General features: G+C 37.4%; 1 protein-coding gene across 2 annotated transcripts; it reads left to right on the top strand.

Annotated features, from left to right (window-relative positions):
- Window positions 1-37,293: 37,293 nt before the first annotated feature.
- On the top strand, window positions 37,294-62,711 carry LOC148874259 (SNARE-like superfamily protein). Of its 2 annotated transcripts, XM_088963623.1 has the most exons (6): window positions 37,294-37,571; window positions 37,728-38,020; window positions 38,555-38,669; window positions 54,299-54,417; window positions 62,059-62,119; window positions 62,400-62,711. In XM_088963623.1, exons 2-5 carry the CDS (start codon window positions 37,797-37,799, stop codon window positions 62,108-62,110), a joined length of 510 nt encoding a protein of 169 aa, XP_088819749.1. In that variant the 5' UTR covers window positions 37,294-37,571; window positions 37,728-37,796; the 3' UTR covers window positions 62,111-62,119; window positions 62,400-62,711. The 2 variants fall into 2 exon arrangements, with proteins under 2 accessions (XP_088819749.1, XP_088819748.1); XM_088963622.1 differs by lacking the exon at window positions 62,059-62,119 and having other exon boundaries at window positions 37,449-37,571.
- The last annotated feature ends 5,289 nt before the right edge of the window (window positions 62,712-68,000 follow it).

Raw genomic sequence — 68,000 nt, 5'->3', positions numbered from 1 at the left:
TTTAATGCCATAACGGACTTTTCTGCCACGAGGGAATTTTATACTGACATAACTCAAAGGAGAAGTTGATATTTTTAATTGACATATTGATGATTTTTATGCTGAAAGATGAGAAATTGATATTGATTTTTTTGCCACGAGGGATTTTAATGCCACAAGGGACTTTGCTGTCATAACAGACTTTGCTACCACAAAGAATTTTGATGAAGACATAATCAAAATGTGAAGTTAATGAATTTTAATTGAAATACTAATGATTTTTATTCTTAAAGGCGAGAAACTGATATTAACTTTACTGCCATGAAGGACATTAATGCCTTAAAGGACTTTACTGCCACAAAGGACTTTTGATGCCATAAAGGACTTTAATGTCATAACGAACTTTACTACCATAAAGGGGCTTTGATACTGACATAATTCGAATGAGAATTTAATGATTTTTAATTGAAATACTAATGATTTTTTGTGTCTAATGTGCGTTAGGCCGCAAAGAAAATCAACAAGGGCCATGCTATGCCATGATGCAATTATGTATAAAACATTAATATTCTACCACGAGGAACTTTGGTGCTATGAAATACTTTAATATCTTAATAAACTTTAATGCCACAAGGGACTTTGATGCCACGAGGACTTTGAAACATATTTAATTCAAATGAATGATTTTTTTACTAAAACTTGATGAGGTAATGACCTTAGATAAAACAGTAATGATTTCTGTGTTTAGGATGTGTTATGTCATGAAACAAATCAACAAAAGTCGTTCTATGCCTGTTAGACAGTGTATGCCCTTAGCTCTAATCAGATTGATGTATAGATACATTTATTGTAAATGAATAAAAGTATATTATTGTTTCATGTTGATGTTGGTATGTTTCTATTTAATTACCCCTTAAACTAGAAAATTATGAGACTCATGTTAGTTTAGAATGTTCTCAGCCATTGGGTAGACTTAGGGAGTTTATCTTGCCAATGCCGACACTGATGTGCTGGCAAAGAAGATGGGGCAGTTTGTCTTAGCTTCTAGGGTTAGACCCAAAGCACATGCAGTGCGTGTTTAAATGAAACACAAAATTTGAGTCATTTCCTAATTATGCCTTGGACATTGGAGATTGATGGGAAAAATTGAAAAGTTACACATAACCCCTATACTTGATTATGGTATTGCACTAAGTTTTGGATTATGTTGTTTTCAATATGCCAATTAGTGAGATCCAATAAAGGTTAAAACCTAGGTATGTTGCGGTAGTCTGAGAATTCACTTGATTGGGTGATCATAGTAATAGAATCGTCCCCTTTGTCGGGCAAAGTGAATGATAGGGCTTACACTCTCTCTAATGAAAACCTAAACTGCCAACAGTGGATTTCAACATTGTTTGATATTTGGTTTTGTAAAATATATTTATATGATATATATATTATGTTTTATGAAAAATATTTGCAAAATGTTTTAATTCCCAGGATCCATCCTAACAGAGAGTGTGACACTGTACTTTGCAACCAAAGGAGAGGTCCTTCATTGTCGGGTAGTGTTGTAATTATTATGGGCCGAGATGTTAAGTATTCTATGTCAAATCAGGGTTTGGAAATGGGTATGGAGCATCCATCCTCTTAAGAGGATAAGACTTATCTCTTGATAGAGTCCAGATCCAAATTAGATTTGGATAATCTCCTAATTTGATTGGGAGAGTACTCCATAAGGAGATAAAAGAAGAAGAGAGCGAACTAAATTAAAACACCAATCTCTCTTGTTCTCTCTTCTTCTCTTTTGTCCTCCAAGAAACCCTATCACGACCTATGCTTTCAAGGACTGATAAAGATCAAAATTTTTCTGATTTTTTCAAGAAAAATTTAGAGGAATTTTCAAGCTCATCTTCCCCAATTCAATCCAAGCAGTTGGGTTGCAGTTTTGATGAAAATCATGTTGCTGAATCAACTTTACCTATACGCTACACCATCTTCAGTGGAGGCTAGTTTTGGGAATGATTTGAGCATGAACTTTCACCTTGGGATTTGTGTTTATTGTATCCATATTAGGTATAAATCTCTCACTTTGTTTGCTTTAAAATCTAGTCTGGTTCAGAGCAACATTGATCTTGAAAAAAAGCAATTTTTCAAAACATAGGGAATTCGATCCCAGAAGGATTAGGAAATTTTGAAATTTCGCCCAGCCATTTAGTATGGTTCATCCATCCATATGATGGATCCTAAACCTTCCAACAATGTAATGATGCAATTATCCACAAAAACATTGTTATTCTACCACGAAGCACTTTGGTGCCATGAAAGACTTTACTGCCACAAGGGACTTTCATGCCACAAGAAACTTTGAAACAAATATGATTATCATGATCAAACAATGATTTCTATGCCACAGGGCGGGAAATGATATGACTATCTGGAAGTTGGATGATTTTAAAAAGCATGATATAATTAACTGAAAAAACACAATTCATTATATAATGAATGACTTTCAAATGAAATTTTTGTCTTATCAATCAATCAAGAAAAACATAATGCAAAATGCCATATTCAGATGATTCAAAACAATGGATATTCAAAGATAAAGTTCCATCGGGGATTTTTGCTAGACTTGAATAAGAGATAAAAGCAACCACTTCCTTCTTGAAAAACAATTATCAATATATTTCAAATGTAAAAAATATAAACATTGGATATGCAATTATTTCTGATCAAAGACTCATATCGAGAAACACCCATCTAAAGGGGGGGTGCCTAGGGGGGCCACAAGCTGAGCTCTTCATGAGCTACTCGAGCTCAGCTCGTCTCGGTTTCAACTGAGCTTCAAGTTGAGCTCGACCCCAATTTATAGGCTCAATCAATAAATGAGCCGATCTTGGGCCTAATATAGCTCAACTCGTAAGGCTTGCGAGTTGAGCTCGAATATATATATATTCTATAATTCTTAATTTTTAGATATCAAATAAAAAATATTTTTTATTTATATAAAACATTTTTATTAAATCGAGCTCAAGGTTCTAGCTCGAACCGAGCTCTAGCTCGAGCTTGAGCCTTGTGCTACCTTGGCAAGCCAAGCTTGAGCCTCGTACAATTCGGCTCAACTCAACTTGAACCCACCCCTAGGGCTACCCTAGTTTTGATGAATAAAAGGTAATTTTATGCAAAGGGATTGGTTGCTTAAATTAAGGCAGCAAAGTTGATGATTTCTCCAAAAATGGGTATCTATGAAAAACTCCAAATGAGGGATTAAGTTGAACATACTCGAATTGGGTTAAGTGGTAATTCTGTCACACCTTAGGTGATTGATCAGTTCACTTGCTTGATTACTCAACTTTCCGATGCATGGTATTTCTAATGAAGAGATTCTTCTTTGGACCATTTTGCCCCAGTTTTAGAGGATCACCAGGCTAGATTTCTTCTTTTTTTTTCTTTTGCTTTTTTTCTTTCAATTCCATCTTTTCCAGCTCATTAGGTCTATCTAGTTCTACTTATCAATTTCTCAAGGATCGAGGAGGACTGGACGAAACATGGCCTAGGACAATGATTCTTAAACAAGGGATAAAAGGCTCAAGAAACTTAAACTATAATGGGTACTAGATGTTTGAATCCATATTTAGGGTCTTATTCAAAGTTATGCTCTTGTACCCTTATTTTTCCTCAATCAAACACTCTTGAATTCATAAATAAGACAAATTGTTCTTCATGTCTTTCAATACTATGGGTTATGCACCTAGGCAATCAGGGAGGACTTTGTTGAAGGATGAATGAAAATAGGTATGGTTAAAAAAAAAAAAACAACAAAACAAAAAAAAAACTAAGAACTGATGTCACTATTGGACAATATCTTATCAATTTGATCATCAAGTCTACCTCAATTGCTCTCACTTGTTCTTCTCTTCTTCTTCTTCTCGCAACAATTGGATGCCCCAATTTATCTTTGCAACCCCTTTTCCTTTTTGCTCTCTTTGTTTATTATTATAATTTGTGCACTTTCCCCAATTTTTCAAATTCATTTCTTTCATTCCGTTTATTCTCAATTGATTGAAATTCACACATAGAGTTGAACATTTGACATCCGTTTCTTATGAGGGTTTATTTGAAGGAATGGTTCCTACAAAGGCTCAAAGGAATAACTAGTGAAATGAATAATAAATAGGGTTTGACAAAAAGGGATTAAGCAATCAGCCAAAAGAGGGCCTCCCATCTTTACTCCATTAAATGCAGAACAAGTAAGGAAGAAATACATGTCAAGCACACATTTTGAGTTCAACTGACTCAAGGGTACTTATGTCTTTTGATAACTTCAAGATTTGAATGTTCTAAGATTACTTGAATTAGAGTGATTCTTTCCCCTTTTTTCTTCTTTTCTTTTTTATCTTTTTTTTTTTCCTTTTTCTATTTCCCTTTTTTTTCTTAAATTTTTTTCTCATAGCCCTTTGGAAAGAATCATCTTGGGAATTTGATTAGTTCAACAAAGAAGAAGGTCTAATGAGATAAGCTCAATGGGCTAACTAGCGATGTTGATAGTGTTAAGGGATTTAGGGGAAATAAAAACAACCGATAATGGCCTCCAATCCCTTCCCTGATTAATCAACAATGCACTAGGTTAATATGATGCCTTCATTATGTGATGGCTCAAGGAATGACACCAATGAGTACATACCCCATCACAATGACTTCAACCTTATGACTGCCCTAGTTTGAGCTATTAATGGTGAGTTTATATAAACTGGGGTAGTCAATTGTTGCGAAAAAAGAAAAGAAGAACAAGAAAGAAAAACTAGGGTAAGTATGGTAGTCAAATTGATAAACCGATACCTGGAAGTGACATCCATCTTCATTACAACCTTACCTATTTACATTTCATCCCAAAACAAAGTCCTCCTTGATCAACTGAATGTATAACCCATGGTATTGGAAGACATGAAGAGATTTTTCATATGTGGATATGTGAGTGTTAAATTAAAAAAAAGGAATAAGAGCACAAGAGCATAATCTTGAGTAAATCCCTCTGAATTGATTCAAACACTCGATACCCATTTTAGTTTAAGATTCTTGAGCCTTTTATCATTTGTTTCAGAACCCTTGTCCTAGGCCACATTTTTTCCTAGTCAGAAGTGTGGTAGAAATTGACCAAAGAGGGTTGGCAAGGAAGAAATTGACCAAAAATAACAAACAAAAAGAAGAAAAAAGAGAAAAAGAAAATAAGAAATCAAGCCCGGTGATCTCCTATAGGGGCAAATGGTCCAAAAGAAGAATCTCCTCATTAAGAGTACCATGCATTGAAAAGTTGAGTAATCAAGAAAGTGAAATGATCAATCATGTGAAATGTGGTAGAATTACCAATCAAGCCACTTTGAACAAATCTAGCTTAACCCCTTAGTTGAAACTTGTGATAAGCACCCATTTTGATGAATTATAATATTCTTTTTGGAAAATTGAGCAATTATCCCCTTTGTGAGTGATCCTTCTTAATTCATCCAAACTAGGGCAACCCCCTTACGACGGGTGTTTCTCGATGTGAATCTTTGATCAGCAATCATTGCTTATCCAATGTTTATTTCTTTGAGATTTGAAATATGTTTATCATTACTTTCCGAGAAGGAAGTGGCTACTTTTATCTCTTTTCCAAGTTTGGCAAAAATCCCCAACGGAACTCTATTTTTGAATACACATTACTTTAAACCATTTGAATGTGGCATTTTGCATATTATCTCTATTGTATTTGGGTTTTTAATTATACCACATTTTTTACAAGAAAAGAATAAGCATTGTTTTTCTTAATTGATTAATCAATTAAAATTTTCATTTGAAAGTCGATCATTATGTGAAGAATTGTGTTTTTTTAGTTAAATCATATCGTGTTTTTTTTTAAATCATCTAGCTTCTAGAAAGTCATATAATTCTCCTGCCCTATGGCATAGAAATCATTGTGAGCTTTGGGAAGCTGAGAGATTAAAGTCATTGATAGTGACTCCGTTCTCCATGGAAAAGGCACACAACTGAGAGATTTTGGGTCCCAAGGATTGGCAGAGGGAATGTATTAGGCACTCATCTCTTCAAGTTGTTGTAGAAACCCAATATGGGAGTTATTCATGCTCAATTTCTTTTAGAAAACCAATAAACACAAATGCCAGAATTTATGAAATCTAGAGAAATGTGCTTTCAACTTCTCCTAAGACTAACTTTGAGGTGATGTTATCAGGTCTTAGGTACTAATTTCCCTAAGACCCCCGCCTCTCTGCCTCTATACTCAGTCTAGAAGAAGTTGAGAACAATGCTTCTCTAAGGTCTCAGAACTTCAAGCAACCCAAGAAAACCAAATAAAGACTTACCTTTCGTATGTACCTTGTCAAAAGTTTTCCAACAGCCAGGGATGAGATAGAATGAAGTTTAAATGGTTTCTTAAGTTAGGGAGTGCTTCTGGTTGCAACAACTTCTGCTTGAAAATGGAGGAGACGAGTTTGGAATCTAAGGTTCAGATACCTCCAAATTTTGGGTGGACAGGAGTTAGTATATGGGCTGAGAGGAAGCTCTCTTCTCTCTTCCCCATCTCTCACTCTCTCTCTCTCTCTGGGGGCCTCCTTCTGGTTCCTCCTCTCTTTCTCTCTCTCTCTCTCTCTAGGGACCTCCGTCAGGTTTCCTCCTCCTTTTTTAGCTTGAGTTAGGTCTACATTTATAGAGGAAGGGAAAGGAAGAGGTCTAGATTCATTCAATCACAAGGCTTGGGCTTCAAGAAAACTTTTACAAGAGAATGGGCAAGGATTTTTCAAAGAAAATGGTAATTAGCTAACTTTTCCTCTTTGGTGAAAGATTGTCTTCAATTTGAGGGTGGTTTTCATGGATTTTGTGTGTCCAATGGGAACTTGGGGCATGTCTTTCATGGTAGTGTCGTATTTGGGCTATTAGTGGTAAAAAATGTAAATTTGATGAACATTTAAAATGTTATTTTATCTTTTCTTGGTTTTAAGTGGGGGTACCTTTGGGTTTTTGGGTTTTTTTGGGTCTATTAGAATTTATTTCATTGGTCTGAGTTTTCTAATGGATCAAGAATGGGTCTGACATCATCCATTACCCTTTTGAGGCTTCAAGTTGGGACAGATGATGTGATAATTTAATCTGGTGCATCGAAATGTTATATTTCTAGTTTAATGGTCAAACAGATGAATTAGGATGTGAAATTTGATGTGCTAGGGTTTTTTGGGTCTATGAATATAGTGGTGATGTCTGATTGGTCAAATAGGGTCGGGATGATTGAGATCTATGGCTGACAAATTTGGATCAATGAGATTTGCTGAAATAGAATATTTGTTTAATGAAGGGCCAAATGGAGGAATTTTTTGACAAAATTTGGTGGCTTTGCACTTTTGAACATCCTGAATCTAATGAACATGATAGATCTTTGATCAGATGTGTAGGTTGGTTGATTTAGTTCAGATCATGGTCATAGTTTATGGTTTTCCAATCAACGATAGGGTCTGAAATGGAATTCTACTTTTTCAACGACTAAATGGAGGTGTTTGGTCATCAAATTTGATGTGCTGTGGTTTTTTAGGTATCTAAATATAGTGGTAAGGTCTTATTAGTCATGAAGTTGGGATAACGGATGGTAAGCCCTAATTAATGAGATTTACTAAAATAAGACATAGGCTTGATGGGGGTCAAATAAGGGAATTTTTAGCTACAATTTGGTAGGTAGGCATGGATTAAGGTGAGTGGTCAAGTGTATAGTTCTGATCTGAGAAAGATATGGTCAATTTTTGTAATCGTTCAGGGTCATCCGAATGGGATCCTAATGTTTTTGCAATTGGTTGTCATAGATTTGTGTTGGAATTCGCTAGTTGATTGTTTCCTAGTGATCTTGAGGTGATGGATATGTTGGACTTGGTTTTGGAGGAATTGGGATTTGAATATTGCATAGATCGAAGCCATTAGAAAGGAAGTTGGCATGATGAATGGTGGATCTTTGCATTTTAGTCATGAAAACTAATGTGTAACTAAATTATAGTTCTCCAAGTTTGGGGATAATGTCTGATCAGACATTGATATTGACCTCAAGGTTCGTATTTGTCTTGTGGATTGTGTCAAATGAGGGTATTTCGAGTTTTGGAAAGCCTTAAGTTGACCTGGTTGTGTTTCCATGTTTTTTGGGTTTAAGTGGAGGGTACGAAGAGGTAGAGTAAAGGAACTGAGCAAAAGTTGGGTGCTAACAACTGCCCCTCTTTGTTAGAGGTAGCATGTTGTCGAATAACAAAGAAAAAGAAGCACACAAAGATTTTTCTGAGGGATAAGTGGTTGGAAGCCAGAATTTTGTTGCTGGAATTTTAGTCAAGGTTGAAGTTAATTCAGTGCAAATCCTTTGCTTGGAGTGTGTGGTATCATGCCAAGCCTTGGAAGGCAGAAAATGTCAAACAAATACAAGAAAAATATATTGGTGTCATCCCAAAAATAGCTAGCATTAGTTGATGTTTGATTTTTTATTAATGCACGCATTGGTGAATGATGATTTGAAGGATTTGATATGTTTAGTATGGGATGAAGCTTGTTAAGTTTTTCTTATTATTTTTTATGGATTTCAAATTTGTTATTTGATGGATACTTATAGGTTGAGTTTGTATGGGGTTAACCTTTCTATGTTGTGACATTTGAATTAATGGTCTGATGAAAGCCTATAAATTTTTATTTGAAAGACTGTTGAGTTTTTACAAATTTAAGTTTTTGATAATTGAGGTTGAATCTTGAATTTACTATTTGATTCAAATGTTTGATGGAATTTTACTAAGTTAATATGGCGGTTTTTAATTGAGTTTTTTATAGGTCTTGTTTTTTATTTAAATATTTAATAGATTTTGATTTGAATTTTCATGGGTTTTGATTATTGAAACTAGTTATTTTATTTAAATATTTGAATTTTGTGGTTTTAGTTATTTGATTTAAATGGAATTTCGCTTTTGATTTATATTTTGAAGAGTTATGATTTTTGAAGTTGGTTATCTGATTTGAATATTTGATGGATTTTGACTTTTGATTTGAATTTTTGGTTAGTTATTTGATTTATGATCTGAGTTTTTATGGGTTTTAATTTTTAAAAATATTTTATGGAAGTTTAATATGGATTTTGATTTTTGTTTTGAGATTTTATGAGTTTTGATTTTTTTTAAATATTTGATGGAAGTTTAATATGGATTTTGATTTCTGTTTTGGGACTTTAAGAGTTTTGATTTTTGAAATTAGTTATTTAATTTAAATATTTAATAGAAGTTTACTAATTTCATATGGATTTAATTTTTTTATTTGAGTTTTTACATGTCTTTATTTTTGAAAATATTTGATGAAAGTTTAATATGGATTTTGATTTTTGTTTTGGGTTTTTACGGCTTTTGATTTTTGAATAGCTATTTAATTTAAATATATGATGCAAGTTTACTAATTTAATATGGATTTTGATTTTTTATTTGACTTTTTACGGGTTTTGATTTTTGAAATTAATAATTTGATTTAAATATTTGATGGAGGTTTACTAAATGAATATGGATTTTGGCTTTTGCTCTAATTTCTTTGGGTTTTGATTTTTTTTATGTTTGATGTTGAAATCATTTTGAAATTTTGATGAAGGTCCTATGATTGTTATAGCGCATGTTGTTGTTTTGATAATAAAAGCCCTTTAGGTAGGAGTTACTTGTGCATTAAAACTTCGATAATTCAGGCAACAAAAATTGTATGGTACAAACTATACGATGTTAAAGTAAGTCTGATGCCCCAGTAACGGTTTGGATTTCACAATGGTGGTTTGAGGATGAGGTGGTCCAGTCACAACTTAACAAGCTTTTTGTGCTTCTGAACATACTGCCAAGCATCGGGGCAAAAGATTTTTGAACTCTAAAATTGATTTTAAGAATGATTGAACTAAAAGTTTTTTTTTTTCTTTGAACAATTTTCTCAAAGGTATCTTACATGGGATTTTTTTTTTTGGATTATGCCAAGTGAATGCTTTTGATTGACTCCGAGATTTTGCATGAAGGCAAGACACACAATGTGATAGATTTTGATGGGTATTTGATTATGCCCAAAGGTATATCTCACAAAGAGAGAGATTTTGATGAATTTCGATGGGCATTCGATTATGCCCGAAGGCAATTCGTACGAAGTGAAGGTCACATAAAGCAATATTTTTTTATGAATTTTGATGGGTATTTGATTATACCTAAAGGCAGATTGCATGAAGCAAGAGATTTCAATGAATTTTGATGACTATTCGATTTATGCCCAAAGGCATATCGCATTAAGCGAGAGATTTTGATGGGTATTCGATTATGCTCGAAGGCAGATCGCACGAAGCAAGAGATTTCAATGATTTTTTATGGGTATTCGGTTGTGCCTAAAGGCATATTGGACAAAGTGAAAGATTTTGATGAATTTTTATGGGTATTCAATTATGCTTAAAGGCATATCCACAAAGAGAGATTTTTTTATGAATTTTGATGGGTATTCGATTATGCCCAAAGGCAGATCAAACAAAGTGAGAGTTTTTTATGAATTTTGATGGGTATTCGATTATGCCCGAAGGCGGATCACACGAAGTAATGGTCATACAAAGTGAAAGTTTTTTTATGAATTTGGATGGGTATTTGATTATGCGAAGGTGGATTGTACAAAGCAAAAGATTTCAATGAATTTTGATGGGTATTCAATTATGCCTGAAGGTGGATCACACGAAGAGAGAGATTTTGATGAATTTCGATGGGTATTCGATTATGCCTAAAAGTGGATAGCACAAAGAGAAAGATTTTTTATGAATTTGGATGGATATTTGATTATGCTCGAAGGCGGATCACACAAAGTGAGAGATTTTGATGAATTTCGATGGGTATTCCATTATGCCTAAAGGTGGATTGCACAAAGCGAAAGATTTTTGATAGATTTGGATGGATATTTGATTATGCCCGAAGGCAGCTTGCACGAAGCGAGAGATTTCAAAATGTTTCAATGGGTATTCAATTATGCCCGAAGGTGGATTGCACGAAGTGAAAGATTTTGATGAAATTCGATGGATTTTATAAATTTTGGATGATTTAGATGAAGGAATGAAGGATGCTATGAGATTTTCATTTTGTTTTTTCTTTTTTTTTTTTTTTTTGAATCAAACAAGGATTAGGTTGATGGTTAGAACTTACTTTGACAAAATAATGACATTCAAAAGAGTCCACTTACCATTAATGTGGTGTGAGATTTGATGATAGCAGCATTATTGGTTTTAAGGATATGCACCTTAGAAATGTTAGATGCTAATTGGAAATTCACTTCGGGAAAATATTCGAGCAAGAGGTAGTTGTCCCTTCGTGCAGAGATTGAATCTTCATGACTTTGCTAAATCGAACTTCTTGTGTTTTGATATGCTTTCCCCGATTGTAATGTATCTTTCTCATTTTCTATTTCTTTTTTTGTTTTTTTTTTCTTGCCCTTTTGACACGGTTTAGTGTTTCCAAGTCCAACTTCTTTTTTGTCATCATCTTTTTTTCTCATATGGGGAGCCTACACTTGATTGTGTTATTGTCAGCGTAAAAAGGTGTGCCCAAGGTCAGCTTGTTAATCTCTCAAAGATCGAGGTCTTATTAGATTGGACAAAATGTGGCTTAGGACAAGGTTTAGAATAAAAATATAGGAGGCTTAAATATTCTTTTAACATAGGTTTCACATGCTTGAATTAACAAATAGGGCTTTTAGCACATTTTTTTGCTTTTCTTCTTTTCCTTTTTTTCCTTTTTTTTTTGTATTCCCTTTTGATGAGAAATGCATTTCATGTCTTTCAATGTCTTGAGCCATATATCTTTCTTGATCTAAGAGGACATTTTGTTGGGGCAAACAATGAGGTGGGGTTAGGATGAAATTGGAAACATATGTTTAGTTTAACTGACCCCATTTTTTTTCTTCTTTTTTTCTACAAAATTGCACTTCACTAAGTTAGTTTTTCCTTCTGACTTTGTTCCCTTTTTGACTTATTGTAAGGGAATTCGAACATTTAACATCTATCTCTTGAGAGAGGGGTTTATTCAAAGAAGAGGTTCAAAGTATTGGTTAGTGGATCAAAGATCAGGTAAAATGATTGATAGGTGGCCTCCCTTCATCTCTTGATTGTATGTATAATTTATGAAATTAAATCCATGTTAATCATGTCCTCAATTGATCTTTCAAGGGAGAAGTATTATTCTTTGACAATGTTAGGGCCCTTCAATGAACTTGCCCCTAGTTATTTTTGCTTTTTTATGGTATTTTTCAAGCTTTTTCTTTCCTTTTTTTCCTTTTTTTTTTTGCCCATTGATTTTCCCTTTTGATTCAAGTATCTTCAGAAACTTGTGGGAGTTGTCAAAGAAAGGTTTATATGAAATGCTCAAATGGGCTGACTATCGTCTGAATAAATGATGAGGGACCAAGGGAAATGATCAATCGAAAATGGCCTCCAGTCCTTTCTTTGATCAATGAGCAATTAATATTGGTTTTGATGCCTTTATGCCGATTTAGGAGTAGCTGTTGCGAAGTTTATTTAATGCCTTATTACCTTTAGTGCTTGTACTACCAAAGGTGTCTCCTTCTTTGAACATTCCCTTTTTTGAATTTCCACTCAAGAACCAACTTTTCTCAAGAACATAATAATGAGACTTATTGCAAGTTTTTTATCATCAAATCTGGATACACTAGAAGGATAAATTGGGCCCAGTTGAATTTGTTATTTTGTTGGGAATAAACATTGGGACACAAACATTGGTTGATAAAAAACATAAAACAAACTTGCATTAAGTAAAAAATTGAGTACATTGTGCTTTAAGGCACAAAGAAAAATAAAGTTCAATGTAAATGTGCTTTAGGTGGCAACATGTCCATAAGCTTGAGCCCAAGGTTGTATTGGTCATCATTCATGAACCTTTGGATAGCATACTTCAATTGTCAGTATTCATTAGTCTCATGTCCTAGTCCTTGATGGATTTGTAGAATGCTTCTAAGGCAATAAATGAAGGTATCATTTCTTAACCAAGATGGGCAAAAGTTGGGAGGGTTGGCAAGGTAGCGGGTTGAACTTCTTTACTTCTTTCTTGTTTAAGAGATTAGCTAATCAACTTGGAGGGTTAACAAATTCACTACTTTTCAAAGTTCTTCAATCTCTTGTTGGATTTTGAATTTATCTTTGGTAGGTGATGTCGTCTTTCCAGCAAAGAGCATTAAACTTTAGATGGAATGTGAACATGTACTGAATGAATGCAAAGCTGATGCAAGTAATGCCTAAACTATCTGGATTGATACCTAGAGGGTGTCTAGGTGGATAACCTAGGGTTTTAGATGACAATATTAAAAGGAGTTTGTCAGCACCCGATTTTGCTCAGTTTATCGCCTGAACCTCCAATTCACCCCGAACCTCCAATTAGACCCTTCTGATCCTTCCTAAACACCCAAAAACCCAAAAATCACTACTTTTATCCCTAAAGCCCCCAGATCCATCGTTAAACCTACCCGATACTTATCCGATGTCCCTGATTGACCCCCACTTACACGTTAAACATTAGATCAGACACAACCATCAGACCCAAGACTTCCCAAAACACCTACCCTAGAAATTTGAACTCAAGATTCCTCCGTTCATTGGTTCATCAAACTAAGATTCCATTACGATGCCTCTCGTTAGCCTAAACACTCACAACCTAGATTCCCTAGATCTTAACACACCTGAGCCGATCAAATTACACCATTAAACTCTAAATACATCAAAACACCTTCCCAGAAAGTTTCAAACCCATTGGAGATGTTTAACGCTAGATTTGGGTGGCTTTTGGGCTGAAAGTTGGGATTTTTGGGTTTTTTGTTGTTTAAAAGGATCAGAAGGGTGTGATTGGAAATTTGGGGTGAATTGGGGTTAAGGCGATGGATTGAGCAAAAATTGGATGCTAACAATAAGGCTTATCTCTTAATAGAGTCCATATCCAAATTAGATTTGGATAATCTCCTAATTTGATTGGGAGAATGCTCCATTGGGAGATAAAAGAATAAGAGGGTGAACTAGACAAAAACACCACTCTTTCTTGTTCTCTCTTCTTCTCTTTTGTCTTCCAAGAAGCCCTATAACGACCTAAGCTTTCAAGGACTGACAGAGATCAATTTTCTTCTCATTTTTGCAAGAAAAATTTAGAGGAATTTCAGGCTAACCTTCCTCAGTTTGATCCAAGTAGTTGGGTTGCAATTTTGCTAAAAAGTGTGTTGTTGAATCAGCTTCACCTATACACTACGCCATCTTCAGTGGAGGCTGGTTTTGGACTGATTTGGGCATGAACTTCCACCTTGAGATCTTTGTTTTTGGTATCCATATCAGGTATAAATATATTTTTTTGTTTGGTTTTAAATCTGGTTCGGTTCTTTGCAAGACCGATCCTAAAAAATGCAATTTTTCAAAACATAGGGAAATCGGTTCCAATAAGGATTAAGAAATTTTTGAAATTTTGCTTTGCCATCTAGTATGGTTCGGCCACCCAAATGATAGATCTTAACCATTCCAACAATAATCCAATTTTCCTTTAAGTAGTCCCTAAATTCGTTGGAGAGATATTCACCTCCTCGATTTGATCAAAGGGCTTTGATCTGTCTCCCCAACTGTTGCTTGACTTTTTGTCTAAACTCCTTGAACTTTTCAAAGGATTCATACTTATGTATCATTAGGTACATGTAACCATACCGAGAATAATCATCGGTGAAAATTATGAAATAACAGTGTTGGTTCCGTGTCCTAACATTCATAGGACCATGTACATCAATTTGTATAAGGTCAAGTGTGCCTCTAGTTCTTTCAAACTTACTTGTAAATGGTCGTTTTGCCATTTTCACTTAGAGGCAAGGCTCGCAAGTTGGTAGATTTTTCATAGTGAGAAAATCTAGAGGACCATCCTTCAACAATCTTGTGATGCGTTCTTTATTAATATGGCCAAGTTGGTAATGCCATAGGCACATGGGATTAATTGTATCATGTGTTCTTTTCTTGGGAATGTGTTCCGATAACAATAGCTGCAAAAGTTGTAGTCATCCCCAAGCAAAAGTTCTAGATATTGAGGACAATTCCTCTTCCAGTACCCAATTTTCTAGCAGAAGTGACATTCATCAAATGACTTGTCTCTCTTCTACTTCGGTTTGACTCCCTTTTTCTAAGGCTTTCTCTTACCCTTTCATTTCTTTCTACTAGATTTTCCACCTTAAACAAGCATGGTTACCGACTTATCCTTCTAAATCATTTCATCAACTATTCGCAACATATTGCTAATCTCCTACAAGCTAACTTTTAGCTTGTCATTATTGTAGTTCATGACAAACTAATTAAAGGATGAAGGTAGAGAGTTTAAGACAACATCAGTCTTGGTGTCATCATCAAGTTGGGAGCCAAGAGCCTCCAATTCATTTTAATAACCTATCATCCACATGACATGGTCATGAATTGGTAGGCTCTCAGTCATCCTCGTGGTCATCAAAAGTTTGAGGACTTTTTGCCTTGTAGAATGATTCTTCTCCTCATACATGGTTTTAAGACTATCCAAGATATCTTTGTAGATATCAATTTTGTCAAACTGTCTCTAGATAGAATTATCCAAGGTGGCTATGACATAACACTGGGCAAGAAAAATTTTCTCTTCCCATTTTTGATATTCATGCATTCTTGCTTCATAACCATGGTTTTCAAAACCGGACCAGACCGGCTGGTCGGATTGAAAAAACCAAGAACCAGTCACCTGACCGGTTCCATTTTCCCCCAAAACCATTGATTTTGGTCAGTAAACCACTGAACCGGCCGGTTAACCAATCAAATGGTTTTGACCATTTTCTAATATTTTTATTTTTTGTTATTTTTTATTTTTTCCAGAACGGGCCAGCCATTCGGGTCGAATGGTTGGACCGTTCGAATCGATAACTAGATCCCTAATTGGTTCAGTCACCGGTTCATTTTTAAAAACCATGTTTATAACCCTTATCACCCGAACGTTCCAGTGCTCAGTTTTTGGCATCCTTGTCCAATTTCTCGGACGTGAGTACTAGGTTTAGGTTACAATACCAGTATGCATAATTGTGTCCTTTCAATTTGTTGTCATCTAACAGTTTAGCAAATTGTCCGTGGGGCATTTCTAATAAAAGGCATGATTAATTATTCTATGACTTATTATTATTTCATTTTATCTTTCATAGAATGGACTTTTATCTATGTTCCATCTCTATTTGTTCATCTCTGAGATTTTCCTTCTATATGAATGACGATGACAATAGTTCATGTCCTTGGAAATGTGGAAAATCACATAGGTACATGGAGCTAACTATTTCAGTTGCATAAGCCCATCACTTTCTGTGAAGGATCACATATCTACCCATCAAATGAGATTTCCCTTTGGCCTTCATCAGACAATGTTCATTGTCATTTTAGGTTAAACCTTTCTAATTGGTAAGTGCAAACCTGTCATATCGGCAGCCCCAAGGTACCATGGTAGTCTTTTATTTTATGATAGGCCCCTCCCCTTATTCTATGACACCCCTATCATCTCATAAAGCAATCCAGTGAAATGGATAACCTAATTTTATGGTGCATCTCCACCCATTAATTCAACCCGTTTTAATGATAATGACAAAAGTTCTTTAGAGATATCATATTATGATATTCCCTATTTCATTGCACCAATATTGATCATGAGAGAACATGTACATCAATCCCTATGTTAGATTTACGCCATACCATAGTGGCTCCCACTAGCTTTCATAAAGTCAGATTCAAATGGGCTCCCTCTTAGGGATGAAGCTATTGAGGGGGTCCATTAGAAAAGAAGATCATGCAATGATCCATGGGCATCATGGCAATGATGTGCATTCAGCCATGATGTTCGTGGAGAACCACATAAATGAATACATGGCCAATCATTAATGGCCCATGAACACATCACATCCATTTAGCACATTTCATATACATACATAATTGATACATATTAATTCAAAACTTGTAAAACTCATATCCATTTAGATTAACACACATGATCAGCACATCAATGGACCAAATTATCCAATAAATTTATCTTGTCGTATGGACTAAACTGCAAAAAATAGCTCGACCTATATAACATTTCAAAATCCATATTAAACTTTCATCAAATGTTTTCAAAAATCAAAACAAACTCAAAAAAAAATCAAAATCCAAAAATTTCCATCAAATATTTAAATTAAATAACTAATTTCAAAAATCAAAACCCATAAAAAACAAAACAAAAATCAAAATCCATATTAAACTTCCATCAAATATTTTCAAAAATCAAAACTCGTAAAAATCCAAAACAAAAATCAAAATCCATAATAAACTTCCATCAAATATTTTCAAAAATTAAAACCCGTGAAAACTCGGATCAAAAATTAAATAACTAATTAAAATCCATAAAAATTCAAATCAAAAGTTACAATCCATCAAATATTCGAATAAAATAACCAATTTAAAAATTCAAAACCCATAAAATTTCAAATCAAAAGTCAAAATCCATCAAATATTCTAATCAAATAAATTTCAAAAGTCAAACCCATAAAATTTAAATCAAAAGCCAAAGTCCATTTAAATCACATAACTAAAATACACAAAATTTCAAATATTCAAATCAATTTTCAAAAATCAAGACCCATGAAAATTCAAATCAAAATTCAAAATCCATCAAATATTTAAATCAAAATCAAGACCTATAAAAAACTCTAATAAAAAACCAAAATCCATATTAACTTAGTAAAATTCCATCAAACATTTAATCAAATAGCAAATTCAATCTTCAACATCAATTATCAAAAACCAAAATCCATAAAAACCAACAATCTTTCAAATCAAAATTTATAAGCATTCATCAAATCACAAAAGCGAACCCAACCTATAAGCATCTAGCAAATAACAAATTTGAAATCCATCCCATACTAAAAAAATATCAAATCCTTCAAAACATCAATCACCAATGCATATATTAATCAAAAATTAAATGTCAACTAATGCTATCTATTTTTGGAATTGCACCACTATGTTTTTCTCATGTTTGCTTGATAGTTGCGATTAACTTCCAAGATTTGGGACAGTACAACACCTTCCAAGCAAAGGTTTTGCACTACATTAACTTCAACCGTGATTGGAATTCCAACAACGAAATCTCCCCTTCCAAACTCTTGGCCCTCACAAAAAGGGGCAATTGTTAGCACCCAATTTTTGCTCAATCCTTTCACCCTACCTCTTTGTACCTCCTCTTAGACCCCAAAAACTTAGAAATACAACCATGTTGACTTGACACTCTCTAAAACCCAAAATACCCTATTTTGACACAATCCATAGACTTGGAAAAACTACAAAAACCCACCGTTCATCATGACAACTTTCTTTCTAATGGCCCCGATCTATGCGATATTCAAACTCCAATTACCAAAAATATCCATCACCCCAAAATCACAAGGAAACAATCAACCAACTAGTGAATCCCACCATAAATCTACGATGATCAATCGTAAAAACATCAAGATCCCATTATGATGGCCCTGAATGATTTCCTAGATCAACCATATCTTTGTCATATTAGAAAATCCAATTGACTCCACACCCTAATCTATGCCTACCTACCGAATCATAGTTCAAAATTTCCCTGTTTGACCCCCCATCAAGCCTAGATCCCATTTCAGCAAATCTCATTAATTAGAACTTACCGTCTATCATCCCAACTTTGTATGACCAATCAGACCTTACCACTATGTTCAGAGACCCAAAAAACCCCCGGCATGCCAAATTTCATGGCCAAACACCTCCGTTTGACCATTGAAAAAGTAAGATTTCATTTCAGACCCTTTCATTGATTAGAAAACCATAAGTTAAGACCATGATCTGAAATAAAATAGTCAATCTACACCTATGATCAAAGATCCATCACTTCCATTAGATTTAGGTCGTTCAAAAGTTCAAACCCACCAAATTTCGTCGCAAAATTCCCCCATTTGACCATTCATCAAATAAAGATTATATTTTAGCAAATCTCATTAGTCTGAACATGTCTGCCATAGATCTCAATCATCCCGAGCCTATTTGATCAATCAAACATCACCACTATGTTTAGAGAGACAAAAAAAAAACCAATACATTAGATTTCATATCCTAATTCACTCATTTGACCGTTAAACCAGAAAAATACAATTTCGATGCACCAAATTGAACCACGACATCAGTTGTCCAACCTAGAATCTTAAGAGGGTGGGCATTGATGTCAATTCCTTACTTAACCCCATTGAAACACTTGGACCAATAAAATAGAGGCTAATAGACCCAAAAAGCTCAAAATACCAAATAATCCCCTACTTAAAACTAAGAAAAGACAAAATAGCACAAGTTTATCAAATTTATATTTTTTGCCACTAACAGCCCCAGATACAAGACTGTAATGTTTGGCATGCCTCAAACTCCTATTGGATGCACAAAACCCATGAAAACTACCCTCATATCGAAGGAAATGTTTCACCAAACAGGAAAACTTGACTGTGCATCTATTTCTTTGAAAAATCTTTATCTATTTTTGTGAAAAACTTTTATTGAATCCCAAGCATTGTAACTGAGCGAATTCATATCAGACCCCCCCTCCCTTTCTCTATAAATACTGATCTAGTTCAAGCTCAAAAAGGAGAGAGCAGGGAGGAAACCTAAGGGGGAAGGAAAGAAGATAAGGGAGGAAACCTAAGGGAAGCCCCTAGAGAGAAAGAGAGACACAAAGAAAGAAGAAAGCTTTCTCCAAGCCCATATACTACTTCTTGTTAACCCGAAATCCAAAGGTACTCTAAACCTTAAATTCCAAACTCGCCTCTTCCATTTTCAAGTGGAAGTTGCTACAACCAGAAGCACCCCCTAGCTCAAGAACCTATTTAAACTTCATTCTATCTCATCCTAGCTGCTGAAAAACTTTTGACAATGTACATATGAAAGGTAAGTCTTTTTTAGTTTTTCTCAGTTGCTTGAAGTTCTGAAATGTTAGAGAACCATCATTTGCAATTTCTTCTTGACTGAGCATAAAGGAAGAAAGGCGAGGTTCTTAGGGAAATCAGTACCTAAGACCCAATAACATCACCTCAAAATCAGTCTTAGGAGAAGCTGAAAACATGTTCATCTAGATTTAAGAAATTCTTGCAACCATTTTTTTTTCTCCAAAAGAAACTGAGCCTAAACAACTTCTATATTGGGCTACTATAGCAGCTTGAAAAGAGGGGTGCCTAATCTTCGGGACCCAAATTCTCTCGGTTATATGCCTTTCCCATGAAAGACAGAGTCACTATCAAAGACTTAAATCGAGTTTTTCAAATCTGAAAATGATGGCCCATTTCCTCTAAAATGGTGGTGACTCCATCTCTTTGAGTCGACCATGAGCTTCTCAGAGCTCACAGCCATCTTTAGTGGATGCTGGTTTTAGGACTGATTTGGACATGAACATCCACCTTGGGATTTGTGTTTGTAGTATCCATATTAGGTTTAAATCTCCCTCTTTGTTTGGTTTCAAATTTGGTCTGGTTCATTGCAAGACCAATCCTAAAAAATGTAGCTCTTCAAAACATAGGGAATCCTTTTTTAAAATTTCACCCAGCCATGTAGTATATAGTTCAGCCATCCATATGATGGATCCTAACCCTTCCAACAATGGTATCAGAGCACTAGGTTCAGCCCTTGGACTAAACCAAATCGGGTTTGAACCATAACTCAAATAGGTAAGAACCATTCTAGCCAATTTGAGTAGTTAGCAGAAATCTCTAATAATTCAGTTCTTAGAGTGGGCCAATGATCTAAAAATTTTATACACATATTCTAATATATTATAGAACTATTCTATTATGGATTCTTGAAAGTGTGATAGAGATCAAGCTCTTGATGGTTGCAAGATTTGTGCACGCTCAATTTATTAATTTGATTATTTGGTCTATAATTAATTATTTTTCTTTTTTGGAAAGAATGTATTAGGTTTTTCTGATGTAAGTAATAAAAATTAGGTTTTTTCTATTTTTTTCACTGAAAAATTTTGTTGGAGATTGTAGAGAAGACAGGGATTGTAGATGGAGATCAATCTGCATATTGTAGTTTTGTAAGGATGTAGTTTTATCCAGATTGGATTTGGACAATCACACTATCATCCCTAGACATTTATTTCTGATAATCTGCTATTTATTTACTGATGTGATTTTGAATCATAACTAAGAATTTCAGATCATTACCAATGTAAATTGATGCATGTTAAACCCTAGGCCGATCTAACCAAGTTTTAGTCCAATCTTGTTGGGCCAAACCTATGATTCTTTGGGGTCTTATCACCACCCCTTGGATCACTATTTAAGTGACTCAAAATTTATTTTAGGATAGGGATTTGATGGCCCATTGCATGGACCAATTCAACCATACTTGAAAACCCTTTTATGTTAGATTAAAACAAGACTAGCCCATTTTAGCATGGACTGCAATATGGGACGAACTATTTTTATAGTTTGACCCATATGGTAAGATAAAAATATTGGATAATTCAGTCAATTGATGGTTGATCATGTGTTAATCTAAATAGATATGGGTTTTACAAGTTTTGAATTGATATTGATCAATTATGTATGTGTATGAGATGTATTGATTGGATGTGATTTTTTCACGGGCCATAAGTGCTAGGCTCATGTATTCACTTATGTGTCTCTCCATTAACATCATAGATGAATGCACATCATTGCCATGATGCTCATGGATCAATACATTATCTCATTTTCTAATGGCCCCCTCAAAAGCTTCATCCTCAAGAGGAACCCCGCGAGAACCGTAGCCCATTAAGAGCCCATTTAAATCTGACTTTATGAAAGTCAATGGAAGCCATTATGGTATGACCTAAATCTGACCTAGAGACTGATACATACATCCCTTCATGATTAATATAAGTGCAATGAGATAGAGAATATCATAAGATGATATCTATAAAAACATTTTGTTATTAGCATGAAAATGGGCTGGATTGGTGGGTAGAGATGCACCATAAAATTGGACTATCAATTTCAGAAAGACGATCAGTGGGATGGATTCATAAGATGATAGAGGCATCATAGACTAGTGGGGGGGCCTATGCTAAAATGGAAGACTCTCCCACAGTACCTTGGGGCTCCCGATATGAAAGGTCTACACTTATCAATTAGAAAGGTTTAACCTAAAATGGCAATAAACCTAGTCTGGTGGAGGCCAAAGGGAAAGCTCATTAGATGGGTGGATATGTGACCCTTCACAGAAAGTGATGGAGTTATGCTACTGAAATAGTTGACCCCATTCACCTATATGATTTTCCACATTTCGAGGGACATGAGCTATGTTCTCGTCACTAAGGTAGGAGGAAAATCTCAAAGATGAACAAATGAAGATGGAACATAGATAAAAGTCCATTCTATGAAAGATAACATTAAACAATATTAAGGTCATGGACCCACTTAACAGTCAAACAGTTTGATTTTTAGGAGAATCTGGATGAATCTTGTGTTTACAAAAAGATATGGTAAATGTATGGCTTTCACAACAATTCTCCATGAACAATCTTGGAGAAGCCTCTTATATCTTGGGACTTCAACTCTATAGAGAGAGATTGAAGAGGATAATTGGATTATCTCAATCTACTTACATTGAAAAGATTGTCAACAAATACAATATGGAAAACTCCAAGAAGGGATCTGTTCCTTTTAAGCATGGAGCCACTCTCTCCAAAGGAATGTCACTTAAGACTCTTGAGGAGATTGAGGACATAATAGAGGTTCCCTATGCCTCAATTGTAGGGAGCATCATGTATGCTATGTTGTGTATTCGGCCAGACATTGCTCAGGTTGTTAATGTTGTAAATAGATACCAATCATACTCAGGACAAGAGCATTAGACTACTGTAAAAAAAAATACTAAAGTACCTATGGAGGACTAAAGACATTGCAAAAGTCATTAATCTTAAATGGTAGTTCATTACAGATGGTCAGTTATATTGATGTCGACTTCTGGCCTAACCCGGATGGTAGAGAATCTATATTTGTATACTTTAGGACCCTGTGTAGTAAGAAAAATAGTCCACGATCAAAACCAAGCACATTGCCATAAATGGGGCTACCTAATAAGTAATATAGATGAAGAAAATGGTCCTAGAATTTGGAATCCTACTATATCACTCATTCCACTGTTGTGTGACAACATTGAATCTACGGGAGATTGTTAGTAGAGGGGGCATCTGGATTTAGAATGTAGCATCAACGAAGAATGTGGCAGACCCATTGACTCAGCCACTAGCACAGAAAGCGTTTGAGAAACACGTGGATAATATGGGACTGAGGCTTGTACCCGATTGGACCTAAGTGAAAGTGGAAGTTGTTAGACACTATATACCCATAGCTCCAACTAAATTGATTTATAGATACATTTATTGTAAATGAATAAAAGTGCATTGTTGTTTCATGTTGATATTGATATGCTTTTGTGTAATTACCACTTAATTCGACACTTATGAGACATATGTTGGTTTAGAATGTTCTCAGCCATTGGATAGACTTGGGGAGTTTATCTTGCCAAGGCTAACACTGATGTGCAGCCAAAGAAGTTGGGACAGTTTGTCTCAGTTGCTAGGGTGACTCAAAGCACATGTAGTGTGTGTTTGAATAAAACACTGAACTCGAACAATCTTCCAATTATGCCCTGGACCTTGGAAATTGATGGGAAAAACTAGAAAGTTACACATAACCCTAAGACTTGATTATGGTACTGCACTAGGTATTGGATTGGATTGTCTTAGATATGCCAATTAGTGATATCTATCAATGGTTAAAAGCTGGGTATGTTGGGGCAGTTGGAGAATTCACTAGAATAGGTGATCATAGTGATAAGATTAAGATCAGCCCTTTTGTCAGACAAAGTGAATGATAGGGCTTACACTCTCTCTAATGGAACCAAAACTGCTGGTAGTGGATTTCAACTATGTTTGAGATTTGGCTTTCTAATATATATATATATATATATATGTGTGTGTGTGTGTGTGTGTGTGTGTGTGTGTGTATGTGTGTGTGTGTTTCGTAAAAATGTTTGCAAAATGTTTTAAATCCTGAGACTCATCCGATCAGAGAGTGTGACACTATACCTTGCAGCTAGGGGAGACGCCCTTCCTTGTCAAGCAGTGTTGTCATCATTATGGGTTGAGAGGTTAAGTATAAAAGAACCTTAAGGGATGAATTCAATGATCATTTAAGATTAAGTTGTGATAGGACACAACTTAATCATTTTCACAGAGGTTGCATCGAACCCATGGGGACTTGTGTGAGTTTATTGTGGAGTCCCACACCATACAAATTAGGTCTAAGTTGGCCATGCAACACCTTGGGTCATGAGCGTTTGAAGGAAATGGGCCTAAGGCCCATAATTTATAAGATTAAGTTGTGACATGACAAGTAGTTGTCATGTGCTCTGAGTCAAATCTGGGTTTGGAAATGGGTTTTGGGTACCCGTCCTCTAAAGAGGAAAAGGCTTATCTCTTAATAAAGTCTAGATCCAAATTTGATTTGGATCATCTCCTAATTTGATTGGAAGAGTGCTCCATAAGGAGTTAAAAGAAGGAGAGGGTGAACCAGACTAACGCTCTCTCTTGTTCTCTCTTCTTCTCTTTTGTCTTCCAAGAAATACTATCACGACCTAGGCTATCAAGAACTGATAGAGATCAATTTTCTTTAGATTTTTGCAATAAAAATTCAAAGGAATTTCTAGCTCACCTTCCCCAATTCGATCCAAGTAGTTAGGTTGTTGTTTTGTTGAAAACTGTGTTGTTGAATCAGCTTCACCTATACACTATGCCATCTATAGTAGAGGCTGGTTTTGGTACTGATTTGGGCGTGAACATCCACCTTGGGATCTGCATTTGTGGTATCCGTAATAGGTAAAAATATCCCTCTTTGTTTGGTTTCAAATCTGGTTTGGTTCAAAACATAGGGAATTTGATTCCCAAAAGGATTAGGAAATTTTTGAAATTTTGCCCAGCCATCTAGCATGGTTTGGCCATCCATATGATGGATCCCAACCCTTCCATCATCTACATGGTTGGGCAAAGCTAAATGATCAATGATGATGTTTTCAGAGATTCCAACGGTCAAGATTTGATTGGGTGTGCGCACTCATGTGGCATGGGATGCGACATTGATGTTTTCCAATAATCCTATTGTCAAGATTTGATCATGTGCACTCTCCCGCGTGATGCGACATTTTTTTTTTGTGAGGATTTATGATATTGTGGATGTTTTTCAAAAACTCCAACAGTTATGATTTAAAAGGGTGCCAGTAGTCGCATGGTAGACATGAGGCGACATAAATTTTTTTGTGTGATGTTGAATCTTGATGGTTGATGTTGTAAAAAAATCCAATGGTCATGATTTGATCAGGTGTGCGCACACGCATGGTATGCATGATGCGGCATTGATTTTTTGTGCGAGGCTGAATGATGTCGTTGATGTTTTCAGGAAATCCAACGGTCACAATTTGAAAGGGTGCACACGGTCACATGGTAAGCGTTAGGCAACATTGATTTTTTTGGGGCGATGTTGAATTATGATCATTGATGTTGTCAAAAAATCCAATGGTTATGATTTGATCAGGTGTACTCACCCGCATGGTACATGTGAGGCGGCAATGGTTTTTGGTCCGAGGTTGAATGATGACTATGATGTTTTCAAAAAGTCCAATGGTCACAATTTGATCAGGTGCACACAGTTCCATGGCACACGTAAGGCAACATTGATTTTTTGGTGCAGTACTGAATCATGACTATTGATGTTGTCAAAAAAATTCAATGGCCATGATTTGATTGGCTATGCGCACCCCCGTGGTACACGTGAGGCGGTATTGATCTTTTGGTGCAAGGCTGACTGATCATCGTTGTTGTTTTCAGAAAATCCAATGGTCACGATTTGATCGAGTGTGCGCACCCGAGAGGAACACATGAGGCGTGAATGATTTTTTGGTTTGAGGCTAAATGTTGATCATTGATTTTTTCAAAAAAATTTGATGATCATGATTTGATCGATTTCGCACAGTCGCGTGGTATGGTGAGGCGACATTGATTTTTTGGTGCGATGTTAAATCATAATCGATGATGTTGTCAAAAAATCCAATGGTACGATTTGATCAAGTGTGCGCACTTGCATGGTACGCATGAGGCGGCATTGATTTTTTGGTGTGAAGCTGGACAATGATAGTTGATGTTTTCAAAAATTCCAATGGTCACGAGTTGAGCAGGTGTGCGCACCCGTGAGGAACACGTGAGGTAGCAATGATTTTTTGGTTTGAGGCAAAATGATGATTATTGATGTTTTCAAAAAATTTAATGGTCACGATTTGATTGGGTTCGCATAATCACATGGTATGAATGAGGTGACATTGATTTTTTGGTGTGATACTCAATTATAATCGATGATGTTGTCAAAAAATCCAATGGTCACGATTTGATCAGGTGTGTGCACTCGCATGATACATGTGAGGCGGCATTTATTTTTTGGTATGAGCTTGAATGATGACCATTGATGTTTTTAGAAAATTCAATGGTCACAATTTGATCAGGTGCGCACAGTCGCATAGTACGTGTGAAATGGCATTGATTTTTTGGTACGACGCTAAATTATGACCATTGATATTGTCAAAAAATTCATTGGTTACAAGTTGATATAGTGCACAAACTCACGTGGTACATGTAATGTAGCATTGATTTTTTGGAGCGATGTTGAATTTTTACCGTTGAAGATTTAAAAAAAATCCAATGATGACGATTTGATCAAGTGTGCACAGTTGCACGATACACAAGATGCAGCATTGATTTTTTTGTGCAATGTTGAGTCATGACCGTTGATGTTGTCAAAAAATCCAATGCTCACTATTTGATATGGTTCACGCACCCATGTTTTTTGGTGCAAGGTTAAATATTGACCATTGAATTTTTTGTGTGCATAATCGTGTGGTATGAGTGAGGAAACATATTTTTTTGGTGCGATATTGAATTATGATTGTTGCTGCTGTTAAAAAATCCAATGGTTATGATTTGATCGGGTGTACGCACCCACATGGTATGCATGAGGCAACATTGAATTTTTTGGAGCGAGGATGAATAATGATTGTTGATGTTTTCAGAAAATCCAACGTTCAAGGTATGGTCAAGTGTGCACATTCGTGTGGCATGGGATGTGGCAATGATTTTTTGGTGCAATATTAAATCATTATCGTTGATATTTTCAAATAATCCAATGGTCACGATTTGAAATGGTGTGGGCAGCCGTGTGGTATGCATGAGCGGCATTGATTTTTTGGTGTAAATCTAAATTATGATTATTGATGTTCTCAGAAAACCCAATGGTCACAATCTAATCAGGTGTGCACCTACATGGTATGTGTGATGCAACATTGATTTTTTGGCATGAACCTAAATGATGACCATTGATATTTTCAAAAAAAAAACAATGGTCCTGATTTGAAAGGGTGTACGTAGTTGCATGGTATGTCTAAGGTAACAATGAATTTTTTGTGTGAGGCTGAATGATGACTATTGATATTTTCAGAAAATCCAATGGTTATGATTTTATTGGGTGCACAATCGCATGGTACACATGAGGAGGCATAGATTTTTTTGGTGTAATCTTGAATAATGACCATTTATATTGTCAAAAAATCCAATGGTTACAATTTGATTGGGTGGGCGCACACACGTGGTATGCGTAAGGCAGTAATGATTTTTGGGTACGAAGTTAAATGATCATTATTGATGTTTTTAAAAAATCCAATGCTTAAGGTTTGGTCGGGTATGCATACTCACGTGGCATGGGATGCGGCATTGACTTTTTCATTCAATGTTGAATCATAACCGTTGATGTTTTCAAATAATCCAATTGTCATGACTTTATCGGGTACGCGCATCCGCATGGTACGCATCATGTGGCATTGATTTATTGGTGTGAGGCTGGATAATGATCGTTGATATTTTTAGAAAATCCAATGATCATTTTTTTAAAGGGTGAGTGTAGTTGCGTGGTACGCGTGAGGCAACATAGATTTTTTGGTGTGATGCAAAATCATGACTGTTGATAATTTCAAAAAAATCCAGTGGTCATTATTTGATCGGTGTACACACTCATGTGGTACGTATGAGGTGGCATTGATTTTTTGGTACAAAGCTAAACGATAACGCTTGATGTTTTCAGAAAATCAAACAGTAACAATTTGAAGGGTGCATGCAGCCACATGGTACGCATGAGGCAACATTAATTTTTTGGTGTTATGTTGAATCATGACCGTTAATGTTTTCAAAAATCCAATGGTTTTGATTTGATTGGGTGTACGCACTCGCGTGGTACACGTGAGGCAACATAGATTTTTTGGTTTGAGGTTGAATGATAACCGTTGATGTTTTCATAAAATCCAATGGTTACGATTTGATCGTATGCACACAATCGCGTGGTACACGTGAGGCAACATTGGTTTTTTGGTATGATGTTGAATAATGGACCGTTGATGTTGTCAAAAAATCCAATGGTCACAATTTGGTCGAGTGCACACACCTGCGTGAGGCGGCATTGGTTTATTGGTGTGTAGCTGAATGATCACCCTTGATGTTTTCAGAGAATCCAATGGTCAAGATTTAATCGAGTGTGCCCACTAGTGTGGCGTAGGACACATTATTGATTGTAATGTTGAATCATGATCATTGATGTTTTCAAAGAATCCAATGGTTTGGATTTCATCGGGTGCGCACACACACGTGAAGCAGCTTTTATTTTTTCGAGTGGTGCTGAATCATGACCATTGGTGTTGTAAAAAATCCAATGGTCACAATTTGATCAGGTGCGCACATCCATGCATGAGGCGACATTGATTTTTTGGTGCGAGGCTAAATGATGACTATTGATGTTTTCAAAAAATTCAATGGTCATGATTTGATCGGGTGCATGTAGTCATGTGGTATGGGTGAGGCAACATTGATTTTTTGGTGTGATATTGAATCATGACCCTTGATGTTGTTAAAAAATTCCAATGGTCATGATTTGATTAGGTGTGCTTACTCGCGTCGATAAGTGTGATGTGGCATTGATTTTTATGGTGTGATGCTAAATCATGACCGTTGATGTTTCTAAAAATCTAACGGTCACAATTTAATTGAGTGTGTAGTTGCTTGTTATACGGGAAGCAACATTGATTTTTTGGTGCGATGCTAAATCATGACTATTGATGTTTTTAAAAAATCGAATGGTTACGATTTGATGGAATCGCACAGTTGTGCGGTATGCGTAAGGCGGCATCGATTTCTCAATGCGATGCTAAATTATGACTAATGTTTTGGTGCAATGCTAAATCATGGTTGTTAATGTTTTTAGAAAATCCAATAGTCACAATTTATGAGGCGCCATTGATTTCTTAGTGTGATGTTGAATCATAACCTATGATGTCAAAAAATCCAATGATCGCTATTTGATTGAGTGTGTGGACCCACGTGGTATGCGTGAGGCGGAATTGACTTTTGGTGCAAGGTTGAATGTTGACCATTGATTTTTTAGAAAATCCAACCATCATGATTTGGAGGGTGCATGTAGTTGCATGGTATGCATGATGCGACATAGATTTTTTGGTGCAATGTTGAATCATAAGTGTTGATGTTGTTAAAAAATCCAATGGTCATGATTTGATCGTATGTGCACACCCGTGTGGCATGCGTGAGGCGGCATTGATTTTTTGGTTCGAGGATGAGTGATGACCGCTCATGTTTTCAAAAAATCCAATGGCCACAATTTGATTGTGTACACATAGCACATGTTACATGTGAGGTGACATTGATTTTTTGGTGCGATGTTGAATAATGGCCATTGATGTTTCAAAAAATCCAATGGTCACGATATGATCGGGTAAATGCACTTGCATGAGGCGACGTTAATTTTTTTGTGCATAGCTGATTGATCACTATTGATGATTTCAAAAAATCCAATGGTCAAGATTTGATCGAGTGTGCACACTCGTGTGGTGTGGGATACAACACTAATTTTTTGGTGTTATGTTGAATCATGACCATTGATGTTTTTAAATATTCTAATGGTCACGATTTAATCGGGTGCACGCGTCCAAGTGGTACGCGTGAGGCTACATTGATTTTTTGGTGTAAGGCTGAATGATGATCATTGATGTTTTCAGAAAATCCAACGGTCACAATTTGAAAGGGTGCATGCAATCGCGTGGTACGCGTTAGGCAACATTGATTTTTTTTGTGCATTGTTGAATCATGACCATTGATATTTTTAAAAAATCCAATGGTTAGGATTTGCTTGGGTTACACATCCCCATGGTACGTGTGAGGCGGCAATGGTTTTTTGGTCTGAGGTTGAATGATGACTATGATGTTCTTAGAAAATGAAATGGTTACGATTTGATCGAGTGCACACAGTCGTGTGGTACACATGAGGCAGCATTGATTTTTTGGTGCAGGGTTGAATCATGACTGTTGATATTGTTAAAAAAATCCAATGGTTACGATTTGATCAAATGCTCACCCTCATGGTACACGTGATGCGGCATTGATCTTTTGGAGCGAGGCTGACTTATCACTGTTGTTATTTTTAGAAAATCCAACAGTCAAGATTTGATCGGGTGTGCATGGTCACGTGGAACATGTGAGGTGGCATTGATATCTTAGTGCAAGGCTAAATGATTTTCGCTGATGTTTAAAGAAAATCCAATGGTCAGGATTTGAAAGGGTGCATGCAGTCGCATGGTACGCGTGAGGCAACAAATTTTTTGGTGCGATACTAACTCATAATAGTTGATGTTGTCAAAAAGTCCAATGGTCACAATTTGATCGGGTGTGCACACCCATGAGGAACATGTGAGGCGGCAATGATTTTTTGGTTTGAGGCTAAATAATGATCATTGATGTATCCAAAAAATCTAATGGTCACGATTTGACCGGGTTTGCATAGTCGTGTGGTACGCTTAAGTAGACATTGATTTTTTGGTGCGATGTTGAAACATGATCGATGATGTTGCCAAAAAAATTCAAAGGTCACAATTTGATCAGGTGTGTGCACCCGCATGGTACGCGTGATGTGCCATTTATGTTTTGTGTGAGGCTGAATGATGACTACTGATGTTTTTAGAAAATCCAAAGGTTACGATTAAATCAGGTGCGCGCATTCGCATGGTATGTGTGTGACGACATTGATTTTTTTGTGTGAAGCTAAAACATGACCAATGATGTCAAAAAAATTCAATGGTCACGAGTTGATCTGGTGTGCGCACTCGCGTGGTACACGTGAGGGGGCATTGATTTTTTGGTGCGATGTTGAATCTTGACCATTGAAGCTTTTCAGAAAATCCAATGGTGACGATTTGATCAGGTGTGCACAGTTACATGATAAATGTGATGCGGCATTGATTTTTTGGTGCAATGTTGAATCATGACCATTGATGTTGTCAAAAAAATCCAATGGTCACTATTTGATATGGTTCGCACACCAGTGTTCTATGTGTGATGCAACATTGATTTTTTGATGCAAGGCTGAATGTTGACCATTGATGTTTTCAGATATTCCAACATTCACAAATTGAAAGGGTGTGTTTTGTCACGTGGTACGAGTGAGGCGACATTTTTTTGGTGCAATGTTGAATTATGATTGTTGATGTTGTCAAAAAATCCAATGGTTATAATTTGATCGGGTGTGTGCACCTGTGTGGTACGCATGAGGCGACATTGGTTTTTTTGTGCGATGATGAATGATGACTTTTGATGTATATTGAAAATCCAATGCTCAAGATTTGGTTGAGTGTGCACACTCGTGTGGCACAGGACATGGTAATGATTTTTTGGTGGGATGTTAAATCATGACAGATGATGTTTTCAAGCAGTCCAATGGTAACGATTTGACCGGGTGCGGGAACCCAAGTGGTATGCGTGAGCGGCATTTATTTTTTGGTGTGAGGCTAAATGATAACCATTGATGCTTTTAGAAAATCCAATGGTCACGATTTAAAAGTGTGCACAGAGTAAGGCTTCTACTAATGCTCAATGGCAATTTTTCGGACTGTACTACTGTCTCCTTGTTTGCTAAAAAACTATTGGATGTCAGTACTCTGTTCGAAACGCTTCACTATCATGTCCATGCTAGTGTTGTCATGGGTCAACGTGCCTACTATGTTGATGCTTCCTCCTTGTTTATGCGTAGGGAAGGGATTTGTTTCTACCTAGGCAGTTTTCCTTTTGACATAATCATCCAGCTTGACCTTTTGGTGGTAATTGCACCATCTCGACCCGTGTCTATCCTTTTTGGGGTCTATTCTGGTAAGGACGATGGCAAACTAATAACACGGTCTTCCACTAACTTATTCATAATCATTATCACATCACTTTTGCTGTAAGCGAACACTGGTGGAGGTGGCGGTAATGAGGCGTCGTTTCATCAACCCTAGCTACAACCACATATGTACGGTCCCTAGCTGGATCCCCTTGTGCTGCAAGGTTTGCGATCAACAACGTATGCTTCTGGGCTTGGTGTTTATGTGTGGGGAGTTGATTCATTTCTACCTGGGAGGTTTTCCTTTTGACATGATCATCCAACTTGACCTTTTGGGCAAATAGTCATCACAAAGTAAAGCAATCCATTAGATCATGATGTAGGGACTGGTGGTAATTGCACCATCGCGACTTGTGTCTATCCTTTTCAAGGTCTATTCTAGTAGGGAAGGTGGCAAACTAATAACACAGTCTTCCATTAACTTGTTCATAATCATGATCACGTCGCTTTTGCTGTAGGCGAACACCGGTGGAGGTGGCGGTAGTGAGGCATCGTTTTGTCGACCCTAGCTACAATCACAATAGTATGGTCCCTAGACGGATCCCCTTGTGTTGCAAGGTTTGCGATCAATAGCATATGCTTCTGGCTTGGTGTATGTCAATCCTGGTGTGATGGTCTGTGCTCTGGGGTGGTAACAATTCACATTTGTTGGAAAGGTTAAGATCCATCATATGGATGGCTGAACCATGCTAGATGGTTGGGTGAAATTTCAAAATTTCCTAATCCTTCTAGGAATAAAATTCCCTATGTTTTGAAAAACTACATTTTTTTCGGATTGGTCTTGCACTAAACCAGACCAGATTTAAAACCAAACAAAGAGGGAGATTTATACGTAATGCAGATACCAAAAACACAGATCCCAAAGTGAAAGTTCACTTCCAAATCAGTCCCAAAACTAGCCTCCACTAAAGATGGCACAATGTATAGATGAAGCTGATTCAACAACACACTTTTTAGCAAAATTGCAACCTAACTGCTTGGATCGAACCAGGGAAGGTCAGCCTGAAATTCCTCTAAAATTTTATTGCAAAAACTAGAAGAAAATTTATCTCTGTCAGTCCTTGAAAGCCTAGGTCGTTATAGGGTTTTTTGGAAGACAAAAGAGAAGAAGAGAGAACAAGAGAGAGCGATCTTCTAGTCTGGTTTGCCATTTTCTTCTTTTATCTCCTTATGGTGCACTCTCCTAATCAAATTAGGAGATTATCCAAATCTAATTTGGATATGGACTCTATTAAAAGATAAGCCTTATCCTCTTAAGAGGATGGCAACTTACTTAATCTTATTAATTATGGGCCTTGGGCCCATTTTCTTCAAAGACTCATGACTCAAGATGTTGCATGGCCAACTTAGGCCTGATTTGTATGGCATAGGACCCCACAATGACTTCACATGAGTCCACATGGGTTTGCCCAACCTGTACGAAAAGTTTTAGCCGATTTTACTGCTAAGCACAGTGAACCCCTGAGCACATCACAATGGACTCAATATGGGCCCAACATTTACACCTAAATAATCCTTTAATTCAACCATCCTATGAATACCCAAGGATAATGGACTTAAGCAAGATAAAGCCCATCAGGTAAACAGCCTTGCAATGGTCTCTTACACTTAACCTCTTGACCCATAATGATCACAACACTGCTTGACAGGGAAGAACCTCTCCCTTGGCTGCAAGGTACAATGTTACACTCTTTGCTCGGATGGATTCCAAGAATTAAAACATTTTGTAAACATTTTGATAAAACATTAATATATGTACATATATCATAAATATATTTTGCAAAATCATATTTCAAAATACTATTGAAATTCATTGTTAGTCGTTCAACTTTCTATCAAAGAGAGTGTAAACTCTATCATTCACTTTGTTCAACAAAAGGGGCCGATCCTATCACTATAATCACCCACTTAGGTAAATTCTCAGATTGCCCCAACATATACAAATTTTGACCCTTGATGGATCTCACTAATTGGCATATGAATGCCAGTTCAATCCAATACCTAGTGCAATACCATAATCAAGTCTAGGGGTTATGTGTAACTTTCAGTTTTGTTCATCAATCTCCATGGTTCAGGTTCAGTGCTTTATCTAAATACACACACTACATGTGCTTCGGGTCTAACCCTAGAAACTAAGACATGTTGCCCTAACTTCTTTAATAGCACATCAGTGTCAGCCTTGGTAGGATAAACTCCCCAAATCTGTCCAACAACTAAGAACATTCTAAACTAACACGAGTCTCATAAATGTCCAGTCTAAGGGGTAATTACACATAAACATAACAATATCAACATGAAACAATAATATACTTTTATTCATAATAAATGTATCTATACATCAATCTAATTGGAGCTAAGGGCATACACTATCTAACAACATTGTCCTCTCGACACACTTCTAGAGTTGGCTAAAAGTCTTCACTTCAACATTCTCAGTGCTGATTATGTAGGCCGAATGCACCCCTTGTATGCACTGCTCCACGAAGATTTTCTTCATTGCATGCTCTTTAAAAACTGAATGGGTCAACTTTTGGAAACGCATGACATAGTTTAGGAGATCCTCCCCAACGTGTTGCTCTATATTTTAGAGATCAACCATTGTCAGCCTTTGCTCAAGGGTGGACCATTTGAACAAGAATTTCTTTGTAAGTTATTCCTAGGAGTCCATACTTCTGGTTATTAGGTTGGAGAACTAGGAATAGGCAGGGCCTGTTTGTGACTTGGAGAATTCCTGGGCCTTTAGATCATCATCTAAGGCAAATGCCCCTAAGGCATTCTCGAATTTGTTGACATGTTCCTATGGACTTCCTTTATGGCCATCATAGAGGGGCCACTATTGGGGTGGTGTGTAGCTGGTAGGATAGGGCTTGTATAGGATGTGGTTGGAATATGACTTTTGGAGTGTGAGCATGGACTTATCCTTGTTTTGGATTTCTTCTATGAGGCCTTACTCATATTCCTTAATCTCCATTCAACTAATGGGTGGTTCAGCCATCGTATTACCCCGTTCCCTTGTACAGGTATGTTTAACAGCAAAGCGCTAGGTTCTCTGGGTGGTGATGGGCACAAATGGGTGACTGGTTTCTAGCGGATGCTACTCAAATGTCCCGAAAGTCAAAATTCTGAGACAACTGGAGGGTGTTGGTACGAAAGGACCAGCGGTGGTGAATGGGGAGTGTTCGAGTATAGCTATTCATTGCAATAGTAATTGTAGAGTGCTTCTCATCCTGGCTTGCATCAGCTCTAGCCGATCGAAACGGGTTTTGAAGTCGTAAACTTTGTGAGATAGAATTTCAATATCGACTTGGTCGTTGGCTTCCTGAGGGGCATGATCCTTGAGTTCTGTATTGGTATTCTCAAGGTCATTGTGCTACTTCTCAAGGATGGGTGAGAGGTTAATTCTACAAGCGGTCATTCTTCGTGATCAAGGACACAACTAGAAATTCTAATGTAAATATGGTGGTGAGGCTAGGTAGGGTGGTCTCTTTGAAGGAAGAAGAGGGGACGAGGTTTTAGGGTTGTAGGTTAAGGTAGTGGTATGTTCTCTGTCATTCGAGAGTCTTAGGGAACTGGATGGCAATGGAAATGATAATCAAGTCCTAGGGTTGTACTTCATCCTCCCTTTTATAGGGAAGATCCTGAGACCTCAAGGAGAAGGATCCAAAAAGAGGTTAATTTTTATTAGGAAAGGGAATCCTCGTCTTTATGTTGGCTAATCAAGGGGACACTACTGGGGTTTCGCCACATGTCCAATGAGATTCCCTAAGGACAAAGTTTCCTTTCTCCTAAGGATTCTCATCTAGCATGTGTAGGCTACATCTCGTCGTAGGTTTCCTCGTGGCCACATGGTAGAGGTGGGACCCGAGTCTGGCAGGCATGTTTGGTTGTGTGTTCAATCACCTTCGAGGCACTGCGTCATGGCTTCCTTAAGTCTCAGGCGATGTTCTATTCTCATTGCAGGTTTAGGACGGCCCCTTGGGCTCTCACAGATTTAGGATAGCCTTCTGAGTTCATCATAGGCTTGGGATAGCCTTTTAGGCTCATTGTAGGCTTGGGATAGCCTTATGTGTTCATTGCAAGTTTTGGGTGGCTCCCTGTATTTGTTATAGGCATATGTATGGTTTTGTTTCGATACTTTTATCATGATCGTGGCAATGGAGAATTTCATGTACTTATAGAGGGGTTTCTTGAAATGTCAAATTGATGTTTCTTGAATCACCCTGGTGACATGGCAAATTGAAATTTGAAAATTTGATTACTTTTCTAATAGTTGTCATTATAATATATATTATTATATCAAGTTAAATCACTTTAAAATGCCTAGTCAACTTGCATCCCATTTTTTTTTGTATTTTTCAAAGGACACAGGTAAAATGAAACACTTGTATATCAGGCCCACTTGTGAAACAAAACGCTTATGAAACACGCACCCGTGCCAAACACTCACATGGAGAACTGGTAGCCCATACAGAATTGAGATCAACTCCTCATAGAATGCTCCTCATATGACTTCACAGCCACATCCCACCATCTATTGGTAACATCTCCAATGAATTGTAACAAACAAATACGAGAGATGTTCCCGATGTATGGTTGATATATGCTATGAGGTGCACTTTCTCTGGAGCAGATCCAGACTCGCCTATGCAATATTTTTGATGTGGCACAAAAGTGAGTGCTCCGAAAGAAAAATCCTTTGGGAAAATTCCTGATCAGTATCTTGTACTTTGGCTCAATTGACAATTTGGTCCCCAAACCTTAAAATGTGACAATCCAATACCCGAACTTTCAAAATGTGACAATTTAGTACTCAGACTTCGAAAATGTGACAATCCAATACCTGTTAACTAGTCCGTTAATCAGCTGTTAAGGAAAAGTAAAAAATGCCCTTCAAATGCCATCTAATTCTCTTTATCAACCATCTAAACATTGACAAAAAACTAAACTGTCTCAAATCCTAACATCTTTTATTCAAAAATGGTAACGCATAGAAGAATCTAGAATTTGGGACTGTTCATTTTTTTGTCAATGTTTGGATGATTGATAAAGAGAATTAGATGGCATTTTTAAGGCATTTTTAACTTTTCACTCGTCACTTAACGGCTGATTAATGGACTAATTAATGAAGGTATTGGATTGTCACATTTTAAAAGTCCGAATGCTTGGGGACCAAATTGTCACTCGAGGCAAAATAGATGGTATTGATCATCAATTTTTCCAAATCCTTTCGAGTCGAAACGCACCTTTCGGAGTGCCGAGCTTCTCAGATACAACCCTAATGCTGAGATACAGACTCGAACAGGTTTTAGAGAGTTGAGGCTTGATTTTTTATTTGCTTTGTTTTGTTCCTGCAGTCTCCGAAAGTTCAATTCGTCTCTTCATCTGTGATCCGGAACAAATTAGACGAACTTAGTTAGGGAGCAATGCAGTTCTTCGGAGGATCGGAGATCAGCCCGGCACCATCGGCGCCTACGGGATCGGGAAATAATGCCCACATGATGTACATCTTCAATAGGAACGGAGTGTGCTTGCTGTACAGAGAATGGAATCGTCCCCTCAGAACTCTCAATGCCCAACAAGATCACAAGCTCATGTTCGGTCTCCTGTTTTCTCTCAAATCCTTCACTGCTAAAATGGATCCTACCAGGTATTTTGTTTTTTTTCAGCTTCTTCCTCCTCTCCACTCCTTCAGTTAGAAAACTTAAATAAATACCATTAGAACCTCAATTGATGCTGGTTTGTTATATACTTATATGTAGATAAATATGATCATTAATTGTTTGTTAAAGTTCTCATCAGAGGCCGGTATTTTGATGGAAGCATCTTAATGTTCTCTATTGGATTTTTTTAAGCCCCTAAATCGACTCCATGTGGAGGGGACTATTTTTGCCGGAACTTTGCTGCTAGATTTATAAGTAGAGTTTCAGTTGTATGAAAATTGAGTATTGACTGGAATATTGAAATGATGTAAACTTGTTTAATAAATTGTCCCTTAGAATCTTAATACTGCTGTAGGAGTTGGCGCAGAACTAGCCCTTTCTTTTAGTTTGATATAAACTTATGAAATCACGCATGATTTCTTGTTTATGTAACTAATACTTGAGCCTTTTGAATTTATCACTGTAGAACTTTTATCACGATTTGTTAATGCATATCTTATTATTAATATCTTTTTCGGCAGTGTTGAGAAGGGGAACCTTGGGGTGCCTCAATTACCAGGTCAAGGCTGTTCATTTCATAGTTTCCGTACAAACACATACAAACTGAGTTTTATGGAAAGTCCCTCTGGCATAAAGGTCAGTTAAGAAGGTCTAACTTGTTATTGCATAAGAAATAAGAAAATTATGCCAATCAAGAAAAAAACAAGGAAACATTTGTATATTTTATTCCCATAATATGTTTTGTTTGGTATTATTGTGAGTGCAAGGCATTCAAGTGTTTACTTGTAAATATCCCCCATAATTTATTTGAGCTTGTTCCTTAGTTAGAATTTAATGAGCTACTCCAATTGTGAATCAATGACATAATCTATGATTTTCTTTGAATAGATAAAATCCAAGTTCTTTTTTCTGTCTAGGCACTTGATATAATGGTGTGTCAAGTGCACCCCCACATATTTTCCCTTCTTGGGAGGTAGTCAGGTAGGGGTCACTAGCTCAAACAGGTTTTAGGTATCATTCAGGGCTTGCTATTGATTGTTGAAGAGAAACATGTAGTAGTTCCAAATATCTATTGCACATTCACAAGAGCTAAATAGGTATTGATGGTTTCTCCACTTTTATTGCATAAGATTTACTTATTAGGGGATGGTATTTAGGTCTTTCTTCTGCATTGGGGATGCTATTTGTATTGGGTTTCATATGTATTGCCTCTAAATGAAGTGCAGTGACTTTTGGAGGGGTGGGAGTTCCAACAAAATAGCATTAATTGGGAACAATTTGGATGTATTGTCAATTGGTCGAACTAGGTAATTTAATGCAAATTGTACTACTCCATCTTTACAATCCTAGTCAAGGTGAATGGAGTCTACCTTCTCGATGTGCTTCCTAGTCACCAGGGTCATCATGTCAACAGCAAGAGTAATGAGTGTAATGAGTTAGAGTCAATGGGTTAGATTATGCTTTGGCATAATTGGTTAGGGCTTCTTCCTTTTTGTTCTTTGTATTTTTTTGTTTTCAAAGCTATTTGAGTTTGTTAAGTTGTCTAGTTTGGACTATAAAGTTTATCGACTTGATGTGGTCCCCACTGTACTGTACTCGTATGACTGTGGTTAGCAGTTAGTTGGTAGTTGGTAGTTATTTTAGTTTATAATAATTAGTGCCATTAGTGTCTTTTATTTTTTGCCATCTAAGCAGTTAAGGGTAATTCAACCCTTTTGCTTTTATTTGAGAATTAATAAATTGTAAGAGAGGTTCTTCTGAGAGAGGAAATTTCCTGGAGGCAAAAGTCAAGACATAAATGGATTAAGGAAGGGGATGGAAATACAAAATTTTTCCATGCATTGGTTAATGGGAGGAGAAAAAATTTTGTGGCTAAGTTAGATGTGAATGGGGAGGAAGTCACAAATCAAGATGAGATAGCAAGAATGTTTGTGGATCATTTCAAATCAATCTATAGGAAACCATTAAATAATAGGCCAACATTGGAAGATTTGGAGTGGACTAGGTTATTTGAAGAACAAGTAAATTGGTTAGAGAGGGATTTTAGTGAAGAAGAGACCAAATAGGCGATATTTTCAATGGATAGATCCAAAGCACCCGGTCCAGATGGCTTCACAATGGCTTTTTATTAGGACTGTTGGGATGTGGTTAAAGAAGATCTTATTAGGGTGTTTCAGGAGTTTGTAGATAGAAAAAAGGTAAGCCTTGGAGTTAATGCCACTTTCTTAGCCCTAATTCCAAAGAAGATAGATGCAAAGGACCCTAAGGAGTATAGGCCGATTAGTCTGGTAACAAGCATCTATAAAATCCTGGCCCAAGTGTTGTCTTTAAGAATTCGAGTAGTACTACCCTCCATCATTAGTCAAGCACAAGGTGCTCTCATGCAGGGAAGGCAAATAACAGATCAGATCCTAATAGCAAATGAGTGTGTGGAGGACATGAGAAAGTTAGGGAATCAAGGTTTGTATGTAAGTTAGACTTAGAGAAGGCTTATGATCTTTTTTTTTTTTTTTTTTTTTTTTTTTTTTTTTTTATCAATAACCACATTTCATTAATTAATCACAAAAATATTACAAGGATGAAGATAAACTTTCTTATCTTCTAACTGGAGCTTATGATCTTGTGGATTGGAGTTTTTTACTAGACGTCCTTGGGTGCTGTGGTTTTAAGATGGATGGTGCAATTGGGTAAAGGGTTGTATTAGCTTCTGTCATTACTCAGTCTTGGTGAATGGGGTGGTCAAAGATTTTTTCCCAACTTGTAGAGGCCTTAGACAAGGTGGCCCACTCTCCTCGTTTCTTTTCACCTTAGTTGCAGATGTCTTCAATAGATTAATCTCTAAGGCAGATAGGGAAGAGGAAGTGAGTGGTTGGAGGATAGGAAGGAACAATATTCGGGTAACCCACCTATAGTTTGCTGATGACATCATAATATTTTGTGAAGGAGGTGATAGGCAAAAAGTGAGGAATTTCAGAGCATTGCTACAACACTTTGAGAAGGTCTCCAATTTGAAGATAAACATGGATAAGAGTTGTGTGGTAGGTGTTAATATGAATGAAGGAATTATTCAATCAGTGGTAGATTGTTTAGGTTGTTCCGTCTCTTCTTGGCCATTGCAGTGCTTAGGTTCTCCCTCTAGGGGCTAACCCAAAAGAAAGTAGTTTTTGGACCCTAGTTTTGGAAAAGTTTGAGAAAATATTAACTTCTTGGAAACAGAACTACATCTCTATAGGGGGTAGAGTGACTTTATCAAGAGCTATCCTAGCAAACTTTACCAGTCTATTTTCTCTTCGTTTTTAGGTTTCCTAATAGGGAAGCTAAGAAGTTGGAGAGATTAATGAGAAATTTCCTTTGGGAGCCAGGGGAGAAAAAGAAAGACCACATAATCAACTGGGAAATAGTTTGTAGGAGTAAAGAGGAAGGTGGTTTGGGATTAGGAAGGTTAACTCTCAAGAATAAAGCTCTCTTAGGAAAATGGTTGTGGAGATGGCCTAGAGAAAGGGAGAGGTTGTGGTATGAAGTATAGCTACTATACATGGTAGACTGGAAAATGGATGGGATGCGGGTGTATCACGTCAAGCTACATTGGCATCTCCTTGGAAAGCAATCCAGAGTATCCTCCCTTAGTTTCTCAACTTTGTTAGGTATGATGTCAATTCCGGTATCTCTGTTTTCTTTTGGGAAGACACTTGGGTGGGTACTGTTGCCCTTAAGGACCAATTCCTGTCTCTCTATTCTATTTCCCTTTACAAGGAAAAAGCTATCTCTCATTTTCTCCCATCTCCTAATTCACCCCCCTCTCCTTAAGTTGGGACTTTGGCCTTCGGAGAGGTTTGAGGGATGATGAACTTAACAGTGTTTCAGATATGTTGTCCCTTCTTGGCAGTGTCTTTGTAGGCCCTCTTAGTTTGGATGTGAGATTATGGTCCCCTCACCCAAAAGGCTACTTCACTTGTGCTTCCTTTTTTAAATCCCTTTGCTCTTCCCAGGGACAGTGGGGTTTTCCAATCAAGGAGATATGGCCTAAATCAGTTCCACCTAAAGTTATTATTTTCTGCTAGGAGGTGTTTTATAGAAAGATTAATACTTTGGACTGCTTGCAGAAGAAAAGGCCTTCTTTGTGTTTGTCCCCTAACTAGTGTGTATTTGCAGGGCTAGTGGTGAGGATTGCTCTCACTTGTATCTTGTTCCTTTTCTAGTGCTATTTGGAGTTGGATTTTCTCTTTGTTTGGGTGCAGGTGGAATCTATCCACAGATTTAAGTCAGCTTTTCAATCCTTCCTTTTTTGTGTGGCCTACAAAATAAGGAAAAATGATGTGGAGATGTATTAGAGCAGCCGCCTTGTGGACAATCTGGGAAGAAAGGAATGCAAGGGTATTCAAGGGAAAGGAAAGAAGCATTCAGGCTGTTGAGGACTGTATCTTGACTAGGGCCATTCTTGGTTAAGAACTGTGGACTTATTTCATACATTCTCCTTTGATGATATTTGGAGAAACTGGATAGCAGTGGCTAACGGCCATACAAGGAAGAACAGGGAATTCGCAGTGTGGGAGCCTCCGCCTAAAGGATGGGCAAAACTGAACTTTGATGGAAGCAACCAAGGAAACCCAGGCAGATCGGGGATAGGAGGGGTGTTGAGAGATAAGGAGAGCAACATATTAGCATTGTTTTCAGGCCCTGTGGGAATAGGAGACTTCAATAGAGCTGAGATGTTAGTGGCGGTACAAGATATTCAGATTGCAGAACAATTAGGAGTTCAACACTTGGTACTTGAAGGGGACTCTAAGATTGTTGTGGGATGGCTGATAGACCCAGCTTCAGCTATGTGGTGACACAAAGACCTGTTAAGGAAGTTCAACTGGCTCACAAGAAACATGACTATTACCTCTCTTTGGGTGGGAAGATCAGCAAATACCTTAGCAGATGGGTTAGCTAAGCAAGGGGATTCAAGGGAACATTTATTTTGGGCTGCTCTGTAATTTTATTTCTGGCTATTTTTGTTTTTTAATTTGATGTAATACTTGCTAGAAGAAGTAACAACTTGTGCTTCTTCTTGGGTCTCCTGTATTGCCTCATATTTCTGGTTTAATAAATTATAGTCATTCAGAAAAATATAAATTGCAAGAGGGGCGGCAGTTATTGATCCTCTCCTTTTCTAAATCTTTCCTTCGAATTCTTCTTCTCCTCTTCTCTTCTCTTATCCTCTTCTCCTTTCTCAATCTTTCTTTGTTAATTGAACATTAAAATCTAGGACTGATTGTAGTCCTATTCAACTACATGGTATCAGAGCCAACCTAGGAATTCTTATTATAGTCTAATATGGCCGATTACATAAGAGCTTCCTAGGGTTGGATGTTTCAGCAGCGTTTTGATCACCAACTAGTTCTTGGAGGTTGCTGACAGTAGAACCATGGAGATGTTCAGCAACTAGATCAGCAACGTTTTGATCACCAACTGATTGGAGGTTGCTGACAGTAAAACGCTGACAGCAGCGTTTTGATCACCAACTAGATCAGCAATTGATGCCCGAGGACTTGTAGAACCATGGAGATGTTCAGCAATCAGGAAGAATCAGAAGAGAAGAAATTTCAGTTTTAGGGTTCCAATCTTGGTTTGAAGGTGGTGGCTGATTTTTTCTGGGTAAGATAGTATCTTTTCTTGAGATCGAACCTAGGAAGTGTTTCTTTTTATTAGTCCAGGAGGTGCGGCTGGGTGATTTTGAGTTTTCTCCTCAGTTTTTTAGGGTTTCCTTCTGACCTACGACCAGTTTTTAGGGTTTCTAGGACTGAAACTCTACAGATTTGTTTGCTGCCAATTCTAGGGCATTCTCTTAGACCGTTTTTAGCTTTCAAGGGTGGGTTATTCTGCACTCTGAAGATTTATCAAGTATTTTCTCTTTTCTGGTTGGTGCCGAACCTACTAGGTCTGCTATTTTGACCTATTTGAGTTATAAGAGTTGTGTTTTGACCTATTAACTGAAAAAGGCTGATAGCAATGGAGTTTTAAGAACCAAGGGGAAAGTTTTTTGGGGGCTGGTGGTGCTGGTAGCATGCCTGAGAATAGTTTTCAGATTACCACTGTCAAGTTTGATGGATCAAACTAATTGGAGTGCCAATCAGCCATGATGGCCATTGAGGGTAGAGGAAAACTAAATTATTTGTTGGGGGGATGTGAAGGAACCAGCCAAGGAGGACCAAATATATGCCAAATGGGTTCAGGAGAACTATTTGGTAATGACATGGTTGTGCAACTCCGTGCAGCCACATATCAACCGAAACTATTTATGGGCAAAAACAACTAAGGAATTCATTAGAACACCTATTCATATACTCCACAACAAAATAGTGTAGCAGAAAGGAAGAGCAAACATATTGTGGAAGTGGCAAGAAGTATTATGGTAAGCTCCATGGTTCCAATTCGTTTTTGGGGTGATACAATTTCACGACAGTTTTCTTGATTAATTGGGTACCCTCTTGTGGTCTTGGATACACTGTTCCTTTTAGCCTTCTTTTACCCGAGGGGGAAATGTTTAATGTTTCTTGGATACATTATTCCTTTTATAGAAGTCTTTTTCCTAAAGTAAAGAGTTGATGGAAGCATAGAAAGGTACAAGGTAATGTTGGTTGCAAAAGGGTATACTTGGAGACTTTTGCACCAACGGCCAAAATGAGTTCAATTCAGATTCTCTTGTCTCTAGCAGCTACCTACTCTTGGCCTCTCTTCCAACTTGATGTAAAGAATGCTTTTCTCAATAGAGATTTGCAGGAAGAGGTATACATGGACCTTCTAGTTGGTTTTTATGGTGATGTAAGCAAAGGAAATGTATGCAAATTAAAGAAGTCCTTATATGGATTGAAACAGTCACCAAAGCTTGGTTTGACCAGTTTAGGGGTGCATTGATTGGTTTTGAATACACTCAAACCTAGTAGGATCATACCTTGTTTGTGAAGAGAAGGGGATCTTTGGTGTCAGTGCTAATAATATATATGGATGACATTGTAGTCATAGGGAATGACTTGGGTGAGATTGATGCTTTAAAGAGGAACCTACAGTAAGAGTTTGAGGTTAAGGACCTTGAGGAGGTAAGGTATTTTTTGGGTATTGAAGTGGCAAGGTCCAAACATAGGATCTTCATTTTCCAGTGAAAGTATGTGTCGGACCTATTACATTAGATAGGAAAACTTGGGGTTAAACCAACTGATACATCCATTGACAGAATCACAGAATTAATGCTTCAGATGGTGAGCTGGTAAAGGATGTTGGGAGGTATCAAAGATTGGTGAGCTAACTATTATAGTTGTGCATGACACAACCAGATAGATATCTCCTATGCAATTAGTGTGGTGAGCCAGTATATGCATGCCCTGTGAGCTAAACATTCCATTGACAGGATACTTCCCTATTTGATAAGACATCTAGGTAAAGGGATATTGTTTGTTGACCATAAACACTTGAAACTGGAAGCTTACACATATGCAGATTGGGCAAGGTGCCTAGATGACATGAGATCTACATTAGGAGTTTGCACTCTTGTTGGAGGTAATCTGATTTCATGGAAGAGTAAAAAGCAACTAGTTGTAGTCAGGTCAAATGCAGAAGCATAATATAGAACTATAACACATGGTGGTTCAGAGTTTCTTTGGGTTCAACCCTTACTAGGAATGCTTGGAGTTGATGCAGAGGAACCTATGATGTTGTACTCAACTACTCATAGTTTTTAAGGCACCAAGGCGAACCTAAGCAACAAGGGAGTGCTTAGTTGCCTAGTCAACTAAGTTCCTGCCTAGGGTGTTTCTTAATGTTTAAAAATGATAGAAAACAAGGGGCTGATCCCTTGTTTCTACTACAGGAAAAGAAGTGAAAAGATCGTAGCATGGAAAATATGGGGTGGAGCCCCTACTCTTTCCTTCCGAACATGAAAACACGAAAAAGAAGACTGAAAGATGGTGGATATCTGCCCTTGTTTTTAGTTCTAGAAATAGGAAGAAGAAGAAGAAGGGGTTGAGTCCCTGTTTTTTGTTCCAGAAGAAAGAGAAGGGGTGAGGACTCTGTTATTTTCCAGAAAAAGGAAGAAGAAGGGGTGGAGCCCATGTTTTCATTCTAGAAGAAAAATAAGAAGGGACAGAGCCCCTATTTTTTGGTGTTCTAAGAAGAAGAAGAAGACGGAGGAGGAGATGAAGAACATGCCTTCAAGGATTGGTTGGTGTTCTAAGATTTCAAACCTTGTATCACTTGAACTTTGTTAGTCTTCTTCAATTCTTTAACTTTTGAATATGTCAGGACCCTAATAAAATAAGCAACTAAAAATAAAAGATAATATTTTGTGAAAAAATAATAGAATGATATAGTGTATCATGCCTATATTAATATTATACACTAAAATATAAATAAGCATGAAAACATTACAAAACTTTGTATAAGTGGTACATAAACCACTTGGAGTTTGGGCGAGGCGAGCCCCAAAAAGTGACTAGACGCCTAGGTGTCGCCTTGACAACTATGGTTGTATTGTGATAATCAAGCAACAATTAACATTGCCCATAACCCAGTTCAGCATGATAGGACAAAGCATATAAAGTGGCCAGGCATTTCATAAAAGAAAGGGTGACATCTGGGGAAGTTTGTTTGCCATTTGCCATATGTTTCATTTGACTTACAACTTGTTTGCCATTTGCCATTTGAACATGATCTACACAAGTTGGGAATGCGTGACATTTTATTTGAGCAAAAGTATAATTATATTAATCAAAAGGTCCTTTGTACAATGAGAAGCTGTACAAAAAACTATCAGGAAGGATCTCAATAAAAGGCCATCCTCAAAAAATTACAATTAGATGTATCTTCTTTAAAATCTGTATGTATAGACAACCAACTTCTAACAAACCCTATTGCCATGTTGATGACCTTGGTTTTAGAGGAAGCTTTGTGTTAAAAAATCCTATTGTTCCTTTCTAGCCACTCAGCCCAAAGAATTGCCAAAGGAATGGAGGACCAGCAGACTTTTCCTTTGTCATCCCGGATACGTGCCATACCTCCAAGCATGCTTTCACTGAGGCAGGCATGCACCAATTTAAATTCAGGATCTTCAAAAAGTAGCTCCAAATTTTTGAGATAAACTTACAGTGTAAAAATAGATGATTAACTGATTCCATCTCCACACAACAAAGGCTGCATCTCAGGTCATTGTAGATAAAGCTTTTCTTCAGCAACATTTTTTTTGGAAAGGCATTTCTCTAAAGCTGCCACCCATACGCAAAAACTTTTGAGGGTGCCACTGTCCCCCAAATGGCCTGGCTAGGAAAAGGGATTTCATTCTCTTCCACTATAAAGCTGTAAAAGGATTTAACTAAGAACTCTCCTGACTTGTTCCACTTCTACACTCTTGCATCCCATGTTTGTAAATTTAAAGCCTGATTTTGGAGAAGATATAGGAGATTTCCTACCTGTTGAATCTCCCAATCATTAAATTCCCTTCTAAAAGGAGTCCAGCAAATGCTATTATCCCTCAGCACAAAGAGACAGCTACCAACACCTCTTGCACCTCTTTATCAATTGCCATATTGTACAAAGAAGGAAACAGCTCTTTGAGAGTCCTCTCCCCTGTCCAAGGATCTAACCAGATTCTGATCCTTCTGCCATCTTCTATTTTAAATCTGATTTATCTTCTGAAAAGGGTGGAAGCTCTATAGATTCCTTTCCACAAGCTGCACCCATTGGTCAAAGGGGGTGAATCACCATCCCAACCATTGCTGAAGGACTTTTCTTATCCTCAGATCCCCTTGTGATTGGGGTTTGCAAATCTGGCCCCAATTCTCAAAGTGATACTTGTGAGAGTCTTTCCAACCCAACCAAAGGAAATCTCTCATCTTTTTTTTTTTTTCTCTAAATTCTCCACTACCTCTGAGGGGATCAGAACGAGAGCCAAAAAATGAGTTGGAAGGCTTGCTAAAACACTTTTAATAAGAGTCACCTTCCCACCTTTGGAGAGGTACCTTGCTTTCCAAGTGGCCAGTTTTTTATCCATCCTTTCTAAGATTGGATTCCAAATGGCTTTTGATGTACATTTGGCACCAAGCGGCAGCCCCAAATAGTTTGTAAGTAGAATGTCAACTTTGCAGCCCAACAAATCAGCCAAACTCTGATATTTGAAACCTCTCCAACAGCTATCGTTTCACTTTTTGCTAGGTTCACCTTTAGCCCAACAAATCTGCATATTGCAGAATGGGAATAGTTGTACCATTAGTGATCACTTCAAAACCCTTCAACAGTTCCATCTCCACAACCTTGTCTACCATTTTACTAAGACCTTCCATCACTATTAAAAAGAGGAGTGGTGACAAGGGATCCCCTTGCCTTAAACCTCTCAAACTGTTGAAGTTGCCTCCTGCTTCACCATTAACAAGCACTGAAAATCTTGGTGTGGTTATGCATACTTTCATCCAGCTTCTCCACTTTGAACCAAAATGCATTCTTTCCAACAAATAGCTCATTGAGAGAACAAAAGCTCCTTGGTACTTGGAGATCAGAGAATCTATCACCTGTCTTATCTTGGTGGCCAGAATTTTGGACAAGATTTTGCATACACTGCCAACCAAACTGATTGGCCTAAAATCCTTCAGCTCAATAGCTCATTAGCTCCTTTCTTCTTAGGAATTAGGGATATTAAAGTTGCATTCAGTCTTCTTTCCAAGGCAGCACAATCATGAAATTCCTCTAGAACCTTTAACACATCAGCTTTAAGTAGCTCCTAGAATTTCTTAAAGAATAACATTGTGAACCCCATGTCTTCTAAAGCCTTCTTTACCTTTTCTTCTGAAAAGGGTTTTTCTAAATCTGAGGCCTGCTGATCTGACAGAAAATCAAACATTAAACCATCCACTTTTGGTCTTCTCTTGCAGGGTTCACTGAAGAGATCTTTATAAAAACCAACAAAGGAATCTGCCATGTCTTTTTCTTGTTCCACTGTTCGCCCACCAATTTCCAGCCTTTTTATGGAGTTGATCCTTCTTCTTGCATTGGCTACCTTATGGAAGAAAGCAATGTTATTATCTCCTGCTTTCAGCCACATAGCTCTTGATCTTTGTTTCCATTTAACTTCATTTTGGTACATTAGGGAGTCAAACACTTTCTTGGCTGTATTCATTTTTCTTATTTTCTCCTCTTCCATTAACCCACCCTCCTCCTCCACATCAATATCAGCAATAATTTTCTTTCATTCTTCCCTTTTTCCTTATCATTCTTCGATCTTTCCCATTGATAAGACTAAATTTTTCCTTTCAACCATTGGAGGTTTTTTAAAAAATACATGGCTTGCTGAACCTTCAAAGGATATTTCAGAGTTCAGACCACCAATTCTAGACATTTGCCACCAAATCCTCTGAATTGAACCAACAGTATTCCAATCTGAAAGAGTGAGGATTCTTTGTCAACCTTCCAGTGTCTAGTAAAAGAGGGACGTGATCAGATACTGCCCTTGGCAAGGCTTCCTGACTTAGAATAGGGGAAACTTCTTCCCATTCAGGAGAAATCAGGAATCTGTCCAGTCTGACTAGGGATGGCTTTTCCTGATTATTGGTCCATGTATACTTTGCTCTAGAAAGCACAAAGTTTATCAAATCCCACCTCTGAATAAACTCCACAAAACTTTCATGCTTCTATTAATTCTGAAACAGCCTTTTTTGTCTGCTGGAGTAACAATGGTATTTTCTCCCAACTTGAGGGGGAGTGTTGAGATTCAACAGTTCTTTGTTTCCCTTTTATTTAGTGTTATTGGTTAGAGTATTATTTTGCCCAAGGCCCAAAAGTTTATGTTTATTTTTTATGTTATTAGCAGCAGTCACCCTATTAAGGGCATATTGGTCATTGTATTCTCTTTTATTTTATACTTCTCCCATCTCTTCTTCTCCTTCTCCTCTTCTCTTCTCTCCAGGAAACTCTTTTCTGTCTTTCTTTTATTTCTGTTATCAAATTAGATTACAGTTCTGAATTTTCTACTGTTAACACTCCCCCTGAAGCCCCCAAAGAGGGAGCCACTGACCAACTAATGCCTCTAAGCCCCCAAAGAGGGAGCCACATTGTTTCTTGAATCATGACAATGTCTGGTCCTTCTGAACAAGTCCTTGATCAACCTCCTCCTTTTTGCACTCCCCAATCTTCTAAAATTCCAACTTACTAACTTCATGATACTTTAGACTACTAAACCCTAATCATGGGAAGGCTTCCTACTTTGTGCTCTTTCTCCTTTCCCCCCTTCCACTACAATATCACCTTCCACATCATATAACAACCTCTCCACTTCTGTTCTCTTCTTTCTTCTCCCTCTCTTTTTTTCCTCACTCTTCCTTGAGTAGACCTTCATCACCTCCTTCCCTTTCCTCAACCTCTCCTTCTCTTCCATTTCATTACCCATCGGAGTTAGCTCACACTCCTCAGTGATTTCATTCTTTACCAATCCTCCCTCTCCAACTTCCCTATCCTTTTTATAACCTGCCCCTTCTTCAGCTACTTCCTTTTCTTTAGCTCTTCAAACAGAACACTTTAAGTCCAGATTCTATCAACTTCTTCCCTTTCTTTCCCCTCTTTCTCCTACTTCCCCTTCCTCAATCACCAAACCTTCGTCCACCCCTTCTGGCAAAAGCAGGGCACCTGGATGGGTAACAGAAGTACCTGCGGTGGGCTCAACACCAAAACTGAACTTACACATGTACTTGGGTTTTGAGGCAAACAACAGGGGACCACAACCTTTATTTGGCTAAAGATTGAACAAGAAGGGTCAACCTGGTTACATGGAGGGGGTTTGTTGATCAGTTGACTCGGGAAAGGAAACAACTCATCACTGGAGTTGGCCCTTTTTAGCTCACCCTTCCCTGGACAGTCTGCAAAAAACCTCTGAGGAGAGAAAGGTTCTACTGTACCAACACCCATACTTTCGTTCAATACATGTAAAGGCTCCTCTGAGAAAGGGACGATGTCATGTTCAACTTTGGCTTCTGCTTCCTGTACTTTCATTGTGCTAATTGCTTTGTTTGGCCTATCCGGACTCATTTCCACTTCTTTACCAGAAGCAGCTTCAAAATCTTCCTTGAAGAGAACATCCGTGTGGAAACTATTGTCTTCTTTCTTAACCAGGGTGTTATCTTCATCAACACTGCCAATACTTGACAATTCATAGGAGTCTGAGTCAGAACTTTCATCACTTGAGTAAAATATGTGTTAGACCCAAAACCATATGGTATGAAAAAATAAGCATCGCATATTTTTCATAAGATGACATGTGTCAGATCTAAATTAGATTTATTTTAAATCCAGAATGACTCGTTTCCCCCAAAATACCTCCATATTCTATAATTGTATTTACTTTTGTTTGTTGTTTGTTGTTTGTTAGAGAACTCTATTAATTAAAAAAAAATTGTGAATTAATTAGTGACCAAGGCATTAATAATTTTAAAATGACTTCTTTAAGTGATTGCCTTTAGTCATATTTTATAATTTTTATAAAAATTGATAAAAATTTTGAGGGTCCATTAAGCCATAAGGAAAGAGTGGGCTGACATGGATCAGATCAAATATACCTTAATCCATAACTGATTTTTTTTTTATTTGAATCTGAATGTTATTCATCATATTTAGATTGCACTTGGACTGAATATGGAAATTGAACAACATTAATAAATTAAATAAAAATTATTAGAATAGTATATATTATTAAAATTAAACTAAATTCTTGGTACCATATATCATAAAATAAACTTGAAAATAATTTTATAAGACAAACTTACAACTCTCTTTAAAGAAATCAAGAAAAAAAGAGAAAAAAACTTACAACTCTTTTAATAAATATGCAACATTTAGACCAGCTTCACTGATACATTGATAATAATTTTATTTAGGCATAAGTACAAATAATGTTTAAATATAGTGCTGTCAGTGAGTTGGGTATGGTCTGGATTAGGATAGACCCAGACCTGACCTGATAAATGTAGAGAACACTGATGTGGTTCCCACTACTGTACTCGTATGACTATAGTCAGCAGTTAGTTGTTAGTTGGTAGTTATTCCAGTCAGTCTTTAATTATTAGTCTTTTATTTTTTGCCATGTAAGCAGTAAGAGTATTTCAGCCCTTTTATCTTTATTTGAGAATTAATATAAATAGTAAAGAGGGGGGTGGCAGATCTAATATCCTCCCTTTTTCTAATCTCCCCTTTGAACTCTTCTTCTCCTCCTCTCTTCTCTTCTCTTGTCCTCTACCTCTTGCTCATTTTTTCTTGTTAATTAAACACTAAAACTAGGACTGATTGTAGTCTTATTCGACTACAATAAATAAATGTACAAAACCAATTCCAAAATAGGGGTTGTAATTGAGACTACCAAATCTAACCTGACAACACTCAATTATGATTAACGGCTATACTTAACCTATAATTTGATAATTAACCTGCTTATTTGTTAAATTGACACATTTTTTTGATAGATAACTGGAAAAGATTTCATTCAAGAAAAAGGGAGCCCTGGAAATTGGCTCACTTTCTCCATGAAATTTCCGACATTTCAGCTTCTGTGAATTGCAGATTCAGATGGATTCCAAGAGTTCTTAATCAGATTGTTGATTCTTTAGTTAATTCAGGGATGAGGAGGTTTTTTTTGGTATGGTGCAACTGTGCAAGTAGCTTACCTGATATGTGATTTGCTATTTCTTTTTGATTTCTGTAGCAGTTCTGTTCATCTTCTCATGTACATCTCCTCCCCCACCCTTTGATTGAATGAATGTTTACTTCCCTCTTAAAAAGAAAAGAAAAGAATGACTGCATGGATAGTACAACAACAGCATTAAGCTGACACACAACAATACAACTAAATATAAGGAGACAATTTACACATCAATCCCTGGCCCTGGAGAACCTAATACAAATTCTTGCCTCAAGGAACCTGCTTTTGCTAAGGAATCAGCCAAACTATTTGCACTCTGAGGAACCCATTGTAACAAGCAACTCAAATGGAAAGCTAGAAGCTTTGCTTCTGTTACAGAAAAAAAAAGGGAATTTCCAAGGAGGATCAGCTTCAGTTGAAAGAGCTCAGATCTCCTACCCACAGCAATCCTACACACAGGACACTACAGCTGTACATTGGGAACATCTTCTGGGTTTACATGTTACTATTCATGGGGAGATGTTCCCAGTGTACGGCTGTAGTGTCCTGTGGGTAGGAGATCTGGATCCCTGTTGAAAGCCAAGAAATGACCACCTGGCAGCCCCTTTCTATAATTAAATCCTTCCAAGTGTGCTAGCTAATCAGTTTTAGACCTTGTATTACAGCTAGTATTTCTGCTCTCAATGAATTTCCAAATCCCACAGGTCCTGAAAACTTAGAAGTATTCTGCCTTCTTTGGATCTTATCATTCCTCCCACCCTGGATGCCCCCTGGTTGCCAAGACTGCAGCCATCAAAGTTAAACTTTAACCTTCCATCAGGTGGTGGTTCCCAGTTACCATTTCTTGTTACAGTCCTCTTACCTATATCTGTCATCACTGACCAGTCTCCCATGAGGCCTTCCATTCTGATGTCTTTAAATTAATCACAACTCATGACTCAATGAGCTATTCTCGCCTTGGTTTTTTCAATTAGGTCCTCGACCCTAATCTCTTTGTTGTCAAAGGTTCGTGCATTTCTTCCCTCCCAAATACTCCGAAGGATAGCTGCTCTTGTGCTTTGCCATAGCAACCTTGTTCTTTTTTATTTGCAGTCCATGACATTTTGCCCAAAAAGATCCACAGTGTTTTGAAGAGAATTGACAAAACAGAAACAGATGATTAGAATTCTCCACGTGGGGAAATGCACCAAGACTTTTGCTTCAATTTGAAGTCTGTCAGAAATGTTAACTATTAAAAGAGAAACTTCCCAAGAGAAAATCTTTACCTTTGGTGGAGGGGGAGGGGGCTGATCAGATTTCTTTATAAGGAAAAGGAGAGGTCAAAAGCATTTCATGAGAAGGCTCAAGAAATTTTAATAACTAGAGAAAAACCATTGGATGAAAGGGACCAAATTCTCTCATCCTTACCAGCTGTAGAGGAAGATGCTACAGGATGCTACCCTCTAATGATATCATTTTGTGAAGAGTGGGAAAATATGTCTAACATCTTAGTGTTTCGCCTTCACTAATATGGACTCTATTGTTGCTTCTTTGTTCTTTCTTTCCTTTTGAGTTGTAGTGCCTTTTCTTCTTATACATGATTTTCAGTTTTGTCACTGGATATATCTCTGTGGTGCAGATTATCCTGGTTACCCATCCAAAAACTGGTGATTTACAGGAACCGCTAAAGTACGTGTACAACTTATATGTGGAGTATGTTGTCAAGAATCCACTCTATGTTCCAGGAACCCCAATCAGGTGAATGCTTACTTCAGTGAACCTTGTTTTGGTGAATCCAAGTAAAATAAGTACACTGATAACAAAAACACAGAAGGTTTAACACATATGGGCTTTGGGAACCATGGTAATGCATGCTGCCTTTAAAATCTCCAGCTTAAATTGAACCTGATTGGATTAAATGTATATTTCATTTCTTGACATTCCATAAACAAGAAAAACAAGATTGGAAGATACTAGCAAACCTTCCAAAAGTATAGTCTGAAGAATGTGTTCTTGCATTATTCAGTGAGACTGATATTGGACATAGGAGGTCTCCTAAAACAGGATCAATCCTATCACTGCTCCTTCCCTGATGCAATGCTTAAGGAAGAAAATTCCTGAAATACTTCTTAACTAGTCTTTTTAGTTGTATCACATAGCTTCTGTGAAGATTTTGTGACTTGATGTATCTTATTAGTATAGTCCCTGTTGTACATTACATTTCTTGTATTCTTTATTCTTTTTTCTCTTTCAGCCCTATATGGGCATTCTTGTAATTGTGTATATCTTTTAATTTATAAGAGACTCTTTAAGGTGGGGGTCAATTATTCTAGACACCTCTAAGATTATTCTTGTTCTCTTCTCTATTCATTCAAGAGTGTTGACATGCTATTAGAGTAGGTTGCTCTCTGATCTATTTTCTCTTCTCTTGATCCTTAGGATTTACTTTGTTCTTTGAAAAAGATCAGGGCTGTTTTGATCAACCCTAATTGCTGTTCAGTCCACTTTGCACAACCAGCAGGAGAGATTCTATTAGATCTCTCTTGGAAGATCTTGGTTCAAGGCCAAACTTCAGATCTAGTGTCACCTAGACCTGATCCAGTCACTCTACAAATAGCAACTGATTTGGTGAAGTTTTTGGAGGAGTTTTGATCCTCTTCTTGGGGTGGCAATACTATATAGTTTCCTTTTTTTGGACTACAACAGCTTTGGACTTCAGACCTTCTACACCAGCTTGTGATCTAGGCTTTTCTCCCCAGTTTGAAGGGTTCTCTCAAGCCCGTTTTAACCCTACACTCAGTTTCTGGTTTGGAGTTTTCTGAGGACTGTTTCAATTAGCACAAGGTACCTCTTTGTTCTTGGAAAAGACGCCCGATATGTTGGTAAATCACAGTTTTCTCTCAATCAGCTGATTCAATCAACCTATAACCCTGGATCTGGTGTCCTCCTAGGGTTTTCTTGCTTTCCATTTAATTGTTTCAGATTTCAGATTGATATTTGAGAATTTTTGGATTCAACAATCCTAAAGCATGCCTTCTTTGGACTGTCAACTTTGGGTTCTTGATTGCTGAAGTTGTTTGTGGTATTTTTTTTGGAGTCCCTTAACTTCCTCTAGTGCTGGAATACTTCTCTATCCCCCTGGACTAGAGCTGACTGTTGCTGAATTTGGGTCTCTGATATTCTTGTGTCTGAACTATTGTTTCTTTGCTGAAATGGCCTCTGATAGAGTTGATATTTATTCCTATGAAACTGAATGGATCAACCTATGGGATTTACACGTTGTTGTAGCACATGGGAGTAAGAAATCTACTGGTGGTGATTCTTTTTTAAAGGTTATTCTCTGGCATCTATGGTTGATGAAAACATTCGACAACTAGTAACATTTGTTATTTCTTCTGCCTTTTCTGCTATTGGCTTATTTGGTAAGTTCTCTAGTTATTGTTCTTCTCCTTCTCATGTTTGGATCGTTGACTCTGAAGCTACCAACCATATGACAGGAGCCTACCCTAACCAACCAAGTAACCTTATTGAAATCCATGATAAGCATATTGTTACTGCCAATGGTGAACAACTAAACATCATTGGTAGTAGTGATCTGTCTCTTAAGCTTTCACCCACTGCGTCTTTCCCTCTTACCAAGACCTTTCTTGTTCCTAATCTCACTATAAATGTGATTTTTGTTGGCCAATTAGTTGAAGGTAACATTTTCACCTTTTCTCACGATGGATGTTTAATTTAGGATTAGAACACTGGGAAGGTGAAAGGAAGGGGCACAGGTTGGGTTGTTTGTTTGCATTGGAGTTCAGGAAGTCTTAAACAACAACATCATCAACTTATTTCAGTTCATCCACTTCTAGATCCTTTCTGAGTCACAAAAATAATGTTTAGGACTTATGGTAAAAACGTTTGGGTCATATACATGTTGAGAAATTAAAATTTTTGTTTGATTTAGGTCTTATTAAGAATAGAGTTCCTTCCTTGCAGACCTTTGATACATCTTGTGTTTCCTATTGTTTGAGCAAAAGTCATACTTAACCATTTCTTCACATGTTAGAGCATGCCACCTCTCCCTTTGAGCTACATAGTGATGTCTGGACTGCATCTGTCACTTCTCAACTTGGATACAAACATTTTGTATCATTCATTGATGATTGTACCAAGTACATGTGGATATACTTTCTTTGGCACAAATCAAAGGTGTTCTCAACATTTAGGTTGTTCCATGCTATGGTACAGGTTCAGTTTCAAGCACAAGTCCGTATTCTCCATTCAGATTTAGGGGGAGTATACATTGATGGAGGCTTTTTATCCTATTTGAAGAACCATGGAAAACAAATGCAACGAAGTTGTCTAGATACTCCTCAGCAAAACGGTGTGGCTGAACGCAAGAATGGGCATATCCTTAGTGTTGTGAGGATATTACTGCAGGAATCCCATACTCCATCTTCTTTTTGGGTAGAGGCAACCGCAACCAATACAACTGTGTTTTTGATCAATTATATTCCTTCCTTTTTTCTTGGTAATATGTCTCCCTTTCAGAAGTTGTTTGGTCATTCTTTGGATTTATTTATGCTTCATGTTTTTGGATGTGTGTGTGTTGTTCATCTTCCCTATCGTGAACGATCTAAATTTATGCCTCGCTCCTACCAGGAAGCCAGTAGTAGCCCTCATTGGAAGGAAGCCATGGATGCAGAAATTCATGCTTTACATGAGAATGACACTTAGGACCATGTGCCTGCTCTTCCAGATGCCTCTATTGTTGGGAGCCATTGGATTTACAACATTAAGCTGAAATCTGATGGTTGTCTTGATCAATACAAGGCTTGTTTAGTTGACCAGGGATATAGTCAAGAGTATGGCATCGACTATGAAGAAACCTTTGCTCTTGTTGCAAAGATCACCACAGTTAATGCTCTCTTAGCATTGTCTGCTGACCAATCTTGGACCATATGCTAGGTAGATGTGAATGATGCCTTTCTCCATGGTTAGTTGAAGGAGACAATCTACATGAAGCCTCCTCCTAGACACTGAAGTGATTCTTTTTTAGTAATTTGCCATAAAATCTCTATATGGTCTAAAACAAGTTCCCCGGGCATGGTTTGAATGCTTTTGAGATGTTGTAGCCAAAGTTCCTCTTATCACTCTCTCTTTGTTAGGCGGCAGCCTTAGGGTATTACCATTCTTCTATTGTATGTTGATGACATGCTATTAACTGGGAATGATGATGAAAGTATCCGTGAATTGAAGTTGTTACTTCATAATTCCTTTCACATGAAGGACTTGGGCCCTCTCACCTATTTCTTGGGTCTGGAAGTTCATCGTAGTGATCGCAGGTATTTTGTTTGTCAGCAAAAATATGCCTCTGACCTCGTTAAACTTACTAGTATTACTGATGAGAAACATGTTGATACACCTATGGAGGTGAATATTAAGTTATCTAAATCTGAAGGTCCATTGCTTCCAGATGCTACCTTGTATCTTGTGGGGTCTCTCATTTATCTCACTATGACTTGACCTAATATTTCTCATGCTGTTCAGATAGTTAGTCAATTTGTTTTTTCTCCTCGTCAGCCTCATATGACTGTTTTTCATTGCATCGTTTGGTATGTTAGAGGCACAACTTCTTAGGGATTGTTCTCCTCTTCCTCCTTTTTTTTTTTGAAAAGGTAAAGTATTGTATTTAATATCAAACAGTATAAGGTCTATACAAGAGGCTGTACAAAACAACATTAAAGCCCTCCAAAAAGAAATTCACCCTCAAAAAAGTACCAGAGAAAAATACATCTTTAAACACATTACAAATAGAGAACCAGCTCCTCAGCTCTTCCACTACAAAGTTAATAACCCCAGCCTCAGACTTGGCCTTCTGTTCAAAAATCCTGTTGTTCTTTTCTACCCAGGTTGCCCATAAAACTGCAGGTTGAACAACAAAACATACTAGCTTCCCTTCCTTGGACATTCCATGGACTCTCCACCCTTGTAAGACAGCAGGACTGATTCAGGCCGGCACCAACTCAGATTTATTGCTCTAAGGAAGTGCTGCCACACCACTGCTGTGAAACCACTGTATGAAAAGATGATTTGCTGATTCTGGTACCAAGTTGCACAAGGGATAATTCATATCTGATAAGCTGAAACCCTTATTGGCATTTCCTTGGTAAGATTTCTTTCTTTTGCAGCCACGCACTAGAAGAATTTAACTTTTAAAGGAGCTGAGGTCTCCTAAATGGCCTTGGATGGGAAGGGCTGGCTGTTACTCTCCAGCAACCCCAAATAAAAAGACTTGATGGTAAAACAACCAGATTTAGACCACAACCAGCATCTAGTATCCTCTGATAGCAGGTCTGGGTGTTGCTCTTGAATCACAGCATTTCAGCCACCTGATCCAACTCCCAATCATTGAAATTCCTTCTAAAGGCAGGAGACCAGACTATAACACCTCCCACCTGTGCAAAACAATCTGCAACTGACACCAAGTTGTCTTCAGCTGCATCATACAGTACAGGAAATCTCTCTTTCAGAGAGAAGTTGCCACACCAAGGATCCATCCAGAATTTCAATCTCCTACCATTTCCAGCTTTGTGAGAAATACCTCTAATGAAAAGAGAGTAAGTTTTATAAACACCTTTCTATGTGTGACACCCATAAGGTTGTTGTGACCCTCTTGCATCCCACCCATTCTCACTGAAACCATATTTTTCAGCAACTATTCCGTAACTCCTGAGTATCACTTGAGAATCTCCAGAACCAGCTTTCCAAGAAAGCTAGGTTGAAAAGTTTCACCTTCCTAATCCCAAGCCCACCTTGGGAAATGGGCTTACAAATTTTATCCCACTTTACCAAGTGGTATTTCGAGGAATCTTTCCACCCTTGTCACAGAAAATCCCTCATCTTTTTCTCAATCTTCACAGCCACCTCCGCGGGCATTAAGAGAAGAGACATAAAGTAGGTCGGCAGGCTAGATAGCACACTCTTAACCAAAACCAGTTTACCTCCTTTGGAGAGACATCAAGCTTTCCAAGAGGCTACTTTTCTATCAACTCTTTCCAGGATAGGATTCCAAATACTGCTTGAGTTACTCTTTGCCCCTAAGGGAAGACCAAGGCACAAGGAAGGGAAATTGCTTGTTTTACACTCCAAGACTTCAGCCAACTCTTGAAGATTAGAAATGGTCCCAACCAGTAGCATCTCACTTTTAGAGGAATTAACTTTTAACCCTGAAACCACATCAAACCAGCTCAGAAGAAATCGGAGATTAAGAACCTGATATGGGGAAGCCTCACAAAAAATAGAGTATCGTCAGCATACTGCAACATTGAGATTCTTGTACCCCCAGGACTGATCCCAAAACCCCAAATCAGCCCTAAATATGCTGCTCTCTCTGTCAATTTACTTGAGCCTTGCATAACTACCAAGAACAGCAAAGGTGACAGTGGGATCACCTTGTCTTAATCCTCTCAAACATCTGAACTTGCCCTCAGCTGCCCTGTTAATCAGGACTGAGAAACTAGGGGTGGTGATACAGACTTTCATCCAGTTTCTCCACTCCCACCCAAACTGCATTCTGTCCAACATGTAATTTAGATAAGCCCAGTTTACATTGATTGGGTGGATTGGACTTCTCATCCTTGGGTGCATCGATTTGTAAAACAAAGACCTGTTGGGTCTTATGCCTATGACCTGGCCCAAATTTCTCAGGGCAATTGCAACATAGGTTGAATTCGTGACAGGCCTGCATTTTGGCCCAACTAAGCTTTTAATTGGATCGTGGGCTGGGCATTGTTAGGTACTGGTCCAGGGCCTGGATTGGCATTCATAGTCAGTTTGCATTTGCCCGAGATACCGTCCTCCTTGGGATTAGTTTATAAATAGGGCCCATCATCTTGGTGACTCATCAGGTCCAACTGAGTTTCTCATGCAGCTTTGCAAGGCCGATGGCCACCATTACAGCAGTCAGTTGAAAGGCTTTTACCTCAAACTCGATACATCCTTCAAGCTGCTGACAAAGCAACCAACATGAGCTTTCCCTGGCCAGCTATGGATGCAATTCACCAGACATTCAAACTCGATTTGATATTCCCAAACATTGCCGATGTACTTCAGCTTGGTTAGGCTCTCGTCAAAATCTTCAAATCCTGTTGGGCTGAAATGGATACAGAATGCTTTGGTGAAATCTGTCCAGGTCAGGTGTGGATGTGACTGCTGATACCATTGGCACCATTGAATCGCCTCTCATCAAGATGAATCGAAGCACGAGTCACTGCAGTCCTGAAATCTCATTGAACTCAAAACATGCTCTGCAGAATAAATCCATGGAACTGGATTATCGCTACAGAAGAAGGAAACTCAAGCTTGATTTGTTGCCAGGTTCTTACTTCTGCCTGCTTAGATTTGCTCACACTTTGTCATCGTGGTAGACTGGGCTACCTTGATATCCTTCGTACTGGCTGAAACCTTGTGCAGCTCAACCTCGATCTTGTGCACCTGATCTTCCATGGTCAACGATCTGGTTATTTAATTGGACCAATTCTGGCTCTCATACAAGTCTGTTAGGTTTTCGATTTCTGCCCAACTCAGGGGAGCTTCGAGGGTCCCACCTCCAGAAGAGGAGAGAGAGGGGGGATAAAGGAAACTTTCTTCACTGACTGTCATTGATACCCCCTGCCTTTCATAGGCTTACATCATTTAGTTATAACTACCTGTCTGACCTGTGTACACATCACATGGTGCCTTAGTCCCCTGTCATAGACTTTGCTATAGTGCAGGAAGTTTGTCACTTTGGATGGCTTACCCACGTGGGCCTGGGCTGTGTCTGTGGGCTTAACATATTGCATCTACAGGTGGCAGTAAAGCCACAGTAGAGGGTAGAAGATAACTTCTATTTGATACTACCAAACTAAGAATCAGTTCTGTCTACTCCGTCTTGTTTTTTGTGCAGCATATATCTTACTACATTATAATTTTATTCTGTGCCCTATATCTTGAATGTCTCCTTTGTTTGGATTTTTATTTTATGCAGTACGATGATTTATTTCTGATATGCATGAATGTTGGTAAAATATAAAATGGCACCTGCTGAACAATTAAAAGTATGTAACAGATTTAGTTATAACATGGATAAAGGTAGCAACTCATGGCACCTTTGTGAAAGCACGTAAATGATGAATTTTAATTTTCTAATTTTGACTTATCTAGCTATATAAAAGATTTGAATGGAAAAGGATGTTCAGGCTGTATGTATTGCAAGATGCAATATTTTACTCCTTTTATCAGATAGTAAACTTTGTCAATATTTTCTTTTCTTTTCACTTAGAAGCCCCCCCCCCCCCCCCCCAAAAAAAAAAAAAAAAGAAAAAAAAAATTCCTAACCTAATAAATCTCTTATTACTTTATCTTTAGGTGTGACCTATTCAATACAGCTCTTGACCAATATGCCCGGAGCCTTGCATAATATACTGAGGTAATGCACAATTACTTTTATATGATTTTCACCATGTTCACCTTATAAGTGATTTCTGTACATAGATGACCTGTGTTTGTGTTTGTTGCAATGTATTCATATGCATGCATTTACTCATCTATTTACTTGCTCTGCTTGGATTTTAACTGACATTGTTGTCTTTTGTGGCATTTCCTATTGCAACTATTTTTAGCAATACATTCTGATTATTCTGTCCTACTTGAAGGTTAAATCTGAATCTGGTTGATCTAGTGCTCAGAATTTTGGTTTGTTGTGGCAGGATAATTACTCTCTTTCAAATTCCTCCAAGAATCAGGGATGCATCTTGTAAACACTAAAGGCTCCTTGATGTTCATCTTATTCAACGAACAGCTTTTTAAAATGACTTCATTGAGAAAAAAAAAAATCTTGATTATGGTTTCACTCTTGATGGGTCGTTGGGTTGTTTTTTATTCTGTGTGCACTTGCGCAGAATTCAATGGGTAACCATGGCCATATGGTTTACCAAATCTCACCCTCTTACGTAGGTATTCTTTTTTATTTGATTACTTCACTTTTTCACGATATTATTCCAAAGCATTTTTTAAACAAACTTAGTGTGATAAATGGAAATTATTGATTAAGAATGCAATAAAAGAGAAAAAGAGAAGAAAAGCCTGACGAATGACCCATTCAACAGGTCAAATGTTTTGGCGATTCAACCGGCTACTTGGTTATTGGGTTATTTGGGTCAGCACATTTTAATACTTGGCAGTTTACGGTTAAAACAGACCTGAAAATCTAGTTAGGGTGATGGTTCAACGGGCCTAGCTGGCCGGTTCAATTGTGGGTTGAAAGCATTGTTCCAAAGGCTGGGTTGGAGTAAGTTAGAATGAGCTGTAGATCCAGTTATGTCCACTTGGGTGTGGGTTTTGGTTAGCCCTCTAAACTTGGGTTTGGGCTTTGACTAGAACATCTTAATAGCTTATGTGGATTCCTTTCACAATGGATTTGATTGCTGTTTTTGGACCTTATCTCGCCAGAAAATAACCTACGTGGATAGTGTATGCTGTACCGAGGGATAAGGGACCACTTATTTGCCACATGGCAGGGAACTATTGGACAAGGATTTTACATCTATTTATCTATCTACACCAATGTGAAATGTTGGAATAGCTCCTCAAAGCTTCTGGACTTTTTCTTAATTGAAATACCCTTTTTGAATTTGGTCTATTTATTCTATTTTCTGTTTTTTAATTTCCATATTCACACTCCAATTCTGTCTTATTAAATCCTGTTTCTTATCATTAAGGCTCAGTTTGAGTTTGGAAAGAGTGCAAATACATACAAAATAATACAAAATACAAGGTTTGTACTCTTTCCAAACTGAGCCTAAGGCTCCATTTGGAAGGAGTACGGATACAAATATGTAGAATGTAAAATCTTATATTTTATATTATTTTATATGTATTTGTACTGTACATATTTGTATTTGTACTCCTTCCAAACTGATCCAATAATTAGATCTAATAGCATTAAAACCTATATTTTTTAAGACGAATTGGATTAAACTGGGTTGTTGAAGCAGCCTGGGCTAAGAAGGATTTGCGCCAATGAAAAACAGCCACAGATAAAAAAGAGTGACGGGTTCAGGCTTGAAAGGATGTGTAGGAGAAAGGATTGGCAATAGGTCAAAATATCTTGCACCAATAAGGCTGCATTTGGGCATTTGTTATTTTAAGGACTTATTCCCTTTCTACTGTTAAAAACTCAGTGTTCATAGGATGCATTTTAATCACAAAAAGGAGATAAGTCTTTAAAATAAAGAATGTCAAATGCAACCTAAGAGAGCTCCACGACCTGGATGGACTCTAACATAGACCTAAGAGGAATGAAGAATGATTAAAGCCTAACAGCAACCATCAGAAGGGATTGTGCCACACACATATTGGGCGAGACCATTGAAGAAGTTCAGATTTGTGCTCCACAAAGCGTGCCCTACATTCACATCTCAGCATGTATCAGGAACATCTCCCGTACTTGGGAGATGATTCCCATACACGGTCCAGATTTGTTGTAAGGAGCATGTGGGGTGTTCTCAATGGGGAGCAAATCTGAACTCTCGGAGAAGTTTCTATGTTTGGAACAAGTTTAAAATTTTGTGACGTATCGGCCTGTATCAGTCGATATGTATCATTCTAGTAAGTTTTCGGTACGGTACATGGTATCAAATTGAAGGTGCTATATCTATTCGTCATATCGGCCATATCATGCCCTTATCGTATCTGTATCGTTGAGTATCGGTGCGTTTTGGCACTGTATCGGTTGATATGCTATCGATACAGTAGCGTATCGGTCAATACAGTACGATTTTACTGTGGCGGAAACACAAATAAAACTGCCTTCAAAAGAGGGCTTCTAAACCCATTTCAGAAGTCCTCTTTTTTTTTCCAAACCCATCAAAAAGCTTTTTAACCTTTTTAAAGACTCAAATCTTGTAAAAATTTGCCAAAACATGTATAAATTTGCAAGATTCAACAAGTTTTTCAAGGTTGTGAAAAAATGAGTAAAACTAAATATGTTTTTTCAAATTTCTTTTACATTTTCAGTCAATGTTAGAAAAGATAAGGGGAAAGAAAGTGGTTTGCCCCCTACACCTTCGACTAGGGGGCTTCACCCCCCATCCCCCTTTTCATTGTAGCCTAATTTATTTTTTTGACTTAGGGGAGTCTTGCTCCGCTTCAATAAAACCCCCCTTTTAACAACTATTATGCATTTTTATTTTTCTTAATATACAAGTTTTTTATTAAAGATAAAAAAAAAAATGAAATCCCTCCTTCCTCTTTCCTCCTCTTAAGGAAGCTTACGCCTCTTGCATTCTGAACTACTTCATGCGTCTAGGTAGTGGAATGCCTCTATGTTTTAAAACATTGATATTTATTTATTTTTTTTATTTTTAGAATAAAATATGCAAAATAATTATTTCATCTATTATGTCTATAAATCCACTCAATTTTTTGTTACATATTTAGTTTTCTTAATTTTAATTTAATTTTTAGAATAAAACATGCAAAATAATTTCTTGATCTATTATGTCCATAACTAGATAGTATGTTTCTATTCCCAACTTCCCATTTATTGATTATAATATGTAAATGTGTTATTTTTATGCATAAATAGCTCATTTATGTCTATTTAGTGATATTGATATATATTTATGATTTATTAGAGTATTTATAGCATTTCCATGTGTTTTCATGCGTATTTTAATTATTCATCCGTATCCATGTGTATCCTGATACGTCTCTTAAATTTACCTTTCCAATACACAAAACGTTCCCGATACTTTGAACCTTGGTTTGAAAATTGATTAATTGGGATTGATTCAGTTTCAGGCCATCTAAGTCTAACATGGCATGTTAGGACACCCCACGGATAGCACACTAAGCTATATATTAGAAGCATCTCTTGTGCTCAATATCACCGATGGAGAGAAAGATCCAGACTCAGGAATGATTAGGTTGGATGGAGAGAAGGAAGAGAACGCAGGAAGAAATGTAATAAGGAATACAAGGGTAAAAGGTTTGAAGCAATAAATTCGAGAAGGAAACGTCAACCTAATTGATTGATTTGCATTTCTTTCCCTAGCAGCCTCACCCTTTGGCTTAGTAGCCTGACCTACAGAATTAGACATTTTGGCAACTCCAATAGGGAGGCTAGCTGTCTGATACGATGAAGGTTATTCACTGAGTACAGGCAAGAGCTTGGCATATATCAAACGGACGTTCAAGATGATGTTGAGTGTGGTGACAGCCCTCGAAGACAATTTCAATCCGTTCGCTATAGTTTTGAGGGCAAAAGACTTGAACCTTCCCCTCTCCCACGTCAGTAAAATGCCTGAAACCCTCTTTACCAGATCTGATTTTTTTGGGGCAATTTCAGGCATTTTCACTGTGCTCTCGCCGACGACACTCAGGTCAGCCATCCTCCTCTCTCGTCTTTGTTTTAAAACAATTTTTAGTGCAATATTTTGATTAAAACCGATTTTTTTATTTTCAAAGATAAATTCAAAATATTTGCTTGGGTTGTTTTTTGTTTGCATTGTCTATGTGATAGATTCCTATGCATGAAATTGTCATTTGTGAGGGCTAAAATTATCATGCGTGAAAAACATTGTATACATGTATGACTGAAGTGAAGGTTAAAATTGTCATTTGCATCAATATAAGCACTTAAGGGGAAAGTAGCTTACCAAACATCCCCACTCCAATAAATGCTTAAAAACATAATAAATGATTTTGTAAGTGGGTTACCAAACAGCTTTAAGTGATTGTTAAAATAAGTACTTCTAAAAAGTACTTTTAATAACCATTTAATCATCAAGCATGGCCTTAATTATTTTTTAAATTCTCAAAGAGAACCACCTAAACCAAAGGGGATTTCTATTTGCCTACACCTCGATGGGGAGCAATGTATAAAACTTAACCAAAAAGTCCCATCACTATAAAGGCAAAGGCGTTGAAGCTTTAACATAGGATCATAGCGATGTGGCGGGAGTGGTTTTAATTCATTTCAATAATCAATGAAGGGGCACAAATCATGTCCAAGGAATCCAAATGTTTAAAATATTCAATACAAAGACAGTACTAATAACATGAAAATAGAGCAATAAAACCTAAGCCTAGGCCTATAAATCAACTAAAAAGGTCGGAGGCAATAAAAAGATCAGTTTCAAAAATAGAAGCAAAACATTCAGGTAAATCAAAAACTTAAGCCACCTGATCACCCATAGCAGCTACATGGTGAGAGATTGATGATTACCACCACGCCCAACAAAAGAAAAAGGAAATTTTCTTTTTTTTTTTTACCATCTAAAAAATGCTCATCAGTGCAAACCAACTCTCTGTCTTGCAATCTAACTTGTCTGAAGAAACATCAAAGATCAAATTCTTACAGCGGCAACAACATTCAAACTATGACTACAATGTAAAATCTGATTCAGATTTGAGACCACTTGCAGATAATCAATAAAAAATCTATTATCATACAAAATCTCAAATAATTAAGCTATCTGAAAAAGACAAGCGCACTCAACTCTTATTCCACAAAGAGAGAAAGTACTACTTATGCTAGAAGAAGCCTTGATGCAGTTGAGTTGTAGAGCTATGAAGCTGTTGTAGGCTTCTCCTAGTCATTGTTGATCAGTAGCTGATGTAGTGATTCTGCTGCTGTTTTCTACTTAATTTTTTTTACCAATGCGTAAAAGAGGCTCAGGGTTGTCTAGGCAAGTAAAGGTCTGCAATAGGAGAAGGCAGTTCATGGGTCAGAGTAGAACTAAAGTATACATTTGATTCCTTTATTTTCTACTTGAAACTTTGTGCTGTCAAGGAACCACTTGTCTTTTTTGCTCTTCCCTTTTCAACACACCTACAACAATAAAACATAAAACTTTCTTAGTGCTCTTTCATTTTATGGGTCCTTAGGGGGTTAGTCCTTGAAACCTTCACCTTACACCATTTTAGCATCATTTACAACTTTCCTATGCATGCATAAGATATATGACCATGTTTTCTACGCTCATAGCTTCTTCAATCTAGATGTTTTCATATGATATGAAGTTGATGCACTAGCATAAACATTAGATTCTTCACCTTGATAGCTAGATGATGCTTTCACAAAGTGGGTTTTCAAATATTGTTATTTCAAGGATTTATTATTCATGATGCGCGATTTGAACCCTCTCAGCTGGAAGGCAGCTCAGACGACAGACTAATACATGGCTGGTCGAACTGCAAAAAGAACAATATCAGAGGTCCCGAGTTGCTTTACCCGGTGTGGGCACTCCAATGCTTAAGTTAGCAAAGAATGTTATATCGAGTTGTAAGTATGAAAGTATGAGGGC

The sequence above is a fragment of the Nelumbo lutea genome, chromosome 1 (assembly GCF_056320005.1).
Source record: "Nelumbo lutea isolate HS-2025 chromosome 1, American lotus-T2T, whole genome shotgun sequence".
Taxonomy (NCBI): Eukaryota; Viridiplantae; Streptophyta; class Magnoliopsida; order Proteales; family Nelumbonaceae; genus Nelumbo; species Nelumbo lutea.
The sequence above is the reverse complement of the archived record's forward strand: the minus strand, read 5'-3'. Positions and strand labels throughout refer to the sequence as shown.

Bases quoted from the DNA above. Each gene is read 5' to 3' on its own strand.
- LOC148874259 (XM_088963622.1), top strand. From the start codon at position 37,797: ATGCAGTTCTTCGGAGGATCGGAGATCAGCCCGGCACCATCGGCGCCT. The intron at 38,021-38,554 runs GTATTTTGTTTT...CTTTTTCGGCAG, and splicing joins GCTAAAATGGATCCTACCAG to TGTTGAGAAGGGGAACCTTG. The intron at 38,670-54,298 runs GTCAGTTAAGAA...TCTGTGGTGCAG, and splicing joins AAAGTCCCTCTGGCATAAAG to ATTATCCTGGTTACCCATCC.